The following is a 71,900-nucleotide window of genomic DNA, read 5'->3' on the forward strand; positions in this document are numbered from 1 at the left end:
TCAGCCTTCATCACCCATGCAGGGATGTATGAATTTAATGTGCTCCCTTTTGGGCTGCGAAATGCACCCGCAACGTTCCAAAAACTTGTAGATGGCCTCCTAGTGGGATTGGGAGAATATGCAGTCACCTACCTTGACGATGTGGCCATTTTTTCTGAATCATGGGCAGAACACTTGGAGCATCTATAAAAAGTCTTCAAGCGCATAAGGGAGGGAGGACTAACTGTTAAGGCTAAGAAGTGTCAAATAGGCCTAAACAGAGTGAATTACCTTGGACACCAGGTGGGTCAAGGAACTATCAACCCCCAAAAGTAGCCTGTCCCAAAGTCAAAGAAACAGGTCCAATCCTTCTTAGGCTTGGCTGGATATTACAAGCAATTTGTACCGCACTACAGCCAAATCGCTGCCCCACTGACAGACCTAACCAAAAAGAAACAGCCAAATGCAGTTCAGTGGACTGAAGAGTGTCAGAAGGCTTTTAACCAGCTTAAAGCGACACTCATGTCTGACCCTGTGCTAAGGGCCCCAGACTTTGACAAACCGTTCCTAGTAACCACAGATGCATCCAAGCGTGGTGTGGGAGCAGTTCTAATGCAGGAAAGACCAGATCAAGAATTCCATCCTGTCGTGTTTCTCAGCAAGAAACTGTCTGAGAGGGAAAGCCACTGGTCAATCAGTGAAAAGGAATGCTACGCCATTGTGTACATGCTGGAAAAACTACACCCATATGTTTGGGGACGGCGTTTCCAACTACAAACTGATCATGCTGCGCTGAAGTGGCTTCACACTGTCAAGGACAATAGCAAAAAACTTCTTCGGTGGAGTTTAGCTCTCCAAGATTTTGATTTTGAAATACAACACATTTCGGGGGCTTCTAACAAAATGGCTGATGCACTCTCCCGTGAAAGTTTCCCAGAATCAACTGGTTAAAATCATCCTTGAAATGTGGAAAATATTATTCATTTTTACATAATCAGGAGTATATCTAAAGGTGCATGTGTCTTATTAATTATGTTTTCTCCTAGAGTTCCAGGAAGAAATCACAGCCAGTGTGGAGCAGGCTGTCCAGCACTGTCTATGATTTGGGGGGCGTCATAACCTAGCTGACATCTGACCAAAAGGACCAATAAAGGGACAAGATACTTTCAAATCGGGGGGGGGGCGGGGGAAGGCTTTGTCTGTCTGTCTCCGGCAAAAGCCACACAGAACAGACGGACAAAGCCTTCCCCCCCCCCCAGATTTGAAAGTATCTTGTCCCCTTATTGGTCCTTTTGGTCAGGTTTCAGCTAGGTTACCTGAGCTTCTTAACCCTTTACAGGTAAAGAGGGATTTTATGCTACCCTTAGCAGTATGTTTCATGCAGGTCCCCACATCTGTACCCTAAAGTTCAGAGTGGGGAGGGAACTTTGACAACCTCAATGGAATTCTGGTACCTAACCTGCTCCAAGGGTTTTGAAAATCCCACTAAGCACCTACCTGCCTCTTTAGTGCCTACATGCCTTTGAACATCTGGCCCTCTGCGTAAAACAGGCATAATGGCATTTTCCTACTTCCCAGGAGGTGATGTGAGGGTAAGTATATTATAGAACATGAGGTGCTCAGATACTCTGGTTTTGGGGGCCACACAAGGACCTGAGAATGAATGTATATGTGTAGTTGCACTAGCTCGGTTAAAAATGTACAAGAGATACAAGCTTTCATACTACCTGACACAGGCCAACAATTAATTGCCTGACCAAACAATTCCCCATGGAGATGCTGTCGCATCAATATCCATAATGAGAGCATATGGCTCCTCTGCAGCATCTGGTACTGCCCACTAATAAAGACCCCAAATTAGCTGGATTGCTCTTGTGTGACAATACCTGAGTTCCTTACTGAGGCTAGGTCTACACTACGGGGGGGGGGGGGGGGGTCGACCTAAGATTCGCAACTTCAGCTACATGAATAGCGTAGCTGAAGTTTCGTATTTTAGGTCGACTTACCTGGCTGTGAGGACGGCGGCGAGTCGACCGCTGCCGCGCTGCCGTCGACTCTGCTTCCGCTTCTTGCCGCGGTGGATTTCCGGAGTCGACGGCAGAGCCATCGGGGATCGATTTTATCGCGTCTTCACTAGATGCGATAAGTCGATCCCCAATAGATCGATTGCTACCCGCCGATCCGGCGGGTAGTGAAGATGTGCCCTTAGTCTCAAAGTTTCAGCCTTATAAGACAAAAAATGCCCCTCACAGAGTCCCATTGGCATCTTTCTGTAATCAGATGGGTGCTGCTTTATCTAGTTTAACAGGAGAGGAAAAAAATCCACCATTTCTTGTTCCCTTCCTCCTAATAGATACGTCTGATGGGGAAAGGAGAAGGCGAAAATCAAACATCCGTCACCAAGTTCATCCTCCTAGGATTTGGAAATGTCCCAGAACTGCAGGTTCTTCTCTTCCTGGTGTTTCTCGTGATCTATGTGGTGACCATGGCCAAGAACATCCTCATCGTTGTGCTAGTTGTGGCTGATCAGTGCCTATACACCCCTATGTACTTCTTCCTGGGGAACTTGTCCTGCTTGGAGAACGGCTACACCTCCACCCTCCTGCCCAGGATGCTGGCCAGTCTCCTTACTGGGGATAGAACCATTTCTGTTGGTGGCTGTATTATGCAATTATATTTATTTGGTTCTTTAGTAGGTGCAGAATGTTGTCTCCTAGCAGTGATGTCTTATGACCGGTATTTAGCCATATGTAAATCTCTGCATTATTCAACCATTATGAAAGGCAGCTTCTGTCTCCATCTAGTAGTTGGGTCATGGCTATTTGCATTTGTGGCTAGTATTACCTTGCTTGTATGTTTGATTTCACAATTAATATTCTGTGGCCCTAATGAAATTGACCATTTCTTTTGTGACTTTACCCCAATGATAAAGCTTTCTTGTAATGATACCAACCTGGTCATATTGGTGAGTTTCATACTCTGCTCCACAGATGAGCTTTCCCCATTTCTATTAACAGTAACATCCTATATTTCAATCATCACCACAATCCTGAGAATCCCTTCCACCACCGGGAGGAAAACAGTATTTTCTATCTGCTCGTCTCACCTCATGGTGGTGACAATTTTCTATAGGACCCTGATCATTGTCTATATGCTCCCAGATGTTGCTGCACTGAAAGACCTGAACAAAGTGTTCTCTGTCTTCTACACTGTCCTGAATCCCATGGTCACCCCCCTCATCTACAGCCTGAGAAACAGAGAGGTCAAGGAAGCCATGAGGAAAGTCATCCAAACTATGCCGCACTCACAAAAATTTGGATGGATTGACTGTTAGAGGAGTCAACCTGTGTGGTTTAGCCAGCAAGCGAGGTAGCATTGAGGTTGCCCATAGATCATGTTAATCGCATGATCCGTGAGTAATGTGGGGATAATACTAACAGCTACATGTTTCCTCTGCTTCTGTGTTCTGACTCTCCACATTTTACAAGGCACTTTTCTTGGTGTTCTGGATTGCTAGATTTAATTTAATTAATGGAGATATCCCATCTCCTAGAACTGGAAGGGACCTTGAAAGGTCATCGAGTCCAGCCCCCTGCCTTCACTAGCAGGACCAAGTACTGATTTTGCCCCAGATCCCCAAGTGGCCCCCTCAAGGATTGAACTCACAACCCTGGGTTTAGCAGGCCAATGCTCAAACCACTGAGCTATCCCTCCCCCCGATCCTACATATCTTTATATATGGGAAGTTCAAGATAGTCTTCATGTATATATATATATATATGGGGGGGTGAGTGAGTGTTATCTTGTAAAAACTACAAGAAGTCTAGAATTCATGGCTACAGCTGTCTGATTTCTTTTCAACAAATAGAACATTTTTCAAAAATGCATTTTTCAGAGCACAGAAAGTATTCATGAAATCAGATCCAATTCAGTTAATAGTTTTGTCTGAAAAAATGGCATTTTCTTCACACACAAAAATTAAAACCATTTCTTTCCACCATTTCAGAAAGAAACATTTCAACTATTTGTTTGGAATGTTTCCTTTGGAAATTTAGCTATTTTTTAAAAAGGGGACACCAGTGGGCACTGAGACCAAGGTGTATGTAGGTTGCTTGAGCTCTGAAGTGGTCCCTGGGGAATCCCCAAACATTGTTCCCTAAAACCCACCATCCAACCCCAAGAAATATTGTTCCCATCTACTGAAACCCCCAAGATGCCCTCTAGCACTGCACTTTCCTCTTTGAATCTGAAAGCACTGAAAAAACAGAGGAGATCTGCCTACCCCACATCTACAATCAAAATGGCACCTGAGCCGGATGGAATGTAGCTGATGGCTGTACTGCAACTGGTGGCTGTAGATTCTGTTGAAATTAAATCTACAGACCATACAGACCACCATGAGTGAGATTCTGAGTGTGCTACAAGCTCTATCCAGACAGATGAGTGAAGCAGAACCCAGAATTTCTGAAGTGGAAGAGGGTTTCAAAGAAAACACATTACATGTTATGAAGAACCTTAATGATAGCAAGACTATTAAGACCAAGCAAATTGATCTAGAAAGCCTCTTGCAATGATGTACAATCAGGACTGTGGGTGTACCTGAGGAAACAGAGAAAGGTAAACATTCTGAATTTGTCCCTAATCTTCTAACTAAGTTGTTGGATCTGCCGGTAGAGTTTGCTTTGATATGGAATGGGCACACTGGGCCCTTGCCCCCAAGCCAGATGCAAGATGCGGTCTAGAGCACTGACTGTGAAGTTCCTGAAGTGTATCACTCAGGAGCTAATACTGGAGAAATCTGAGGTGGTGGTAGTAGCAGGGGAGGAAGAAGCTGTTATGGGGAGAACCAGCAATTAAAATACAGCTCTTTCCAGATTATTCCTGTGATGTGGTTGCCATGAACAGGTAACCAAGCAAAACAATTGGCCAGGAAGGGGTCGGTCCTGGGGCCGGTTTTGTTTAACATCTTTATTAATGTTCTGGATGATGGGATGGATTGCATCCTCAGCAAGTTTGCAGATGACACTAAACTGGGGGGAGAGGTAGATACTCTGGAGGTAAGGGTAGGGTTCAGAGTGACCTAGACAAATTAGAGGATTGGGCCAAAAGAAATCTGATGAGGTTCAACAAGGACAAGTGCAGAGTCCTGCACTTAGGATGGAAGAATCCCATGCACCACTACAGGCTGGGGACCAACTGGCTAAGCAGCAGTTCTGCAGAAAAGGACCTGGGGATTACAGTGGATGAGAAGCTGGATATGAGTCATCAGTGTGCCCTCTTTGCCAAGAAGGCTAACGGCATATTGGGCTGCATTAGTAGGAGCATTGCCAGCAGATCGAGGGAAGTGATTGTTCCCCACTATTCGGCACTGGTGAGGCCACATCTGGAGTATTGCATCCAGTTTTGGGCCCCCCACTACATAATGGCTGTGGAAAAATTGGAGATAGTCCACCAGAGGGCAACAAAAATGATTAGGGGGCTGGGGCACATGACTTACGAGGAGAGGCTGAGGGAACTGGGCTTGTTTAGTCTGCAGAAGAGAAGAGTGAGGGGGGATTTGATAGCAGCCTGCAACTCCCTGAAGGGGGTTCCAAAGAGGATGGATCTAGACTGTCCTCAGTGGTGGCAGATGACAGAACAAGGAGCAATGGTCTCAAGTTGCAGTGAGGGAGGTCTAGATTGGAAATTAGGAAGCACTATTTCACTAGGAGGGTGGTGAAGCACTGGAATGGGTTACGTTGGGAGGTGGTGGAATCTCCATCCTTAGAGGTTTTTAAGGCCTGGCTTGACAACACCCTGGCTGGGATGATTTAGTTGGTGTTGGTCCTGCTTTGAGCACGGGGTTGGATTAGATGACCTCCTGAGGTCTCTTCCAACCCTAATCTTCTATGATTCTATGAAGCATTTTATTAAATCCCAGCAACGCTCCATATTAAGAATGGCAAGAAGACAGTATCATTCAGTTCCCTTCAGGAGGCAGAAAAATACTTCACAAATCTGCAAACTCCTCCCTGCAAGAGAGAATGAGCCAACTATATGAAATTTATGTAGTTCTCACTGAGAACTCTGTAAAGCTCTCACCCAAAGGTTCAGCCATTACCTGGAAATCCAGAAGATACCATCCAGTTGGAAAGAGTCCAATACCATCTTGCTGCATAATAAAGGCGATCGAGAAAATCTAAAGAACTATCGCCTGATCTGCCTGCTTTTGCATGTCTATAAGTTGTTCACCAAAATAATAACAAATCGACTGTCACGAAACCTGGATGAACAGGAACCTAGAGAGCAGGCCGATTTTCGAAGAAATTACAGCACGATAGACCACATCTTCACTCTAAACCAACTACTAGAGCGTTGAAGGGAATACAAATTCCCTTTGTGCATTGCCTTCGTGGACTACGAGTAGGCGTTTGATAGCATGGAGACTAACGCTGTTCTTGAAGCTCTTTCAGAACAGGGCATCAGCGCAAAATATATCACATTATTAAAGGAAGCAAACTCTTGCTGCAGCACGGATATATCACTGTTTGATACTCCCCTCCGAATCCCCATCGAGAAAGGTGTGAAACAAGGAGATAGAGTTTCACCAAAATTATTCACAGCCTGTCTTGAATTGGTCTTTCGATGAGGAGACCTGAAAGGCGGGATTAATATCAACAGCGAGTGGCTAAACCATCTCAAGTTTGCAGATGATATAGTGCTGATAGCTGAAATACAGTCCAGCTTGAGAGAATACTTAAAGAACTGAACGCGAAAAGTAGTCAAGTCGGATTAAAAATGAACCAGTCGAAAACAAAATATATGAGAACGGATATTCTGCCAAGAACCCAAATAACTCTTGAAGGAGAGCAGATCCAAGAGGCCGACAAATACGTTTATTTGGGCCAGGAAGTCAACATGTGACACGATCAGAAAGGCGAACTGTCGTGCAGAAAAAAAGCTGGATGGTGCACATTCAACGACATCAGGGACATCCTCCAAGAAAAGATCAGCAAAACAACTCATGCGAATCTTTTTAACTCGACCGTGCTTCCAGCGATGCTATATGGCAGCGAAACATGGTCGCTGACAAAGACAGAAGAACATCAACTGTCTGTCACACAGAGGGCAATGGAACGAACATTTTGGGGCATTTCGTTCCACGATCGCATCCCCAATGAAATAATTAGGCAGCAGTCTGGAGTCTGAGATGATGTTGTCGAAAGCAGGCTCAGCAAAATGCGGTGGGCGGGACATGTGGCCCGACTCAGTGATAACTGATGGACTGCAGCTATATCTGAGTGGTATCCGTGAGAACTGAAACAGCCACGTGGTTGGCCTCCAAAGAGGTGGGATGATTTATTAACAAGGAGATATGGACAAGCATGGCGAAGGATGGCCAGAGCGAGAGAAGATTGGAAGACGTGTTGTGATCGACTCACTCTTAACTGATGAAGGACCGACAGTCTACACAGTCTACGCTCACTGAGATCCGATACTGGTGCTCTAAACAAGTTGATGGGTGCTAGTTGATATTGATGTTAGTTTCTTTTCTTTTTTCTCTCTCTCATTGGGGTGGGAGGGTTAAAGGGTTATTATCACATTACTTCTCATTGCCTTAACTCATGGGATAAGCACATCAATGTAAAATCTGTCATTTGATTAATAATTACACATATATTTTATCTTTGCTTTGTTAGATGGTGTTTCTTTATGAACTAATGTATGAAGTTACCATTGGTAATAGGTAATCATTATAGTTGTAATGTTTGGGGGCCAGTGGGCTGTGAGATTCACCAAGTTTCACCAGATCTGGCTGCCCCCTCTGGGTGTCAAGTGTGTATTTTTGTACAGTTTAAACAGATTCTCCTTTTAGATTGTATGGTACTAATATGCATTTCTCACTCCACTATCTTTTCTGTTTTGTTTTTCTCACTTATTTAATTCCTTTTTCTGTGCCTCTCCTTCCCACTCTTGTAGAATATAACCCACCCCTGGATTATATAACTTTTCCTGCTTAGGTATGTAAGAACTGTATGCTGCCCAGGAAAAATATGAAATTTCTCATTTATTCACCAAGCAACTTTATATTTTGTCTGGTACATTTTAACAATGATGGCTCCGATATTTAAATGTGTCTCCTGGAATATAAAGAGTTTCAGTAACCTTATACATATACTCAGTGCTTAAAGAAGAGAATGTTGACTTTCCCATGGTCCATGAGGGACATCTCACAGAACTTGAAGCTTGTAAACTGAACAGAGATTGGGAAGGCCTCTCCATTTTTAGCTGTTTTAATTCTAAAGCGAGAGGCGTTGCTATACTAATGGATTTTAAAAAAATTGAATGTTAATATTCCGAGCACGGTGTCTGACAGTAAGGGCAGATTGACTATTCTCAAGTCTGAAATTGACAATTCTATAGTCATCTTTGCCAACCTCTATTTGCCAAACCAGAATGATCCCAATTTTTTCATAATTGTTTTATGAGTATAAATGACCATGGGACACCATCTGAATATTATAGTGGGAGACTTTAACAAAACTGTTGACCCAGTCCTTGATAAATCTTCTCCATCTCCTGTGACAAAGTTCCCCCTCTATCTTGGTGGGTCCTGCGCTTATTGGCGGATTTTCTTGCCTCAGAGATTCACCATGTGGGTTGGGGAACAGCCCAGAGACCTTCCCCTCTGGAAGAACCCACAGTCCAAGTCAATTGCGAGGTTTGGGGGGAACCCGGGCCCGCCCTCTACTCCGGGTTCCAGCCCAGGGCCCTGTGGACTGCAGCTGTCTATAGTGCCTCCTGTAACAGCTGCATGACAGCTACAACTCCCTGGGCTACTTCCCCATGGCCTCCTCCAAACACCTTCCTTATTCTCACCACAGGACCTTCCTCCTGGTGTCTGATAATGCTTGTGCTCCTCAGTCCTCCAGCAGCACACCCTCTCACTCTCAGCTCCTTGCGCCTCTTGCTCCCAGCTCCTCACACTCACACCACAAACTGAAGTGAGCTCCTTTTAAAACCCAGGTGCCCTGATTAGCCTGCCTTAATTGATTCTAGCAGCTTCTTCTTAATTGGCTCCAGGTGTCCTAATTAGCCTGCCTGCCTTAACTGGTTCTAGAAGGTTCCTGATTACTCTAGTGCAGCCCCTTCTCTGGTCACTCAGGGAACAGAAAACTACTCATCCAGTGACCAGTATATTTGCCCTCTACCAGACTCCTGTACCCCACTGGTCTGGGTCTCTCACACTCCATATAAAAATGTGAATGCTCGCCAGGCACTTCTTACATACCTTTCTGATTTAGGTAATCCAACAGCCAGATACTATAGGGTTATTTCTGCAGATCATTCAACATAGTCAAGATTTGACTATTTCTTAGTGTCACAAGACTTGATCAGTTCTGTCACCGATAGTGGCATTATTATCTAACCATGCTTATATGCATATGTCTTGTATGTACCTGCAAGTAAAATGTGGAACTTAAATACCTCTCTGCTGTTTGACACATCATTTGTTAACTCTATCCAGCAGGAGTTAGAACTTTTTAAAAAAACAAATGCCCCCTCCCCAGAGTTCATCAGTGTCCCACTTTGAGGAGTCATTAAAGCCTTCATCAGAGGCCTCATAAATGCTGACCGCTGTTGGAAATGTAAACGTGCTTGGTGTTTCATGAGCTCATATACTTTAAGAATTTCTTGTCTGAGGTGGGTGAAAGGGCCAATTTTATACCGGATGCAAAACTGAAGCCCTCCCCCCAAAATTCCATGTTTGGACATATTCCCGATACATGGAGATTACCTAGTAACAATGCAGCATGGTTCCAATGGGCAGCTTTGGTAGCTAAAAATTAATCCAGCAAAAATGAAAAATATTCTCCCCACCAAGTACTGATGCCTGGCTCAGTGAGATGGCTGCCCTCACAGCTGGCAAATGAGTGGTATTCCGCACTAGGGAATGGCCGGAAAAATCAAAGCAATTTGCACTGACTTCTTAAAGGTCTATGATTAAAGTAGACCCTCAAGATAGATACGTTGCTTCCCCTCCCTTTATCCTAACCCTCTTCATTTACATTATGTGTTATGAGAAATCTGAGATATTGGAATATTTCTTATATTGGGAAAAAATAATAACAATTATAAATAAAAAAAGGAAATTTTTAAATGAACAACTGATATTTGTGTGACGGGTTGGATCACAGAAACCACCTTGGGGCTGCCAACTGATGTGGCAAGACTACTTCTGCCCCTGCTTTCTTGTCCTTGCAGCTTGGGACTTCAGTGCCCTGCCTGGTTTGAGCCAGACCTGCTAGCCTGCTGCAAACCCAGACCCAGGTCTGAACCATGTCCCCTAACAGCTGTAGACTTATCTGAAAGCAGCGTAAGAAGTGTTCCTGTCTCCAACACTCAGATGCCCAACTCCCAATGGGGTCCAAACCCCAAATAAATCCATTTTACCCTGTATAAAGCTTATGCAGGGTAAACTCATAAATTGTTCACCCTCCATAACACTGATAGAGGGATATGCACAGCTGTCCCCCCCCCACCCTCCGGTATTAATACATACTCTGGGTTAAATAATAAGTCAAAAGTGATTTTATTAAATACAGAAAGTAGGATTTAAGTGGTTCCAAGTAGTAACAGACAGAAAAAGTGAATTACCAAGTAAAATAAAATAAAACTGGCAAGTCTATGCCTAATACAGTGAGAAAGCTGAATACAGATAAAACCTCACCCTCAGAGGAGTTCCAGTAAGCTTCCTTTTACAGACTAGTCTCCTTCTAGTCTAGGTCCAGCAATCACTCACCCCCCCTGTAGTTACTGTCCTTTGTTCCAGTTTCTTTCAGGTATCCTTGGGGGTGGAGAAGCTATCTCTTGAGCCAGCTGAAGACAAAATGGAGGGGTCTCCCAAGGGTTTAAATAGACTTTCTGTTGTGGGTGGATGCCTCTCCCTCCCCCTGTGTAGAATTCCAGCTATAAGATGGAGTTTTGGAGTCACATAGAATGGGCAAGTCACATGTCCATGCATGACTCAGAATTTACAGGTAGCAGCCATGGTTCACATGCTACCTTGAACGTCCTCATGTAGACTTCTTATGTGGATTGGAGCCTTCCAAGATCCATTGTCCATTAAGTGCTTCTTGATTGGGAACTTAACTTGCAAATTATGCAGTCAATATTCATAACTTCGAATACAACAATGACACATGCATACAAATAGGATGAATATATTCAGTAGATCATAACCTTTACATAGATATGTTACATGGCATATGTAGCATAAGCCATATTCCAGTTATGTCATATGTACATTCACAAGCATTATGGGATGCAATGTCACAACTTGTTGTTATGAAAATGTCAAACAGCCCAGTTCTGACATTCTCAAACTTTTTTTTTCCAGCATGAAATTGATCTGACTTTTTAAAAACTGGTTTAATCAAAGGGGCATTTTCAGATGGACAACTGTTTCAACAAAATTTTCCCACCCATCTCCACTGCTGGGCCACGTTGACAAGTCAGTCCCTGACTGTACTGACAGTCTAAGACAAGAGACAACAGTTGGCTACAACAGACAAACAGACAGAGGAAGGACAAGGTAAAATGAGATAGGACTGGCCAGCATGAAAAGCAGTGACCACAGCCCATCATCTGCCTAATTAGTGATCTCAGGGTCTGATTCTGCCAAGTGCTGAGTAGTGATAACCCTGAGGACATCAACACTTTACCACATAAGACGTTTAGAAGGCCCTCCTGAAGTCCTTACTTAGAGTCCCAGGTCTGCAAACCTTTCCTTGGCTCCTAAATCCCTTAGGCTCCTTTGAATATTTCGGATGCAGCCCTTAGTTGTCCCATTGAAGTCAATGAGGTCTAGTATTAGCTCATTAAACACTGATGTGATGTTGAAGGATTGGCCTTTTTGGAGCCTACAACATGCCAGCACATCTGATAACATCACATAAACATGCACTGAACTAATAAGTGAATGGAAAAAAAAGCTTGTTTGCACATCAAAACCCATTGTAGAGGGGCCTGTCTCCACAGCCATCTATCAGCTAATATATTTTGAAGGCACCAATCAACAGAACACCAAAATGTCACCAAGATACTACACCTCCATATATGCAACTAGTGGTCAAACATGTCATTCTGATTTATACTGAGGTCACTTTAAATGACTCAGGGAGTGTCAAGGGATACTAAAGTGGGAGCAAATCCTATTTATGGCATAAAAGAGGCCTTTGTGTAAATGAGAATCAGGCCCCTTATGCATTGACTTCACTTCTCATCTTGATGTTTAGTGTATTTCATATCTGAAATGCCTATCCGTTTGTCTCTTGTTTCACCTAACAAGAAAAGTTAACTTGCTGCATTGACCAGTGGATCTGCCACATGTCTTGATACAAGGAGACATGGCTTCTCTGCCACTGATCTGATGGCTGATCTTGGGCAATTCACCTCCCCTTCCCAGGCCTCAGTTTCCCCATCTGTGAATTTGCATTCATGGACATATAATGAGTACTTTGAAAATGTATGGAATAAAATGATTGTACACTGTGTAAGTACAAGTAGTAAGGTGATGGATGTGTATTTTTCAGTCACCCGGGCTCCTGACACACACAGGGCATGACAAAGAGGGAGGTTTCCCATGGGGATTGCCCTCCGCATTCACACTGTTTTAGCAAGCAACGTGGGGTTAATTCCCCCAGGAGGTCAATTAAAAAGTGATCACAATCAGCAGTCTAGAAGGAGACCCGTCTAGCAGCAGGAGACCGTGTGAGGCTGCATTCCCCTATAAACCTGTAAGAATCCACCCCAGGAAGCGCTGAGGTTCTGTGTAATCTGCACAGGAGCCTGCATCAAGCAAGAGCAGCCCAGGCCAGCAGCAAAAATGAGGTGTCTTTGCTGGGCAAAGGAGAGTGCGTGAGACAGTGAGGATAGCGAGTGCCCTTGAGGGAGAGGTTGCCACTGGATGCTGAGGATTAAAGGTAAATCGGATCATTCCAATTGACTTCCTGAGGTCTCCTCCAACCCTAATCTTCTATGATTCTATGATTCCTGGGACACGTGCTAGGGGGTTCAGTTAGGAAGGAAAAGTTGGCATGTTGGGAAGCAGAGCAGCCGGAGAGGTCTCTCAGGCCTGCCCTGTAATCGTGCACTTACTGCTCTGTGGCACTGCCTGTTCCCTCCTTGACATGTCTCATCACAGCTCCTAATGCCACTGAGCTGAGATGCCGCAGAGCGTGGCTGGGGGATTGGCATCGCGGCTGCTGTACTACAGCAGAGATACAGCACCGACGTCCCTTTCAGTCCCTGACAGACACAGACACATCAGCTGGGCTGCTGGGTGGAGCTGGGGGCAGAATTGTCCTGATTTTTCGGTTTCCCTTCCCCTCCCCTCAGAAAGGCCCAGTCTCCCCCTCTGACATCTCCTCTGCCTTCATCCCTCCTGGCCCAGCCCTTTCACACACGCCTCCCCAGATGTTTTCAAATGGAGGAGTGGAGATTTTCCATCCTCTCCTGGGCCCAGTCCTTAAGGTCTAGGTGGCCTCCTATGACAAGTCCTGGGAGAGCTCCGGGCTCTTCCCACCCTACACAGGAGTGGAGCACTGGGGTGATGATAAGTGGAAAGCTTTTCAGATCAGAATACAAGGCAGGCCCCCCATATGCCTGACACTCACTGTGGGTATTCCCTGCCCTGTACCATTTCTCATTCTCCCCCTGATACGTCTCCTCATGGCTCCTAACATGGCTGAGGTGAGACAGTGGCTGGGAGGACCGAGTTACATCTGCTCTATTGCTGGCCAGAATTCGCCTGAAATTCTACGCCAACAGGTGCGCTCACGTTAGCTGGGCTGCAGGGTGCAGCTGGGGACAGAATGTGTGTGAGGGTTTCTAGCTGACTCGTGGGGTTCATAAGATTGTGAGGGATCTGTGTGCGTGTCTTTTTGTGGTGTCCCTTGTGCATGAGGCACAGTGTGTAGGGGATAGATAGATAGATAGATAGATAGATAGATAGATAGATAGATAGATAGATAGATAGATAGATTTACCTGGGGCACTAACTTAGAACTTCATCAATTCATAGATGTCAAGGCCAGAAGGGACCATTGTGATCAGTTACTCTGAACATCTAGGCCGGTGGTTTTCAATCTGCGGTTCATGGACCCCAGGGGGTCAGCAGACTATGTCTAAGGGGTCTGTGAAAGGTTGTTGTTACCACAGAAAGTGGTTTTTAAACTATGTTCTGCAGATCCCTGGGGGATCCACAGATTATGGGTATGTCTACACTACAAAATTAGGTCGATTTTATAGAAGTCAATTTTTTAGAATTCGATTTTATACAGTCTATTGTGTATGTCCACACTAAGCGCATTAAGTCGGCGGAGCGCGTCCTCACTACCGTGGCTAGCATTGACTTACAGAGCGGTGCACTGTGGGTAGCTATCCCACAGTTCCCGCAGTCTCTGCTGCCCATTCAAATGCTGGGTTAAGCTCCCAATGCCTGATGGGGCAAAAACTTTGTCGCAGGTGGTTTTGGGTACATGTCGTCAGGCCCCCCTCCCTCCTTCCTTCCATGAAAGCAACGGCAGACAATCGTTTTGTGCCTTTTTTCCAGGGTCCCGACCGCCGGACCCACTCAGCCCGCTGCCGGCCTGGATGATTGGAACCCCAGGCAGGCAGTGGGCTGAGTGGGGCCGGCTCAGCCCACTGTCAGTCTGGGGCTCCGTCCGCCAGCTCCTGCCAGCCGGGTTCCCGCTCAGCCCCGCTCAGCTGGCAGACCTCAGTGAGGTCGATCAGGGGTGCCTGGACATACATGGCTATCCTCCTCTTAGAGCACTGAATGGGAGTGACTCCAGGTCATTCTCTTCTTTAAGTTTCATCTCATGGAGATTCAGTCCTGCCTGGAATATCATGCGAGCTGGAGGCTTCTGCCTTAGGCTGCTCTCCCAGCTGGCAGCACCGTGTGGTCGCACCTATCTCAGCCTACCGCTTGCTCCCATGGCTCATGAAGCCTGGACAGTAGTAAGGAGCAGTTCAACTTGTGGAATGACAAACCCAGAATGAAGGATTGCGCTCTGTGGGCCACATTAAGATTATTTCAGAGTCCTAGATAGCATTTAATCCCTATAAAAGGCTTCATGAAAATTTCCCCTGCCCCTAACAAAAATGTTAATTTATCAGAGCAGCTGAAAGGGTAAGGAACCCGGGACTACAACTTAGAGAGAGCTTCCATATTATTTAACTCATAATTGATATAATTCAAAGTACAAATTCACAGTGCAGTCTGTTCTAAGACTAAAAATGCAGGAAGGAGTCAGAAAAAGGAACAGTGACCTGTTTCCACCTGGTTTTGAACTGGGGACATTTTGCATGTTATACAAACATGATAATCACTACACTACAGGGCTTCTCTTTTCATGTCACAGACTTTGCTGAATGCAGAGGAATGTTTTCTCTAGCTACAGAAACTACCTAATGCAATGTCTATACCTATGGCCTTCCTGCTCACAAAGTGCTCATGCCCCCGCCCAAGGCTGACACAGCACGGAGTGCATGTGACACAGCAACCTGTCTTGGGCAGGATCGCTAGCGAAGCATGAAACTTTTGCCGTTAAGCAAACACAGCAATGCTTTCCTGGCCTCTGTCACTGAATCAGGGCCGGCTCCCGCATTTCTGCCGCCCCAAGCAAAAAAAAAAAAAAAAAGCCACGATCGCAATCGGGACCGGCGGCGGCAATTGGGGGGGGGAAAAAAAGCCGCAATCGGCGGCGGCAATTGGGAAAAAAAAAAAGCCGCGATCCGTGGCGGCAGGTCCTTCGCTCCTAGAGGGAGTGAGGGACCTGCCGCCCCCGAATTGCCGCAGGTGCCGCCCCTCTCCCTTGGCCGCCCCAAGCACCTGCTTGTTAAGCTGGTGCCTGGAGCCGGCCCTGCACTGAATGCCTCCATGCATTACGCTGTGCCCTATCAGAGCAGGAGGACTGCATGAGATCAGAAAACATGTCATCGCGAGTGTGGTTTTTTTGCCTTCTAATCTGTGATAACCTCAGGGACAGAGATGATAGGGGGAGCGTAGAAACATCCTGGGGGGAATGCATGGTCACCTGTGCTGCTGAGTGCTGCTGAGTTCACTACGCTGGCCAAACAGGAAATGAAATTCAAAAGTTCCCGGTGCTTTTCCTGTGTACCTGGCAAGTGCATCTGAGTTCAAAGTGCTATCCAGAGCAGTCACAATGGAGCACAATGGGATAGCTTCTGGAGGCCAATACTGTTGAATTGCATCCACACTACCCCAAATTCGACCCGGCGATGTCGATTTCAGCGCTAATCCCCTCATCGGGGAAGAGTACAGAAATCGATTTTAAGAGCCCTTTAAGTCGACAAAAATGGCTTTGTCATGTGGGCGGGTGCAGGGTTAAATCGATCTGACACTGCTAAATTCGACCTAAACTTGTAGTGTAGACCAGGGCTTAGTCTAACATTTCCAAAGGGGTCTGTGTGATGGTACCTCCCATAAGGCTTTATGGAAATGTGCTTATGAATGTATATATAACATAACTAGAATGTGTTTTATGCTACATATGCCATGTAGCATATCTCTGTAAAGGTTATGATCTACTGAATCTATTAATCCTATTTGTATGCATGTATCATTTTTGTATTCGAAGTTATGAATATTGGCTGCATGCTTGTTTGATTCTAAGTAGGCTGTAGTGAAGCAGTTGGTCAGCTTCTTGAGAAAAGACTATTCTCAGTAAGTGCCCAATCAAGAAACACTTAAGCCAACAATGAACTTGGAGACACCAATCCACATCTGGACTTTCTCAGGAATGTGGCTTGGCTGATAAGGAACTCAGACATGCATAGACATGTGACTTGCCCAGGTGACTCCAGAACTCCATCTTGGAGCTGGACTTTGCATAGGAGAGAGGAGGGGGTCTTCACCCACAAGAGAAAGTCTATTAAAGCCCGTGGGACACCCCTCCATTTTGTCTTCAGCTGGCTAAAGAGAGAGCCTCTCCATCCCCAAGGATACCTGAAAGAAACTGGAACAAAGGACAATAACTACAGGGGGTGTGAGTGATTGCTGGACCCAGACTAGAAGGAAAGTAGTCTGTAAAAGGAAACTTACTGGGTGAGGATTATATCTGTATTCAGTTTTTATTACTATACTAGACTTAGACTTGCATGTTTTATTTTATTTTGCTTGGTAATTCACTTTGTTCTGTCTGTTATTACTTGGCGCCACTTGGGAGGGATAGCTCAGTGGTTTGAGCATTGGCCTGTTAAAACCTGGGTTGTGAGTTTAATCCTTGAGGGGGGTCCATTTAGGGATCCGGGGCAACAAAAAAATAGTTGGGGAGGGATCCTGCTTTAAGTGGGGGGTTAGGCTAGATGACCTCCTGAGGTCCCTTCCAACCCTGATATTCTCTGAAGTCCTACTTTCTGTATTTAATACAATCACTTTTTACTTATTAATTAACCCAGAGTATGTATTAACACTTGGGGGGCAAACAGCGGTGCATATCTCTCTATCAGTGTTATAGGGGGCAAACAATTTATGAGTTTACCCTGTATAAGCTTTATACAGGGTCAAATGGATTTATTTAGTGTTTGGACCCCATTGGGAGTTGGGCTTCTGAGTGCTAAAGATAGGAACACTTCTGTAAGTTGCTTTTAGTTAAGCCTGCAGCTTTTGGTCACTTGGTTCAGACCCTGGGTCTGTGTTGGAGCAGACGGGCATGTCTGGCTCAGCAAGACAGGGTGCTGGATTCCCAGGCTGGCAGAGGGAAAGCAGGGGCAGAAGTAGTCTTGGCACATCAGTTGGCAGTTCCCAAGGGGGGTTCTGTGATCCAACCTATGACAGTCTGCACCTCCATTCAAAATGTTTAGGGCTTCACAAATGAAAACCCCTGCTCTAGGTCATAGAACTCTCCCAAATTCCTGTGTGACTTTGGGGGACCGGGGATCATTTCCCTGCTCCATTACAAACGTCTGAGTGATCATAGCAACCCACTTATGGCCACAGTTTCAAAGGTGTTTAGCCACCTAAAGCAGCAGATATGCAGCTAATGGGATTTTCAAAATAATCTAAGCTGTTTAGGCACCTAAATCCCATTGACTTCAATGCAACACTGGTACCTAACATGCTCAGAGGCTTTTGAAAATCCAGTAAGCAACTACCTACATCTTTAGTGCCTACATGCCTTTGAACGTTTGGCCCTCTGCGTTAAACAGGCATAATGGCATTTTCCTACTTCCCAGGAGGTGCTGTGAGGGTAAGTATGTTATAGAACATGAGGTGGTCAGATACTTTAATTATGGGGGCCATATGAGGACCTAAGAATAAATGCATACACATAGTTGCACTAGCTCAATTAAAAATGTACAATGCAAGCTTTCACAGTACTGGACAGGAGGCCAACAATTAATTGCCTGGCCAAACAATTCCCCGTGTAGATGCCGTTGCATCAGTATCCATTATGGGAGCTTATAGCTCCTCTGTAGAATCCGAGACTGCCCACTAATAAAGGCACACTATGAAAGAAACCCGATTAAATGGATTGTTCTGGTGTGGTAATGCCCATGTTCCTTACCAAGTCTCAAAGGTTTCAGCCTTAGAGGACAGTAAATGATCTTCTCGGAGTCTCGTTGGATGCTGCTTTATCGAGTTTAACAGGCGGGAGAGAAAAAAACTCTACTGTTTCTTGTTTCGTTCTTCCTACTAGATACGTCCCATGGGGAAAGGAGAAGGGGAAAATCAAACATCCATCACCAAGTTCATCCTCCTAGGATTTGGGAATGTCCCAGAACTGCAGGTTCTTCTCTTCCTGGTGTTTCTAGTGATCTATGTGGTGACCATGGCTGGAAACATCCTCATCGTTGTGCTAGTTGTGGCTGATCAGCGCCTACACACCCCTATGTACTTCTTCCTCGGGAACTTGTCCTGCTTAGAGATCTGCTACACCTCCGCCATCCTGCCTAGGATGCTGGCCAGTTTCCTGACTGGGGACAGAGCCATCTCAGTTAATGGCTGCTTCATACAATTAAATTTTTTTGGTTTTCTAGTAGGTGCAGAATGTTACCTCCTAGCTGCTATGTCTTATGATCGGTATTTAGCGATATGCAAACCTCTGCATTATGCAGCCTGTATGAAAGGCAAGTTCTGCCTCCAGCTAGCAGCTGGGTCATGGCTATGGCCATTTGTGGCTAGTACCCTACTTGTATGTTTGGTTTCGCAATTAATATTCTGTGGACCCAATGAAATTGACCATTTCTTTTGTGACTTCACCCCAATGACTAAGCTTTCTTGTAATGATACCAACCTGGTCATACTGGTGAGTTTCATACTCTGCTCCACAGAGGTGCTTTCCACATTTATATTAACAGTAACATCCTATATTTCAATCATCACCACCATCCTGAGAATCCCTTCCACCACCGGGAGGAAAAAAGCATTTTCTATCTGCTCGTCTCACCTCATTGTGGTGATAATTTTCTATGGGACCCTGATTATTGTCTATATGCTCCCAGACATTGCTGCACTGAGAGACTTGAACAAAGTGCTCTCTGTCTTCTACACCGTCCTGACTCCCCTGGCCAACCCCCTCATCTACAGCCTGAGAAACAGAGAGGTCAAGGAAGCCATGAGGAAAGTCATCCAAACTATGCCGCACTCACAAAAATTCGGATGGACTGACTGATAGAGGAGTCAATCTGTGTGGTTTAGCCAGCAAGTGAGGTAGCATCGAGGTTTCCCCTAGATCATATTAATCTCATGATCCGTGAGTCATGTGGGGATAACAGCTACATGTTTCCTCTGCTTCTGTGGTCTGACTCTCCACATTTTACAAGGAACTGACCTGGAATTCCTGTGGATGGGTTCAGCTCCTTAATATACTTTGGCTTTTCTTGACGTTCTGGATTGCTAGATCTGGGAACGTATCTGGGAAGATAATGATGGTCTTCATGTATATATACGTGTGTGTGTGTGTGTGTGTGTGTGTGTGTGTGTGTGTGTGTGTGTGTGTGTGTGTGTGTGTGTGTGTGTGTGTGTGTGTGAGAGAGAGAGAGAGAGAGAGATCTTGCAAAGATCCGAAGGAGTCTAGAATTCATGGCTAGAGTGGGGTGATTTCATTTCAACACAGAAATTTTTTCAAAAATACATTTTTCAGAGCACAGAAGGTATTCATGAATTCAGACTGAATTCATTTAATAGTTTTCTCTCAAAAAATGGCATTTTCTTTAAAAAAATAAAACCATTTCTTTCTACCATTTCAGACAGAAACATTTCAACTATTCGTTTGGAATGTTTCCTTTGGAAATCTATCTTAGTTTTAAAAAAGGTTGAAAAGGAGACACCAGTGGGCATTGAGACCGAGGTGGATGTAGGTTGCTTGAGCCCTGACGTGGCCTTGGGGAATCCCAAAACTTTGTCCCCTAAAACCCACCATCCAATCCCAAGAAATATTGTTCCTGTCTACTGAAACCCCCATGATGCTCTGCACCTTCCTCTCCAAATCCAAAAGCAATGAAAAAACAGAGGAGATCTGCCTACCTCACTTCTACAAACAAAATGGCAGCTGAGCCTGATGGAATGTAGCTGATGGCTGTTCTGCAACTGGTGGCCCCAGATTCTGTTGAAATTAAATCTACAGACCCTACAGACCACCATGACTGAGATTCAGAGTGTGCTACAAGCTCTAGCCAGATGGATGGGTGAAGCAGAACCCAGAATTTCTGAAGTGGAAGAGGATTTCAAAGAGCTGTAATATAACATTTAGGGGCCCAGGTGCAGTGAGGATCGTAAAGTTTCACCTGATCTGGCTGCCCCGTCTGGGTGTCAAGTGTGTATTTTTGGACTGTTTCAACAGAGTCTCCTTTTTGACTGTATGGTACTGATGTGTATTTCTCGCTCCACTATCTTTTCTGATTTTTTTATAACCATATGAAAAGAAAAAATACATACTCGATGCTTACAAGAGAATGTTGGCATTGCCTTGCTCCAGGACAGACATCTGACAGTACTTGAAGCTTGTAAATTGAACAGAGATTGGGAAGGCCTCTCCATTTTTAGCTCTTTTAATTCTAAAGCAAGGGGAGTTACTATATTAATGGATTAAAAAATAGAATGTTAATATTCTGAGCATAGTGTCCTCAAGGCTGAAATTGGCAATTCTATATCACCTTTGCCAACCTCTGTGTGCCAAACCAGGATGATCCCAATTTTTTTCATAATTGTTTTATGAGTATAAATGACCATGGGCCACCATCCAAATATTCTAGCTGGAGAATTTAATGAAACTCTTGACCCAGGCCTTGAGAAATCTTCTCCATCTCTATATAAAAACGCGAATGCTCGCCAGGCACTTCATACATACCTGGCTGATTTGGGTTTACAGATGTTTGGAGACTGGGAAATCCAACATAGTAATCCACTAGGGATTTTTTTCCCCTGCAGCTCATTCAATTCAGTCAAGATTGGACTATTTCTTATAATCTCAAGACTTGATCAATTCTGGCACTGATTGTATCATTATAATTTAAGTATTAATTATTATTAATAATTATTATTCTATCTGACCATTCTTCTATATGTATGTCTTGTACATGCCCCCAACTAAAATGTGGAGGTTAAATACCTCTCTGCTGTTTGACACATCATTTGTTAACTCTCTCCAGCAGGAGTTAGAACTTTAAAAATAAACAAATGTCTCCCCACCTCAACTTCATCAGCCGCCCCACTTCGGGGAATCTTTCAAACCTTCATTAGAGGCCTCATAACTGTTGACCACTGTTGGAAATGTAAGTCCTTTGGTGCTACATTAGCTCATATGGTTTGAAAATGCCGCTACTTCAAGAATTCCTGGTCGGAGGTGCGTCAAGGGACCAATTTGATATTGGATGCTAAGCCTTCCCCCTTAAGTTTCATTTTTGGACATGTTCCCGACACATGGAGATTACCTGGCAACAAGGCAGTGTGGTTCCACAGTGAAGCTTTGGTCACTCAATAATTAATCCTGCAAAACTGGAAAAGTTTCTCCCCACCAAGTACCGTTGCCTGGCTCAGTGAGTTGGCTGCCCTTGCAGCTAGCGAATGAGTGGTGTTCTGCAGAAAGGGAATGGCCGGAAAATTCAAAGCAGTTTGGGCTGACTTTTTAAAGGTCTGTGATTAACATACACCCTGAAGATAAATATGTTCCTTCCCCTCCTTTTATCCTGACCCTCTTGATTTACATTATGTGTTATGATGAATCTGGTATTTTGGAATAATTCTTATATTGGGAAAAGTTAGTAAAAATGATAAATAAAAAGGAGGAAATTTTGAAATGAACAATTGATAGTTTTTGTTCTGAACATGTCAGACTATCCCATTCTGACATTCTTGAAATGTTTTTCTAGTTTTCTTAAATAAAATGGATATGATGTTTTAAAAACGGTTTAATCAAAATGGCATTTTCTGATGGAAAGCATTAGTTTTCCACCCAGCTGTAGTGTTAGGCCATGTAGAGACAAATGATGAAAAGACAGTCTGTGCCGTGAAATGCTCACTAAGTAAGACAAGAGAACAGGTGGATACAACAGACAGACAGAGGGAGGACAAGGTAAAATGAGACAGGACTGTTCAGCATGAAAAGAAGTGACCATAGCACATCATCCGCCTCATTAGTGACCTCAGGGCGGGATCCTGCCATGGGCTGAGCAGTGATAACCCTGAGGACATCAGCACTGTGCCAGATGAGACATTTAGAAAGCCCTCCTAAAGTCCTTTCTTACATCCTGCAAACACCTCCTTGTGCAGGTAGCCTGGGATTGCCAAAAAAAAAGCTTAAAGGAGTTAGGCACCCATCTTCTTCTGAAAGTCAATGGTAATTGGCATCTAAATCCCTTAGGCTCTTTTGAATATCTTAGATGCAGCTGTTAGTTGTCCCACTGAAGCCAGTGAGCATGCTCACATGAATCAAGGATAGTAGGACTCGAAGATTCATAGATTTCAAGGCCAGGAGGGACCGTCAGACCATTTAGGGCTAGTCTACACTTACCGGGTAGTTCGACGGCTGCGGATCGAAGTTCCGAGTTCGATTTATCGCGTCTGGTGTGGACGCGATAAATCGAACCAGGAAGTGATCCCCGTCGACTGCGGTACTCCAGCTAGACGAGAGGAGTACCACGAAGTCGACGGGGGAGCCTGCCTGCCGCGTGTGGACCGCGTAAGTTCGAAGTAAGGTATGTCGAATTCAGCTACGTTATTCACGTAGCTGAATTTGCGTACCTTACTTCGACTTGGGGGGTAAGTGTAGACCAAGCCTTAGTCTGATCTGCAGAACACTATCCAGAGAGCTCCACCCACTGTCTTCTGCAGTCAGTCCTATCATTTGGGTTTCACCTATAGCGTATCATTTAGCAAGTCACTCTACATGACGTCAAGGAATGGAGAATCTACCACATTGCTTGGGGATCTGTGGGTGAGGCCCTTAGTCCTTTAAAAGCCCACGGAGGTTGTGGTGTACATTGCTGTGTAACCAAAGTTGGGTTAACAGAAGCTCCATGGATGTGGGGCCTGGGTTCAGAGGGGTTTCATTGACCCAGCTATCTGGGATCCAATGATCTATGGAGGGTGCCTACGGGGTCTGCTAAGGGGTTTGGGGGGAACCACACACAGGGAATGGAAGCAGAAGTGGTGTGAAGAATGGGATTTAGTTTGAATTAGCCCATATCTGTCTTTCTCCACCAGCATCACCATTATTCTTTTTTTCTCTGTGTGCTGCAGCTTTATGTTTCAAGGAATCCGTCATTCTGTGAGTGGAAGCTGCGATTTTCTCTCCGGTTCTGAGACATACACCCTGTGCTCTCCTCTCCTAGACATTCTAGGTGGCACTTTCCAAACCTGGTAAAGGATTTTGGCACCGTCTCCTAGGCAGCATTAACATTTCTTCCCAAGAGCACATCAGAGACTGGGATTTTCAAAAGGTGCAAGGGATTTAGGTGCCCAACTCCCATAGAAATTCAATTAACCCTCCTTAGTGGTTGGGGCACTAGCCTAGGGGAAAGCTAGGTTCAAGTCCCTGCTCCACCACAGACTTCCTATGTATTGGGCAAGTCACTTAGACCCGGACCCACAAAAGGATTTAGACACCTACTTGCCATGTCAGGCCCCTAAGCCTGACCTTTAGAAGCCACTGAGATCCTCAGAACCCCTGATCAGCTGCCAACTAACTCTGGAGGCACTTAAAAGCCCCTAGACACCTAAATTTTCCCCACTAATGTCCCCAAGGTGCCTAAGTTTCTGCCACGGGGCTTGTGCCTTGTTACCTGAGTCCCAGTGACTGGCGCCCATCTCACAGCAAAGCCATAGCAGGATACCCCAGCTCGGCATTGTCCTGTCTTCCTTGCCTGGGTGGCATAATCAGAGCATGCCCAAGGCCACACAAAACAGCTGGGGAGGGAAAGGGAATTGAACTGGGGTCTCCCATGTCACATGTCACAGGGAAGCACCCTAGCCATTGGGATAAGGGTGCGCTTCCCTCTTCATTCTGCCCCACCTCCCAGAATTCCTTGCAAAATGGCTTTGGTGCCTAACTCCAGGAGAGGGGTCACAGCTGAGAACAACAAGCAGAGGGAGGTGCCTCCCTCTGGCCCAGCCCCTGAGAGGGGAGGGACTTAGGCCCCACCCTCCTCCTCAGCATCTCCCACTGGCTCACTTAGGTGGCTCCCTGCTTAGTGTGCTTCCTTTGTGGATCCCATTCTTAGGTGTCCAAACTCTCACTATACTCTCACTGGGGCTGCAGATGCCAGTGGGTGGTTAGGTATCTAAAACACTTGCCATTGCCCAAGTCCCTTGGTGGATCTGTGCCCGAGTCTCTCTGTGCCTCAGTTTCCCATCGGTGCAATGGGAATAATACCTCTCTGTGGCATTATGAGCATAAACACTGCAGACTGGGAGACGTTCTGATGCTACAGTAATGTGGCCCATAAAAGTACTTTAGAGTGCTAGATTAGTAAAATTGAAAATTTTATCCTTAATGTACGGTTTTGAATGGCATTTCCTACGGATTTCTAAAAAGAATATACATATATCAATTGTTACATGTAACAGAAAGAATTCTCCACATCTAACACCAGCAGGTTTTGAACCCAGGACTGCCTAATCCACTTCAGAGCCCTCTACCACTTGAACTAGTAGAGGAAGTTAGCACTTTACTGGTAGCTGTTAAACTCTAGTACTTCACTTGCTACCTATAGTAGTAGCTTATTATACCCATTGGCCCAGCGCCTAGAGAGAAATGGGTTTGATATGCAGGAATTGCCTAATTTTACAGACAGCATATGCACGCACATAGATTTGGCAGGTTCCATCTGAGAGGCAGGACTGCTGAACCAAGCCTGGAGGCTCCCTTACTAAAGATCTGTTTTCTTTCCCAGCTCTGTCCAACGTGACTTTGTGAAACCTCTCAGCTGTGCAAGGTCTGTAAAAGGGCTAACTATTGACAGAAGTCAGCAGAGAGCTGGCTGCATGTGGAGTGCAACTGGGAATGTTGAGTGACAAGTTTTGGACATGTTCTTCTGGTGTGCAAATGGTGATGCTCTGTGGCTGATAACTCACCCAAACCTGGATGGATTTTGACTGGGACCATGGGCGGTGGGTATAAGAGGCCAGGGGAGGCTAAGCCTCCCCAAACAGCTGGCCCACCACCTTTGAATTGTCCCACTGCTGAAAGGGTGCCCTGGCTGTGGCCCCACCCACGCTCCGCCCCAAGGCCCTGCTCCTGTTCATTCTCCTCCCCCATGAGGTACCACCCTCCCTCTGCCTCTTCCCATCCCCGCTCCACCCACAGGGAGCCTCGGGGTGGGGGAGAAGAGGCACGCAGGAGCAGTGAGCAGCTGGCAGGTGGGCGGGCGGGTGTTGCCGGGGAGGGAGCAAAGAGGTGTGCATGCGGTAGGTGGGGGGGGGGCTTTGGGGGAATAGGTGGGTGGGGGACTGAGCGGGGCCGGGGGTGGAGCATGGGCGGGGCTTCAGGGGGAGGAGGCCGAGCAGAGTTGGGCATCAGGGTGGGCCACGTACCGTGTGTGCCCAGCCTCCCAAAATGGAGGAGTCATGCGCTGCCTATGACTGGGACCATTACAGACCTCACGCTGACCCCAAGACTGCCCATCTGCCAAGCTTCAACTTCCCAGATGTAAGCGGGGGAATGGTCCCGCTATTGTGGGGAACTTTAATGGCTTCTGCACTACCCTGGTGAAATGGGCTAGCGGAAGGATCTGAGTCCTCGCTCCCACTTCCTTTACCCAGAGGCCTCCTTGCCCTTGAGGACTCCCCTTCCACTCTCCTGTCTGGCAGAGTCCTCGTAACCCCGACAAGGCTGGGCCCAGGATTCCTGGGGGGCTCGACCCCCAATCCTGCTGTGGTCACCTAGGACAGGGGCTATGGTGTCCCCACTCCGGGGTACTCTCTCTGCACTGGACACTTCCCTGACCCACTGATCATTTCATACAATTTAAAGCAAATACAAGTTATTTAATCAACAATTAATTTAAAAAAGAATAAGGAAAAATGGGAAAGGTTAAAGGAAAACACATCACCCGCTCTGTGGCAGGGAACATTACAAATAGTGTCTCTGGAATGTCAGGGCAGTTCACAGTCTGTTTCTTGTAGGTCCCAGGCCTTCTTCTCAGGCCCTGGCTGTGCTGCAGGGATGCTGAAGGTTGGACACTTGCTCTGGTGGGGCCACACACCTCCAGACTTTGGGTGGTAGGACCCTTCTTCCCAGCATCAGCCCCCCATCGGGTTTAGATGCCCCTCCCAGTCTAGCCTGCAAGGACCCTTGGCTGGGGGTATCTTTCTGCGCTGGACCCTTTGCCCAGGGTCCCCCCTTGGCTGGCCCCAGTTGCTCACCGCACCCAGCTCCAGACTGCTCCAGCTCCAGCCCCAGCTCCACTGTTCTAGCTCCGGCTCCACTCTACCTCTGCACTGATGTTGCTGCTCTGCCTCCAGCCCCCTGGGCTGCTTCTGTGGCCCCTCTGGCTCTGTGGCTGCAGCCCTGCTCTCAGCACAGGACCTGCTCTCCCTGGGCTGTGTCTCTGGCTCTGTGGCTGCAGCCCTCCCCCCAGGACAGGTCTGCTCTTTGGGCTGCTTCTGTGACTCTGCTCCCAGCTCTGACCTGCTTCCTGGGCTGCTTTTCTGGCCCCTCTGGCTGGCACATCTCTGTTCCCCAGCTCAGCTTGGTCCCCTGCTCTCTCCTTAGCTCTGCCCCACTCTGTCTGACCCAGGCAATTCCAGCTCACACGGAGGATGGGACCCACCCTGGCCTCCTGACTCCCTGATTAGCCTGCCCGCCCTGTCAATCAGGCTCAGAGGCTGAGGCTGACCTGGAGCATTGGCCTCTCCCCATTCTTTGAGTGCTGGGAGCTAGCCAACCAAAAGACCTCCACTGAATGTTAGTAAGGGGACAATAGTCCCCTTACACAGAGCCAGAGCTGTTCAGAAAAGGGCTGAGGAAAGTGGCCCCATGCCCTGTTCTTGGGAAGGGCGGAATTGGTTTTGCTCAAACTTGGAAAAAACAAATTGAACTTGAGGCAGAGGGTGAACAGGGACAATTCCAACCCCAGCAGTTAACATTATACCACTACGACAATTGTAACGACAGGCATTGCTGTACTCCACGCATATGGCCTAGCTCTTCTCTGTGCGCACGCGAGCTACGCTCCCTGTGCCCCAACTTCACATAACTGCGGGAGAATCAGGGGTAGGAGGGCCTCTCTCCACCACACTCACTGCCATCCCTTTCCTGCCCTGATTCACCCGCTCCATGCCAGCCCCTTCCTGGTGGGCAGCACAGCACTGTTAGAGGAGGAAGCAGCAGATGCGGCATATCCACCTCCTTACCCATGGCAGAGATTCCCCTGCTTCAGAGGCAGTTCTCCAGTCAGCTCACACTCGCTTTGCGCTGTGTGAACTTTGCATATGGGAGGATCAAGCCCCGCAAGCAGGGGCCCCACTGCACTAGGTGCTGTACAAACACAGATGGTCCCAGCCCCAGAGAGCTGGCAGTCTGCATAGCCCAGACAGATGCGGGGTGGGGGAAGGGGGAGAACACACCAGCAGCGAACCATGCCACAGCAGCAAGCAGCAGGTCAGAGATTTGATGTGTTTTTTAAAGATGGAGGCGATCAGGTAATTGGAAAGAAAAGTGAAGGCAGAGGGGACATTCCAGGAAGAGGGGGACCATATGAGGAGAGATTAATAAGATTGGGACTTTTCAGCTTGGAAAAGAGACAAGTAAGAGTGATATGATAGAGGTCTATAAAATCATGTGTGGTGTGGAGAAAGTAAATAAGGAAGTGTTATTTACTCCTTCTCATAACACAAGAACTAGGCATTACCCAATGAAATTAATAGGCAGCAGGTTTAAAACGAACACACAACAAACAGTCAACATGTGGAACTCTTTGACAGAGGACGTTGTGAAGGCCAAGACTATAACAGGGTTAAAAAAAGAACTAGATAAGTTCATGGCCATTCTTACGTTCTTATATTGGAGCCAACAGGCCATCAGCACGGAGCGGGGAAAGTCCATTCAAAATTGTGGAAAGTTCTCTAAATGCCCAGAGGTTTTGAGGGCTTTGAGAACCCCACCTACTTGTCCCTGAAGATGACTGAGATGCCCTCACAACCTAACCCCAATTGGTTACGAATACATAGGTTCAAAGTCTCACCGCACTATACACTAGCAGAGAACCTGAGCAGTCAGCTATCGACACTTCTCTGCTTCTTTATTACACGTACAACATCATGGTGTTTGGGTTACCTGGGAGCCAGGTGGTTCTTTCCCCTCAGTAGTCTCCTCAGAGCTGCCTTCACCTCCTTGTTTTTCAGGCTGTAGATGAGGGGGTATAACATGGGGGTTAAGATACTGTAGTGGATGGATACCAGGCCATCCAGCACAACCGAGGAGGCCGAATTGGGTCTGAAATACCGTAGCATAAACCCACCACAATGAGTTGGGAGCTGCAGATAAAGAAGGCTATACGCCTGCCCTCCGCAGAGCGTATCCTCAGGATGGTGGTGAGGATATGAATGTAGGAGCCCAGGGTAAGAAAGAACGAGACCAGACCTATCGTCAGAGCAGAGGGTCTTAGAGCAGGACAGGGCCACCAGGGAGGGGAGCTCACAACTGAAATGGTTGATTGCATTAGGCCCACAGAAATGTAAGGCCGACAGATGGAGCATGTTGATGAGGGCATACAAAGATCCAATCATGCACCGGCCACCAGCTGACTGCAGACGTGTTTGCTCATTGTCCTGATATAATGCAACAGGTCGCAGATGGCAGCGTATCGGTCGTAAGCCATCGCTGAGAGAAAGAAAACCTCACTACACCCTGACAGGAGGAGGAAGAACATCTGGGCAAAGCAGCAGCTGACAGAAATGGTTTTCCGCTCTGATAAGAGGGTCTCCAGCATCTTAGGCACCATTACTGAGGAGAAGCAGATATCTGAGAAGGATAAATGGGAAAGGAAGAAATACATGGGGGTATCCAGGTGGGGATCAGCCCTTCTCACCAACATGATGGCCACATTGCCCCCTAGGGTGGTCAGGTAAATAACTAGGAACACCAGGAAGAGGAAAGTCTGGAGCTGCGGGTCACTGAAAAGTCCCAGGAGAATAAACTCGGTCACCGTTGTCTGGTTTGCCATGGACATTTATTCAGCCAAAACTGTGACCTGTAAGAACAGAAAGAAATCATAGAATCATAGGACTGGAAGGGACCTCGAGAGGTCGTCTAGTCCATTCCCCTGCACTCATGACTGGACAAAGTATTGTCTAGACCAGTGTTTCCCAAACTTGGGACGCCGCTTGTTTAGGGAAAGCCCCTGGCGGGCCAGGCCGGTTTGTTTACCTGCTGCATCCACAGGTTCAGCCGAGCGCGGCTCCCACTGGCCGTGGTTCGCCGCTCCAAGCAGCCCCCATTCTAACTCTTTAGCTCTAGAAGCAGGTGTATGGGACATAGGCTATAGTGGACAACCTCTGTCTAGTCATAGAATCATAGAAGATTAGGGTTGGAAGAGACCTCAGGAAGTCATCTAGTCCAACCCCCTACTCAAAGCAGGACCAACACCAACTAAATCATCCCAGCCAGGGCTTTGGAAAGCCGAGCCTTAAAAACCTCTAAGGATGGAGATTCCACCACCTTCCTAGATTACCCATTCCAGTGCTTCACCACCCTCCTAGTGAAATAGTGTTTCCTAATATCCAATCTAGACCTCCCCCACTTCAACTTGAGACCATTGCTTCTTGTTGTGTCATTTTCCACTACTGAGAACAGTCGAGCTCCATCCTCTTTGGAACCCCCCTTCAGGTAGTTGCAGGCTGCTATCAAATCCTCCCCCTTCACTCTTCTCTTCTGCAGACTAAATAATCCCAGTTCCCTCAGCCTCTTCTCATCAGTCATGTGCCCCAGCCCCCTAATCATTTCCGTTGCCCTCCACTGGACTCTCTCCAATTTGTCCACATCCCTTCTGTAGCAGGGGGCCCAAAACTGGATGCAATACTCCAGATGTGGCCTCACCAATGCCAAATAGAGGGGAATAATCACTTCCCTCGATCTGCTGGCAATGCCCCTACTTATACAGCCCAAAATGCCGTTAGCCTTCTTGGCAACAAGGGCACACTGTTGACTCATATCCAGCTTCTCGCCCACTGTAATCCCCAGGTCCTTTTCTGCAGAACTGCTGCCTAGCCAGTCGGTCCCCAGTCTGTAGCAGTGCATGGGATTCTTCCATCCTAAGTGCAGGACTCTGCACTTGTCCTTGTTGAACCTCATCAGATTTCTTTTATCCCAATCCTCCAATTTGTCTAGGTCACTCTAGACCCTATCCCTATCCTCCAGTGTATCTACCTCTCCGCACAGCTTAGTGTCATCCGTGAACTTGCTAAGGATGCAATCCATCCCATCATCCAGATAATTAATGAAGATGTTGAACAAAACCGGCCACTAGAAAGTGACAGTCACCTTATCATACTGTGCCTTATGCCAAGACGGAGATATGCTATTATGAAAGAGTCAAGGCAACAAGAAGATACTGTCATGGGAAGGGTGTTTCAGCTCTGAGAAATGACTGAAAAATTCCATCATGGGCTATGAAAGCCAAGTTAGGTTCCTTCCGGCTCATACATCATCACCCGTGATACTATTTCTGTGTTTGGAAATTGCATAGCCACTCTGCTGCTGATGCGATCCCCCTCCAAGTCTGGCCTGCAAGGCTTCTCCGCTGGGGGTGTCTTTCTGTGCTGGGCCTGCTGCCCAGGGTCCCCCTCACTCTCCCCAGCTGCTCACTGCACCCGGCTCTGGACGGCTCCAGCCCCAGCCCCAGCCCCAGCCTCAGCCCCAGCTCCACTCTGTCTCAGCTCCAGCTCCACTCTGCCTCAGTATGGCTGCTGTTGCTGCTCTGCCTCCAGCTCCCTGGGCTCCTTCTCTGGCCCCTCTGGCTCTGGTTGCTACAGCTCTGCTCCCAGCACAGGGTCTGCTCTGTGGGCTCCTTCTGTAACTCTGCTCCCAGCTCTGACCTACTCCCTGGGCTGCTTTTCTGGCCCCTCTGGCTGGCACAGCTCTGCTCCCCAGCTCAGCTTTGGCCCCTGCTCTCTACTTAGCTTGACCCCACTCTGTCTGACCCAAGCAATTCCAGCTCACACAGAGGACAGGACCCCCTGGCCTCCTGACTCCCTGATTAGCCTGCCCACCCTGTCAATCAGGCTGACCTGGAGCTTTGGCCTCTCCCCATTGCCCCTGGGGACTGTCAGTCTCAGGGTCCTGATTTCTCATCGACCCTTCCCCTTTCCTTTAGTACTGGGAGCTTGCCAACCAAAACACCCCACTGAGTTTTAGTAAGGGGGCAACAGTCCTCTTACACATACACACCCATCTCTCTGTCTAACTAGCTATCCACAACACTGGTCCAGTGGTACTGGAACAGTTTTTGTACTGGGGGTGCTGAGCTGCACCCCTCTTACCCCGTCCATGCCCCTCACCGGCCCCTAGAGCTGGGGCCGGGAGCAGGGTAAGGCAGAGGAGGCTGGGGCCACAGCTAGGGGCGGGTGCGGAGCCCCAAGCATGGGGTTGGCAGCCAGGCGGGACCCCTGGGGCTGGTAGCGGATCCTCCAGGGCCCCAGCTGGGCGGGACCCCAAGCCAGGGGTGGCCAGGACCCCGCATGAGGGCCAGCAGCCTGGACCTTTGGGTCAGCTGCTGGGTGGGACCCTGCATGTGGGCCAGCGTCCAGGACCCTGGGGCCAGCAGTGGAGCCCCCAAGCGTGGGGCCAGTGGTTGGGACTCCACATGTGGGCCAGTGGCCAGGACCCTGGGGCCGGCAGCCGAGCCTCCGGGGCTGACAGTGGAGCCCCCGGGGCCGGCGGCTGAGCTGTATCACGGGCCGCAGCGGAGCCCCCGGGCAGCAGCGAGGCCGGTGGCTGGGATCCCGTGCAGCAGGGGCCAGTGGCCAGGACCCAGGGCACAGGGGCCGGGACGCCGGGCACAAAACCTGAGGGTGCTGTAGCACCCCCCGGACCCTTACTTCCCACACCTATGCACTGGTCTGCGGAATGGAAGCTCAAGGCATCCCAGTGTTAATTTGCCAAGTTGAACATTGTCCACTTAATCCCATTCTTTGTTTCTTGCCTCTTAAGGTACTTTTGATCCATGACAGAATTTTACCCTTCACACCATGATGACTTAGTCTCCTTCAAATTAAATATAATGTGCATTAGTCGCCATCTTCATAAAGAAAAAATCCACAAAACAAAATTAATATGTCCCCTAAAAGTGACATCAGTATATAATCCAAATTTTCTTTTTATTTCTTACTTTGTAAAGTACCAATATTCACATAATGTAGGATTCCCTCTCTACTTCTTCCCTTTTGTAAGATTGCAATTTATTTTAAATGTTACAACAATAGAAAGAACATAAGAATGGCCATACTGAGTCAGACCAAAGGTCCATCTAGGCCAATATCCTGTCTTATGTCAGTGGCCAATGCCAGGTGCCCCAGAGGGAATGAACAGAACAGGTAATCACCAAGTGATCCATTCCCTGTCACCCCTTCCCAGCTTCTGGCAAACAGAGGCTAGGGACACCATTTATAAGACATTTTCCGTGCTAATAAGATCTGCATACATATTACAGCGTGTGTGTGTATTGATCATCTAGTCCAACCCCCTACTCAGAGCAGGACCAACCCCAACTAAATCATACTAGCCAGGGCTTTGTCAAGCTGGGCCTTAAAAACCTCTATGGATAGAAATTCCACCACCTCCCTAGGTAACCCATTCCAGTGCTTCACCATCCTCCTACTGAAACAGTTTTTCCTAACATCCAACCTGGACCTCCAACCTGCTAGTCTGCTGGTTCAGAATGTAATGACCAATACTTATTTATTCATTTATAAATTAATTTAGTAGTAGTGGTCATAAATTTGAGTTTAACTTCATGTACCAAAAGATGGCTATCCAAAGTTTGTAAACCTTTGAAAAACCTTAAAACACACACAAAAAAATAATTCACATAAAAATGCCAATCCTCTACAGTTTGTTTTTAATACGTATTTTTCTGTATTTCGTAACAATTTGAAAAAATCATAAAACAGAGATTTTTATTTTAGTTTGGCATACTCCTGTTTTGAAATTCAGTGCTATGGATGGGGAATTGTGAGTCAGTTATCCTGCATTTTTTTAATTAATTATAATTTTTTAGGTGCACCCCTAAAAATCAACACTTCAAACTAAATCTAAAAATTTTTACACTCCACTAAATATGTAAGCTGTAAATTTCTGCAATAGTGATAGGGCCAGATTTTCAAAAATGCTCAGGGCCAGATTTTTAAAGGTATTTAGTCAGCTAAAGATGTAGATAAATGTCTAACTCCTATTGATTTCAATGGGTGTTAGGTGCTTTATTGCTCTTTGAAAATCCCTCTATGTGTCTAAATAACTTTTAAAGTATGGCCATTGGCCCTTAGCTCCCACTTAGGCATCGACACGAAGTGATCAAATTTTCAAAAGTGTTTAACCTCCAGCAGGTCCCCTCTCCTGCCCCTTCTTAGCAACAGGAGATGCTGGAATCTGTTTCTCGGCCTTGGAGAATCTAGACAAATCATTTAGATAGCTACATGGGATCTGGGCTCATTTGAGCACCTGACCAGCAGTGATCTTCAGATTGGAACCGGCCAGAAATGTTTTCATGAAAGATTTTTTCATTAGAAAATAGCAATGCATCAAAACCAGAATGTTTTGCTGGAAATAGTTGGTTTCAATGAATTGCCCAACTAAAATAATTCTGGAGGAAAATGAAAAACAAATAAAGATTTTTTTTGTTTAGAAATTTAAGCAAATTATACTAAAATATAAAATTAAAACAGTCAAAAACTGAAATGACACGTATTGAAATTATCGATGTAAAACAGGTGTAAAACAGAATGAAACTCATCTGCAATCCATGTGCCCATTGCGCATAAAGTGCAGCATATCCCTCCCTCGTGTGTGAGTCACAGATGCAAGAATATATATATGAAATCTTCCATCTCCTAATTAATCCACAAAAAAGGTAACTGGCAGAAGGCAGGACGAAGTGTGTCTCTGATTCCTTTGGGAGCCAATCCGTGATGTTACCCCAGCTTAACAACCCAATACTCATTATAAGTCAGAAATTTATTAACATTTTACTTTCCACACAGCTGACACATCTACATAAAGTTCAACGAGTCATCTGAGTTTACATGATTTTATTTATTGATGTATGTTTAAATGATGTGACTTTAGCTGCATTATAGGTCTGGCAATAGCAACACTGGTAGTAGGCTGTTTAACACTTCCCACTCCAACTCCCATTTGCAATTGCTTAGAAATGTGCCAAAATTCTCCTACTTGGCCTCTGCCTTGGCTCCATTTTTCAGCTGTTTCCAAGAAGCAGGGTGGTGACAAATGGGTGGAAATTTGCCGCCTTTGACAATGACCAGGGACCGACATTTGAACAGCTCTGATACTTCAAAGGATTCAAATAGGAAATTGAAATGTGAGGTGGTCTAGAACTCAGCGGTGGCCATAAAAGTGTGTCTTGATTTGGCTGAGTTCTAAGCAATGGAAAATCACCGTTTATACTAGCTCAACCGATTTCATTCAACATTTGTCACTTACTGTCCTTAACATTCCAGCTGGGGTTTGTCAGAGGAAGCTAGGAGAGTAAAATACGCTCGACCCTTTGAAAATATCAACTCCCAACCATGCTCCTAGGCCAGTGATACCCAAACTGTGGGGCATATGTGGAGGAATGTTTGGGGGTTGTGGTGGGGCCCAGGCCAGCCCCCATGGGGGGCGGGGAGGGAGCAGCCCCCAACTCTGCTCCGGCCCCACCTCCAGCCGTGGCCCTGGCTCCTGGCCCTGTGCCCGGCCCCATCCCCTACCTTGGACCCCAACCGCAGCCCCACCCCTGACCATGGCCCCAGTTGCCAGCCCTTACCACGACCCAGCCACGGCTCCACTTCCAGCCCCATCCAAATCCCCATCCCTGGCCCCAGACCTGCCCCCAGCTGCAGCCCCAGCCTCAGCCCTATCACCCCTATCCGCGCTCCACCCCCCCAGGAGTCACAGGCCTTGCTCCTGGGGGGGGGGGTTCTGGACAGGGGTCAGGGGAAAAGTCCCCTGAAAAGTTTGGGGACCACTGACCTTCCTGCATTGTTCTGAGGTAGACACATGGTAATCTGTTTTGTCTTCTGGGTACAGTTCTATCCTTTCCCTCACCAGATTACTCTCTGGCCCAGGGGAAGATGCACTGGATTGGGAGCCAGGAGACTATTCTCACTCCTCTGAATGACTACTATTAGGAAACCTGTGCACTCCAAACCCCTTATTAGTGAGCAAGACCTCAGACCTCTGTCCCAGAAGACCGACAAGTATCAGCCACTCCATTTCACAGGTGACATTTTATGGAAGTGAATGGAATCACACTGATTTACAGCATGTGGCGATCTGGTCCAGAGGACCCCAGAATGGACAATGATTGGAATGGAGATCTGTAGTGGATGGAGATGAGGAGACCTTGCTAGAGCTGGCTGAAAATTTCCCGACAGACCCGTGTTGCTCATTCAACAGATCTGACGTGCTCCCTGGGAACAGGTGAATTCTGTCACAGCTTTTGATGTAACCAGGCTGGGAAGCAGACCGGCTAACCTGCCCACCATTCAGCCAGCCTAGCAATTGGAAGGCCAGTTGCCAGGTGACCAGGACTGCACAGGTCCCAGGCAGCCTGCTGGTCGCTCAGCATTACTGGCTCTGCTGTAGCCCACTTGCTGGGCAGACATTCCCCAACTCCCTGGGCAGCCATCACCTCGACTCCTTGAACAACCAATGCCTCAGCAGCTAGCTCACTGGACAGGCAGCTTCCCATCTCCCTGGGCAGCCCAGAAAGTCAAGCGGCCCCATGAGCCTGTGAACAATTTTCAAGGTTTCACTTTTTGTCCCCGGGCTGTCGACTTGGTATGAAAATTTGTTCCAACACCCACAGGAAGGAAATTCTGTTTTCTAGGCAGCTCTACGCCCCGCCCTAGTTCAGAAGCTGGAAAGTGTGTAGCTAATGGTGCACAGGCCTAACGGAAGAGAAGGGATGATCTAGTGGCCTCAGGCCAAGAAAAATTGGCTTCTAGTCCTGGTTCTGCTACAGATTTCTGAAGCAATGTTTTGAGAGTCACTTCCGTCAGGAATTTTTGTGGTCAGCCACCAACTTGATAGGTCTGCAGCATGATTTTCAGAAGTGTTGAGTGCTCACAACAGCAGCAGAGGTCACTGGGAGATCCCAGTCCACCTCAGAAATCATGCCCAAGTAGTCTCAATTCAGCCACTAAGGCGACCAAAAACAATAAGCACTTCGGCCAATTGTGCCCCCAGCAGTGTGCTTATTAGACAAGTCACATTCTCTGAGGACTAGAGGTCACTGGGAATTTTTCAATTAAAGTTTTTTTTTTCCAGTGGAAAATTTCAATTTGTTGAAATGGAAATTCTGGAGGGAAAGTTTTGGTTTTGATGAATGTTTCATTGGTCTACAATGGGATCTGAACGAAAAAAGAGAGCCCACTCCAAGAGCAGACTGGGGATAGGACACTAACCTGGGGAGTATGGGGTCACTCTACCAATCATGCTGGTGGGAGTTGTTCCACTTTGTATAAATAATTCCATATTTAAAGCTCTACAGCTTGGTGCTTCAGGGGATGTGGGTGAGCTGAATTTGAATCCCTGCTCTCCCTGTTTTGAAGCAGGAAACCTAGAGCTGAGCCCCCGCTGGCTTTGGGGGAGAGGGCGGCCTTGGGGCAAAGCGTGCTTGGGGCCACAGCCTGGGTTAGGGGAGGATTAGCCTCCCCTGGCCTATTATACCCGCCGACTATGGCCCTAATGACCAGGCTATTCTGGGGTGGGTGGGTATTGCTCTTGTTCTTTGTGAAAAATTTTAGTAGACTTTAGATTCATCCTGAGGCAGAACAGGCTGGGAAATCTGTTTCCCACTCAGCGCTAGCAAGGAACAATTTTGTGCCACATATTTCTCTTCAGGGCGGTTTGGATATCCCTGTTCCTCAGGCTGTAGATAAAAGGGTTCAACATGGCAGGCAAGATAGTGTAAAACAGGGAGAGAAGTTTACCGCCATCTGGAAATCCACTGGACCTGGGTCGTAAATAAAGGAGGATGCCAGAACCATAGAATAAAGCCACAACAATGAGGTGGGAGGAGCAGGTGGAGAAGGTTTTCCTCTTGCCCTCAGCTGATGGCATCATAAGGATGGTGGCGATAATCCGGATATAGGACAACAGGATCAGGGCAAAAGGCACCATTCCAAAGAAAGTGACCATGATGTAAGTCAATGTTTCATTCATGGAGGTGTCAGCACAGGCCAGCAACAGCAGAGGGGCCGGGTCACAGAAGAAATGGTTGATCTCTTTGGAGCTACAGAAGGGTAAGGTGAACACCAAACCGGTCTGCACTACCTGGGCTGGGATGCCGATTGTCCAGGAAGTGGCTGCCAGCAGAACACACACCTTCTTGTTCATAATCATGGGATAACACAGGGGGTTGCATATTGCCACGTAGCGATCATACGCCATCGTGGCCAGAAAGGAAGACTCTGTGCTCCCAAAGCAAAGGAAGAAGCACATTTGCATGGCACAGCCAGCAAAGGAGATGCGTTTGTCCCCTGAGATGAGGCTCACCAGCATTTTGGGGACAGTGACCGAGGTGTAACCAACCTCTAAGGCAGACAAATTAGAGAGGAAAAAGTACATGGAGGTGTGAAGGGTGGGATCCACCAAAGTTACAAGGATAATGAGGAGGTTTCCCACCACAGTGACCAGATAAATGGCTAACAGTGCCACAAAGAGTAAAACCTGCCTCTCTGGAGAGGTAGAAAATCCCAGGAGAAGAAACTCAGTCACCACCGTTCGATTCAAGTTCATCATTACTTCATAAGTGTTCAACTGGAATACAAACAGAAACAGGTATTACATGGTGTATCCACCATCTCCAGGTCTTCTATCAACCAAGATTGGATGCCTTTCTTCAAAGGTCTGTGGCTCTAGGGAAGCCCAGCAGCCACACAGCCCTGAAAACGAGGTTCCATTCCCTTCTGCAGAAAATATCAAAAATGGTTTTAATTTGGAATGAAACCCAATTTCAAAATATTGAAATATTTCATGAAACAGAATCACTTTTCTCTCTCAACTCGACTCATAACTAGAGCTGGCCAAAGTATTTATTCTGAATTGCAGTCATTATGAGTGGGCTTGAATGAAGAGGAAATAAAGGACTATGCATCAGATTCTACCCCTCTGGTCAATAATACCTTAGTCACCAATGACTGCCACTGATTTCAAAAGAGAGATTCTGTTACCCTTTCTCTCAGGCTGGGATTTTCAAAGGAACCTAAGAGATTTATGCTTCTTAATTTCAATGAGATTTGGGCACCTCATTCCTTTATGCACTTGAAAATTCCAGACTCACTGCTGATTTCAATATGACCATTCAAGCAGTGAGGTACTAACTCAATATGTATAAGAATGTTGACCTGTGCGATCAAGATTACTTGAGACAAAAATCCAATCCACTTGGATCATGATTTTCTTGAGTCTAATGCTGGAATATCATAAATATTTCACACAGAATGTATTCACACTCCATTCCTCAGGCCCTGATTTTATAATCAGATTCATGTGAATTAACCTGTAGCCCATGTGTAGAGAACTGAAATCAGTGTTTTCTCCCTTTCCCCTATGTTTTAGCTGACTTCTCTATTTAGATTAAAAGTTCTTTGGAACAGAGACTTCCTTTTATTCTATGTTTATCCAGTACCTAGCCCTATAGGGCCCGTTCGTGGTTGGCCCCTAGGGAGTAGCATAATAAACATGGTAACTACTACTAACAAGAATGTTACTCTGCATGGGCATAAGGGAACATCTGCATGAATCTTGTTTCAGAAGCAGGATTATAGCTTCAGCTAGATGCTTTGATTGATGGAAATCATCATGAAACAAATGACCAGTTAATAATAATTGTCACAGTTCAGGGCTAGCAGCACCTCTGATCTTTTTCAGCGTCTCCCTGAGTGCACCCTGTTATAGGGTACATCTACACTACCCGCCAGATCGGCAGGTAGTGATCTATCTATCAGGGATCGATTTATCGCATGTAGTGTATATGCGATAAATGGATCCCCGATCGCTCTCCCGTCGACTGCTGAACTCCAGCTCGGCAAGAGGCAGAAGCAAAGTCGATGGGGGAGCGGCGGCCGTCGATCCCGCGCTGCAAGGACGCGAAGGAAGTGATTCTAAGTTGATCTAAGATATGTCGACTTCAGCTACACTATTCTCGTAGCTGAAGTTGCGTATCTTAGATCGATCCCCCTCCCCCCCCCCCAGTGTAGACCAGGCCCTAGTGACAGGCCTCTTGCCTTCACCTCTCTGGAGTGGAATCCTACAGTTCTCCCACTCTCAGACAAGGCTACAGCCCGTTGGGTACCAACTGTGTTTGCTCCACAGGCCCAGCCAGATTTGGCTGCCCTGCAAGGCTTCCCTTTGGGATCCGGGACTAGTGGTGTATCCAGTGACCACAAAACAGTCTTTTCAAAACAAAGTATTGTTTAATCTCAGCAGCAGGAATCAAAGCATAATGATTAAACAACAGAAGGTCTACATGCACCTGTCTCACTTAAAGCTTATCCAAATACCCATGCTTCTAGGACTGGGGTTCAGACTGCTTTCCCCTTCTCCCTGTGTCTGTCTCTGCCAAGCTCCGAGGCTCTGGTTTTCATCAACTGCAAAGTTGTTTGATTGAGTTTTCCACTTGAATCTGTCCCTCCACCCCCATATCAAGCTGGAGGTTCAGACTCAGTCACAGGTAAACGTCAAAGGAATTGACACCTAAATTGTCCTGATAAGTATTGGTGAATGGTGCAATCTGAAAATTATACTTTTCTTCCTGCCTACCTGCTGTCCACTTGTGTGAGAGTTAACCTCTTTGTAACAATATAACAACCAACACCAATACAAGCAAATAAATAGATGAACGAAGAATATTCATAAAATAATATAGACATCTTCCATGTCCCTCACAATGATAATAACTTTATTTACCACTAAAAACTTTGGCAAATATCAATAATGGAAAATCTTACCTTTATATATAAAAGAAATGAAAAAAAACACCAAGCTTTTATTGAATTGATAGCAATAGATTAACAATTACAGCAATCAAACACATAGAGTTTGCCCATTTGTTTAATTTAATGATTAACTAGACAGCTAGTCATTATGTCTTAGGGAATTTTCTTTTTCATGCTTTTTCGCCTCATTTTTTGTATTGATAATAAAAAATAAACAAATATTATAATTTTCATCCTTTTAAATAATTTTACAGTAATTATCCAAAACACGGCAGCTTATAATAGGGATTCATAGATTCTAGGACTGGAAGGGACCTCGAGAGGTCATCGAGTCCAGTCCCCTGCCCTCATGGTAGGACCAAATACTGTCTAGACCATCCCTGAAAGACATTTATCTAACCTACTCTTAAATATCTCCAGAGATGGAGATTCCACAACCTCCCTAGGCAATTTATTCCAGTGTTTAACCACCCTGACAGGAACTTTTTCCTAATGTCCAACCTAGACCTCCCTTGCTGCAGTTTAAGCCCATTGCTTCTTGTTCTATCCTTAGAGGCTAAGATGAACAAGTTTTCTCCCTCCTCCTTATGACACCCTTTTAGATACCTGAAAACTGCTATCATGTCCCCTCTCAGTCTTCTCTTTTCCAAACTAAACAAACCCAATTCTTTCAGCCTTCCTTCATAGGTCATGTTCTCTAGACCAGTGTTTCCCAAACTTGGGACGCCGCTTGTTCAGGGAAAGCCCCTGGCGGGCCGGGCTGGTTTGTTTACCTGCCGCATCTGCAGGTTCGGCCGATCACGGCTCCCACTGGCCGTGGTTTGCCGCTCCAGGCAGCCGTGAACCATGGCCAGTGGGAGCCACGATCAGCTGAACCTGCGGACGCGGTAAACAAAACGGCCCGGCCCGCCAGGGGATTTCCCTGAACAAGCGGTGTCCCAAGTTTGGGAAACACTGCTCTAGACCTTTAATCATTCTTGTTGCTCTTCTCTGGACCCTCTCCAATTTCTCCACATCTTTCTTGAAATGCGGTGCCCAGAACTGGACACAATACTCCAGTTGAGGCCTAACCAGCGCAGAGTAGAGCGGAAGAATGACTTCTCATGTCTTGCTCACAACACACCTGTTAATACATCCCAGAATCATGTTTGCTTTTTTTGCAACAGCATCACACTGTTGACTCATATTTAGCTTGTGGTCCACTATAACCCCTAGATCCCTTTCTGCCATACTCCTTCCTAGACAGTCTCTTCCCATTCCATATGTGTGGAACTGATTGTTCCTTCCTAAGTGGAGCACTTTGCATTTGTCTTTATTAAACTTCATCCTGTTTACCTCAGACCATTTCTCCAATTTGTCCAGATCATTTTGAATTATAACCCTTGTGTCGTTGCAGTCTATATGGTTTTATAAAAATACGCTAATGAGTGAATATAATGTAACTGGAATATGCTTCATGCAAAAGGTCTCTTGTAAGGTATCTTTACAAAGTTTATAATCTACTGAGTGTGATCATCCTATTTATATAAAGGTAACACTCTTGTATCTGAAACTAGAAATATAAAATATAAGTCTGAGGGCCTATTGTAATTATGCAAAGTGTGGGCCATTAATGGTGGTTTGGAATCTTGATGACTCCCATTAGCCAGGACAATTGACTGAATGGCTCTGTTTGCAGGCAGGCCCTCCTGTGAGTCAGACTGGGAGGAATGAAGGCTTGGGGTCTTACAGTGACATGTGATCATGTCACCTGAACTGGAATCCATCTTTAACCTGGTGCTTTTCCAGTAAGGAGGGGTAGGAACCCAAAAAAAACAAAAAATTCCCACCTTATGCAAAAAATATATAAGGGGTGAAACAAAAAAAATGGAAGGGAACCATCATGAAGAATCCCCTAGCTACCACCTGAGCTGGAACAAGAGCTGTACCAGAGGAAAGAATTGTGCCCAGGCCTGGAAGGTGTCCAGTCTGAGGAAAAAACTTACTAAATCATTTCTAAGGGTGAGATTATCTGTATTTAGTTTGATTAGACATAGATTTGCGCATTTTATTTTATTTTGCTTGGTAACTTACTTTGTTCTATCTGTTACTACTTGAAACCACTTAAATACTACTTTGTGTATTTAATAAAATCGCGTTTTACTTATTATTTAACCCAGAGTATGTATTAATACCTGGGGGAGCAAACAGCCATGCATATCTCTCTATCAGTGTTATAGAGGGCGAACAATTTATGAGTTTACCCTGCATAAGTTTTATACAGGGTAAAACAAATTTAGTTGGGTTTACACCCCATTGAAAGTTGGGCATCTATGATATAGAGACAAGCACACTTCTGTTAGCTGATTTCAGGTAAACCTGCAGCTTTGGGGCAAGTAAGTCAGACCCTGGGTCTTTGTTGGAGCAGACAAAAGTGTCTGGCTCAGCAAGACAGGGTGCTAAAGTCCTAAGCTGGCAGGAAAAGCAGGGGTAAAAGTAGTCTGGGCACATCAGGTGGCAGCTCCCAGGGGGTTTCTGTAATCTAACCCATCACAACCCTATCCTCCAAAGCAGTTGCAATCTCTCCCAGTTTGGTATCATCTGCAAACTTAATAAGCATACTTTCTATGCCAATATCTAAGTCGTTGATGAAGATATTGAACAGAGCCAGTCCCAAAACAGACCCCTGCAGAACCCCACTTGTTATACCTTTCCAGCAGGATTGGGAACCATTTATAACTACTCCCTGAGTATGGTTATCCAGCCAGTTATGCACCCATCTTATAGTAGCCCCATCTAAGGCCTGGTCTACACTACCCCCCCACTTCGGACTAAGGTACGCAAATTCAGCTACGTTAATAACGTAGCTGAATTCGAAGTACCTTAGTCCAAACTTACCGCGGGTCCAGACGCAGCAGGATGGCTCCCCCGTCGATGCCGCGTACTCCTCTCGCCGAGCTGGAGTACCGGCGTCGACGGCGAGCACTTCCGGGATCGATCCAGGATCGATTTATCGCGTCTAAACCAGACGCGATAAATCGATCCCAGAACATCGATTGCCTGCCGCCGGACCCTCCGGTAAGTGTAGACGTACCCTAAGTTATTTTTGCCTAGTTTATTGATAAGAAACCGTATCAAATGCCTTACTAAAGTCTAGGTATATCACATCCACCGCTTCTCCCTTAGCCACAAGACTCATTATCCTATCAAAGAAAGCTATTAGATTGGTCTGACATGATTTGTTCTTTACAAATCTATGCTGGCTATTCCCTATCACCTTACCACCTTCCAAGTGTTTGCAGATGATTTCCTTAATTACTTGCTCCATTATCTTCCCTGGCACAGAAGTTAAACTAACTGGTCTGTAGTTTCCTGGGTTGTTTTTATTTCCCTTTTTATAGATGGGCACTATATTTGCCCTTTTCCAGTCTTCTGGAATCTCTCCTGTCTCCAATGATTTTCCAAAGATAATAGCTAGAGGCTCAGATACCTCCTCTATTAGCTCCTTGAGTGTTCTAGGATGCATTTCATCAGGCCCTGGTGACTTGCAGGTATCTAACTTTTCTAAGTGATTTTTAACTTGTTCTTTTTTTATTTTATCTTCTAAACCTACCCCCTTCCCATTAGCATTCACTATGTTAGGCATTCTTTCAGACTTCTTGGTGAAGACCGAAACAAAGAAGTCATTAAGCATCGCTGCCATTTCCAAGTTTCCTATTACTGTTTCTCCCTCCTCACTGAGCAGTGGGCCTACCCTGTCCTTGGTCTTGCTCTTGCTTCTAATGTATTGATAAAAAGTCTTCATGTTTCCCTTTATTCCTGTAGCTAGTTTGAGCTCATTTGATGATACTGAAATACTTTTGGCTACTGCTATTAACAAAGTATTTAACCCTAATTCCTAATACTGTATCTTTAGCTTTCCATGCCTCCTTTTCACCTTTCCCATGTTATTGATGTTTATATATATATCATGACCACAACAGTCTCTGGAATCTCTGCTGGGGAGGAGACCTCTGTTGACTAGAGCTGGGGGAAGGTTTTCCATAAAAAAAGGATGATTCAATTAAATAAAAAAGAGACTGTACCAATGTTGTTGTATTTTGACTGAAAATTATCAAAATGTTTATTATAATATAATATAATATAATATAATATAATATAATATAATATAATATAATATAATATAATATAATATAATATAATATAATAATTGTTGAAATGATAAAGTCAGAATAAAGGGCTTCATACTTTAAAAAATGAAACATATTGACCTGATTGAAATAAAATGTTTTGGTAAGGTTGTTTCAATATTTCCAAACCAAGGGGATTTTTGGCATGTTAGTTTCATGGGAAATTTCAGAAATATGAGATTTTCTTCCAGATCTGGATGAATGAAAGTTTCAAAATGTAGAATTTCCTGTGGAATGGAAATTCCAAGATTTGACCTGCTCTGCTATCAATTTTATAACAGTCTGCACACACAGCCATCCTCCATTTCAAATTAAACAAGCCATGTCAACAATAGGTAGCATTTTCTGAAAGTTTATCTGGAGCCAGATCAAAAACATTCCCAAGGAAGAGTGGGTTACAATACATATGTTTACCCAAAGGTCCTGGTCCCCTTCTTGGTTATTCACAGCACAAGAAGTAATAGCACTAGCACTGTAGCATATAGACACCTCAATCACCAACCAGTTTCCTGTTGTGCTGGTTGTTTCACACACATGTAGTAAAGAGACAACACCTGCCCCAGAGAACTTACGAGCAGGATGCAACAGGTGGAAAAGAAAAGAAAAGAAAAGAAAAGTTCAGTATCAGTGGGTAAAGATAGGAAGAGGTCTGCATCTCCCTCACCCTTTTCCTTTGCAACCCCTCCCAGATACATCAGTCTTTCACCATCTAACACACACTAGTTTTATGGGGAACACATAAAATATTCCCAGCCTGTCAATCTCTCCTATTCCTTTCTTCCAACTCCTGGATGGACCCAGGTCTACATGGCCACACCACACACCCCTCGTCAGATCCCTCTCCATTAATTACACTTCTTTCCAGACCCCCTTTATTCCCTTCTCTCACTAGCACCTTTGCACCTTCTCCCAGGCTGCCAGGCTGAGATTTTCAAAGCTGCCTGACAGTTTGGGCACCCCATTCCCATTACACTTCACTGGAAATGGTACCCAAATCCATGAGCTGCTTTCCCTGAACCAGATCTGCAGTAACATCTCTCTCCTCCTTCATTTCAGTCTTCGGAACAACGCCTTATTCAAGAATCCCTCCAATAATACTTCCAGTCCCAAAGAAAGAAAGAAAGAAAGAAAGAAAGAAAGAAAGAAAGAAAGAAAGAAAGAAAGAAAGAAAGAAAGAAAGAAACTAGGATGCCTGTGCTACTATCCAAGCAACGCTCATTGCCCAGATGTGTGCGTTCTGTCACACTCCATCCATCCATTGCCTGTTGTTATCTGTCCTAGCATGTTCACTTGCCATAATCAGCTGAGTCAATGCTCTTAGGAGCAAAGACCATGTCTTTACTTCCATTGTAAATCACCATGAACCCCACCTAGCTCTCAATACATGGCTTAAAAAACAACGTGAGACAATATCATTATTAGTTCTCTAATAAAATCAAGAAAGTCTCTCACCTGCCTTGAGAACAAAGGGCCATTTCTTCAGTGGCTCATCAGGCAGCTATAAGTATGAGCCAAAGTACATGTCTAGGGATACGAGCCCCTGTGGGTGATCTCATTGATCTCCGCAAACAACTGCAGCCGCCCCAGGGCATTGTCCACCTTGAACACCAGTGTGAATAGTGAGGATTCATGAAGCTTAACATAACCAGCTAATATTTCAGCACTCAAGTGAGTAACTCTTCCTCTAGCAGTTAGTCCCAGAGTTCTCCTGCCCACTTCAGCATGGATCACACATTGCCCAAAAGAATAAGGGTTCCAGGATTGGGTCCTTAAGGGTGTGACAGGTTGGATCACAGAAACCCCCTTGGGGCTGCCACCTGATGTGCTGAGACTACCCATGAGCCTGTTTCCCCTGGCAGCTTAGGACTTCAGTGCCCTGCCTGGTTTGAGCCAGACACGCTTGTCTGCTGCAAACCCAGACCCAGGTCTGAACCACATCCCCCAACAGCTGCAGGCTTAACTGAAAACAGCTTAAGAAGTGTTCCTGTCTTTAACACTCAGATGCCCAGCACAAAGTGGGGTCCAAACCCCAAATAAATCAGTTTTACCCAAATAAATCTTATAGAGGGTAAACTCATAAATAGTTTGCCCTCTATAATACTGATAGAGAGATATGCACAGCTGTCTCCTCTCCCCCCCCCCCCCCCCGGAATTAATACATACTCTGTGTTAATTAATAAGTAAAAAGTGCTTTTATTAAATACAAAAAGTAGGATTTAAGTGGTTCCAAGTAATAACAAACAGAACAAAGTGAATTACCAAGCAAAATAAAATAAAACACACAAGTCTAAACCTAATACAGTAAGAAGCTGAATACAGATAAAATCTCACCCTCAGAGATGTTCCAATAAACCTCTTTTACAGATTAGCCTCCTTCTAGTCTGGGTCCAGCAATCACTCACACCCCCATGATTACTGTCCTTTGTTCCAGTTTTTTTCAGGTATCATTTGGGGGTGGAGAGGCTATCTCTTGAGCCAGCTGAAGCCAAAATTGAGGGGTCTCCCAGGGGTTTAAATAGCCTTTATCTTGTGGGTGGACACCCCTCCCTCCCCCTGTGTAGAATCCAGCTACAAAATGGAGTTTTGGAGTCACGGGGGCAAGTCACATGTCCATACGTGACTGAGTTCCTTACCAGCCAAACCACATTCCTGGGAAAGCTCAGATGTGGATTGGCGTCTCCAAGTTCATTGTTGGCTTAAGTGTTTCTTGACTGGGCACTTACTTTGTACATTCCTTTCTCAAGAAGCTGACCAAATGCTTTTCTAAGGCTACTTAAAATCAAGCAAGTACACAGCCAATATTCATAACTTTGAGTACAAAAATGACACATGCATACAAATAGGATGAATATATTCAGTAGATCATAACCTTTACAGAGATATGTTACATGGCATATGTAGCATAAAACATATTCCAGTCATGTCATATTTACATTCATAAGCATATTTCCATAAAGCATTATGGGGTGCAATGTCACAAAGGGAATGTCTATATCATAGATGGGAGCTAGCTTGGTTCCAGCTAGGGCACTAAAACTAGCAGTGTGGACATTGCAGAGACGCAGGGGGTTAGCTGTGTTTGAGAGCCAGATCTGCTGCCTGAGACACAATGTCTACATTGCTAGTTTTAGCTCACCTGTGGCTAGTGCAAGTCTGTCTGCTCAGGCTGGGAGGCTCACAGCCACCTGCAGTGTAAACCTAGCCCTAAGGGTCTTCTTCAATCCACCGGGTCGTCCATTGAGTTTTGCTTGCAAAAGTGGCATCCTCCTGAAGCCCTTACTCACACAGCTAGTAGTTACTCATGCAAGTGCTCATAGCAAAGCCAGCATGGTCACTAGAGTGAGTCATGGTTACTTATGTAAGGGTGGCAGGATCAGGCCCACAGAGTGCAGAATTGGGCCCAGGTCAATTACACAGAATGAATTTGGAGCCGAACCCTGGTTACGAAGCCAGCAGGAGCTGTGTGTGCTCAGCACCTCTCAGGAATGCGCAAACAATGCATGTGTTGAGTCTATGCATAAACTACCCCCTGGATTAATGTAATCTGGAGCTCTGCACTGGGCCAATTTGTCACCCACAAAGGGCCACATTAAATAGTTTGAAAACTGTGTGATTCATGCAAGACTTTTCTATCCAAGTGGTCAAGTTCCCATGGGCTGTGAGTGCCAGCACTTAGGAAACAGTGCGTTCTCAGACTGGCTGCCTTTCTGGAAGATGCTTTAGTCAAATGCAAGTTATTGGGATCAGTACAGGGGTAACCGGGTGAAAATATCCATCCTTTGCTATTCAAGAGGTCAGGCTAACTGATCTAATGGGTCTTTCCGACCATCAAATCTATTAATCTATGAAAAAGCAGGAACAACTAAAATCTTAGGCGATTATTTCCAAAAGTGGTTTTCGGCTTTGGGCCTAAATTCCAGCATGGCTGAGCATTCCCAGATCATACTAAAGCCAATGGGTAGCTGCAGGTTCTCAGAAGTTCCAAAAATAATTCAAGCCTGATGGCCAAAACTGTGCAGCCTGTTCACTAATTTGGGGTGCCTCCATTTTTTGGTGCCCAATTTGTGAGAACGGAGGCCATGGGCGGTGGGTATAATAGGCATGGGGAGGTTCTGCCACCCCCGGCGCTGCTGCAGCCACGTCCGCCGGACCCCAGTTCCTGGGTTTGGTGGTAAAGCTTTTGTTTTATTATGCCCCATGCAGGTTCCGGAGTGGTTGAGGAGGCACATACCACCTCCTCAGCCGCCCCGGAACCTGCATGGGGCATATCAAAAGCATCTTCTAACAGACGCTTTGGCTTTTCCCCTGGGAGGGTTGGGTCCCGGGAGGGAAGGCACGGCACGGCTTCCACCAGCCTGGGGCTCCTGGTGGGAGGGGGGTGCTCAGGGCTTTGGCCAGCCCAGGGCTCCTCCAGAATACGGACCCTGGACTTCAGAAAAGCAGACTTTGACTCCCTTAGGGAACTGATGGGCAGGATCCCCTGGGAGAATAACATGAGGGGGAAAGGAGTCCAGGAGAGCTGGCTGTATTTTAAAGAATCCTTATTGAGGTTGCAGGAACTAACCATCCCGATGTGTAGAAAGAATAGTAAATATGGCAGGCGACCAGCTTGGCTTAGCAGTGAAATCCTTGCTGATCTTAAACACAAAAAAGAAGCTTACAAGAAGTGGAAGCTTGGACAAATGACCAGAGAGAAGTATAAAAATATTGCTCAGGCATGCAGGAGTGAAATCAGGAAGGCCAAATCACACTTGGAGTTGCAGCTAGCAAGGGATGTTAAGAGTAACAAGTAGGGTTTCTACAGGTATGTTAGCAACAAGAAGGTCAGGGAAAGTGTAGGCCCCTTACTGAATAGGGGAGGCAACCTAGTGACAGAGGATGTGGAAAAAGCTAATGTACTCAATGCTTTTTTTGCCTCTGTCTTCACAAACAAGGTCAGTTCCCAGACTGCTGCACTGGGCAGCACAGCATGGGGAGGAGGTGACCAGCCCTCTGTGGAGAAAGAAGTGGTTCGGGACTATTTAGAAAAGCTGGATGAGCACAAGTGCATGGGGCCAGATGTGCTGCATCCGAGGGTGCTAAAAGAGTTGGTGGATGTGACTGCAGAGCCATTGGCCATTATCTTTGAAAACTCATGGAAATCGGGGGAGGTCCCAGATGACTGGAAAAAGGCTAATGTAGTGCCCATCTTTAAAAAAGAGAAGAAGGAGGATCCGGAGAACTACAGGCCAATCAGCCTCACCTCAGTCCCTGGAAAAATCATGAAGCAGGTCCTCAAGGAATCAATTCTGAAGCACTTAGAGGAGAGGAAAGTGATCAGGAACAGTCAGCATGGATTCACCAAGGGCAAGTCATGCCTGGCTCACCTAATTTCCTTCTATGACGAGATAACTGGTTCTGTGGATGAGGGGTAAGCAGTGGACTTTAGCAAATCTGTTGATACGGTGTCCCACAGTATTCTTTCCAGCAAGCTAAAGAAGTATGGGCTGGATGAATGGACTATAAGGTGGATAGAAATCTGGCTAGATCATTAGGCTTAACGGGTAGTGATCAATGGCTCCATGTCTAGTTGGCAGCCGGTATCAAGCGGAGTGCCCCAAGGGTCGGTCCTGGGGCCGGTTTTGTTCAATATCTTCATTAATGATCTGGAGGATGGCATGGACTGCACTCTCAGCAAGTTTGCAGATGACACTAAACTGGGAGGAGTGGTAGATACGCTGGAGGGTAGGGATAGGATACAGAGGGACCTAGACAAATTAGAGGATTGGGCCAAAAGAAATCTGATGAGGTTCAATAAGGACAAGTGCAGAGTCCTGCACTTAGGACGGAAGAATCCCATGCACTGCTACAGACTAGGGACCGACTGGCTAGGCAGCAGTTCTGCAGAAAAGGACCTAGGGGTTACAGTGGACAAGAAGCTGGATATGAGTCGACAGTGTGCCCTTGTTGCCAAGAAAGCTATTGGCATTTGGGGCTGTATAAGTAGGGGCATTGCCAGCAGATCGAGGGATGTGATCATTCCCCTCTATTCGACATTGGTGAGGCCTCATCTGGAGTACTGTGTCTAGTTTTGGGCCCCACACTACAAGAAGGATGTGGAAAAATTGGAAAGAGTCCAGCGGAGGGAACAAAAATGATTAGGAGGCTGGAGCACATGAATTATGAGGAGAGGCTGAGGGAACTGGGGTTGTTTAGTCTGTGGAAGAGAAGAATGAGGGGGGATCTGATAGAAGCTTTCAACTAGGAGGGTGGTGAAGCACTGGAATAGGTTACCTAGGGAGGTGGTGGAATCTCCTTCCTTAGAGGTTTTTAAGGTCAGGCTTGACAAAGCCCTGGCTGGGATGATTTAGTTGGGGATTGGTCCTGCTTTGAGCAGGGGGTTGGACTAGATGACCACCTGAGGTCCCTTCCAACCCTGATATTCTATGATTTTATGATTCTATGAGGCTGGGAGCGCTCAGGACTTCGGCCAGCACGGGGATCCTCAGCCGAGGCCGGGAGCGCTCAGGAATTCAGCCAGCTCGGGGCTCCTCCAGCCAAGGCGGGGGGTACTCAGGGCTTCGGCCAGCCTGGGGGCCATGCGGCTGGGGAAGGGGAGGTGCTTGGGGCTCCGGCCGTGGGGGGGCAGGTGGTTTCGGTGCTCTGGCCATGGGCAAAAGGGGAGGAGTTGGGGTCTAGCATCCCCAAAGGGGGGCTCCACCCGCTGCCCATGTTGTCAGAATTTGGTGCGTGACTCTCCTTTTGTTCTGCCTTTTGCAGTGCCCTGGTCCATGACAGGGCATCTGTGCACTATGGCAACAATACTGACCCAAGCAGCTAGTCATAGTTTGGGACCCTGGAGAAGTTCCCAGCTGGAAGCAGAAGCCAATGGAGGATGGTGTTCGCTCAGATGCAGTCTTGTTTATTTACAAGGGATGTACCAAGTCCTCCTTCTCCAAACAGTGGAGGAGCTAGGAACAAAAGGAGCAGTTCCTCAGCTCATGGCCCCAAGCCTCTCTATCCAACGGATCCACAAGCTCTCTTCAGATTTTGCTGAGGTTCTTGTCTGGTCTCATTTTTTGTGTGTTCTCTCACAGACCCGGTCACAATACCCAGTAGAATCCTGAATGTCCACATGGTGCTACTTTCTGGGCACAGCTTGTTGGCCTCTTGTCTCTTACAACTATCTTAAACGAAGGGCCCATTGACACATCAGTTTGAATGAGGTTTCACTCAACCTGTAACAAGTTTTCACCCAGCTCATAGCAATATAGTAAGAGTAACTGTACTTAGCAGGGGTGCTGTACTGCTGGATGTATCTTTTTGATGGATGTAAAATGAAGTCCTGGCCACTTGCTCTCATTAATAAGCTCAGTAATGGACTAAATACAAGCATATAAAGGATTATTTTTTAATGCTGTTCCCCCAAGGCATGTACTTAAGTTAAGAAAAATGATTATAATGAACAACATTGTAATGATTCCCCTTGGAAGAGATTTTCACAAGATCACTCAGGGGAGGTTCCTGTCTCCTATAAAAAGAATAGGAAAAGGGTAACATCATTTCTGGTGCTGCTTTTCCAGAATGACACAGGTTCTGGCCAGTGGCTGGTCTCCTTCCAACCAAACTCTGGACCAGTTGAAAAAAGACTTGATGAACTAAAGACAGAGATGAATTGACACAATACCATCGGCTGCTATCTGCTTCATGACCCAAACAAGGGTGATGATCCTACATTCCTGGTGCAGGAGAAAGGTAACATTTATTGTATATGAAACTACAATAATTTCCTTCGCCCTTCAGGCTTCCATGGTGCACTGCAAACACATAGTGAGACAGAGGGTAAAATATTCAAAAGTACCTAAGTCCCTTCATCAGGGGGTTCCTAAGTGAATAAGGTGTTTTTGAAAATGGGACTTAGGAGCTTTAAAACATTTTAACCAGTACCCCTTACCACTCTATAGGTGATGGGATGGATCACTTGATGATTGTCTTTCTGTTCATTCCCTCTGAAGCACCTGGCATTGACCAGTGTCAGAAGACAGGATACTGGGCTAGATGGACCTTTGGTCTGACCCAGTATGGCCTTTCTTATGTTCTTATGTTCTTATCTGTAAATGCAAAAAAAAAAATAATTGGATAAGGCCAAGATTTTCAGACTTGACTCATGATTTTGTAAGCCTCCTTTTTTCAGTGCCCAACAGGAGACATTTTAAAAGGGTTTGATTTTCAGAAAGGGCTGAGCGCCCACCCTCTGAAAATCACTAGTCACTTGTTACTTGGCGTAAATTATTCAGTGAAGAACAGCAACATTTGCTGACAGGTTTCAGAGTGGTAGCCATGTTAGTCTGTATTATCAAAAACAAAACCAACATCGTTTTTGTTTTAACATTTGCTGAAGAATTTTTGTGACCAAAGAGCGTCCAACCAGCTCTGTTTGTAACTGTGGTTGTTGCATTTGCTGTATATCGTTGAGAGGTCTTTTTCCAGTTTTCTGCTCTGTGTGGCTCTTTCAGGGAGCAGTGTGGCTAGGGATTGTAGTGTGGCCATGTGGATAGTCTTTAAAGAAGCATGGATGCCAGTGATAGGAAAAAAACCTACTGGGCTATTATTTGTCAAATAAATATTTGCCAGGATTTTAGGGGGCCCAATTTGAGACACTTTAAAAGGGCCTGATTTCCAGAAAGAGCTGAGAACTTATTTTACATCTAAACAGAGAGGCCTGGTTGATTGTAGCTTTATATCTATATCTTTCTGCTTCTTTCTGTGAGAGGCAGAAAGAAGCAGAACGCAAGAGAGGCAGGGGTTAACATAGCCTTGGGGTAAAACCAAGAGACAGAGCTACTTTTGAGCACAGGACCCAGTGGAAAGGCAGACTTGGATTGCTGAATGAGGAAAGTGCCCTCTGCATATTCTTTGTAAATAAACAGGATTCCCTACAAATATCTCTGACTTTTATCATTGATCTCTGCTACCTGTGCCGGCCAAGAGACAATGGTGTTTAAATTTATTTCCCCATGTTGACTGCTGAAGCCGCCCTGCCCCACTCGTGCTAAAGATTTCCCCCTGGCCCAGTGAAGACCCTTCACATTGTAAACTGTCCAGGGAAAGGACTTGGTTCATCGCTGTGTATTGTACTTAATAAATAACAAAAGTGAGGCACAGAGAGGTTAAGGGACATACTCAAGGTCACCTGCAAGTCAGAGGCAAAGGCCAAAATCGAGCCTTTTGATAGGAGAGGCCTATCCTGGCACACAGTCCCATGCTTTTACCTTGACATAGTGTTACCAGTTATTATCCACGGTGTCCTGAATCCTCAGGGTTCACAGCAAAGGTTGGGCCTGGAGTTGGACCACAATTTGCTGAATGACCAGTTTTCCTCTCAGTTTGCTGATTAAACAAAATGCAAATGTTTCATGGGAACATACCGATTTTGGCACATTTTTATGACAAATGAGTGCGGTATTTTATTTCTGTAACTTCAAAGCATGTCAATTCGACTGTCATCTCAAGTTTAATAGACTAGAATTGAACCAAGTAGAAATGATAAAGTTAAAAAGGAAGTGCTTTATCGTTATCCCAACAAAGCACCTCAACATTTTGATAAGGTTCTTTAGCTGTCTCCAAAATGAAATTTGTCAGAATTTTGCTGGCAATGTTGCTGTTTCATTATGATCTGGGATGAAAGGCAATTTCAGAATGTCAGGATTGCCCATGGAATGGAAATTCTGAGTTTTGACCAGGTCACATTGTTGAAAGAAGACAAATAAATGAAGCACAGCTTCAAGATACTTCTTCTTATTCACAATGGGGGTGGAGGGCCAGTACTTTTGCTCTATCTTGCTAAACCCCATTGCCCTTCCAGCCATAGGATAGAACCCAGGAGTCCTGATGCTAAAACCCCCTTCTCTAATCCACTAGACCACAGGCCTTTCTCAGAGCTAAGATACAACCCAGGAGTCCTGGCCTCCATTGCTCTAACCACTGGCCCCCACTCCTCTCCTTCACTGCTGTAATCACCAGACAGCACTATTTCCCACGAGGACATATAGCTGCAGGCTTTATGAATAGTTTTTTCATTGTCTCATAATTATCTGCTGACTCTCTTTCCCCCAGACTCTCCCTATGAAAGAGACAGGCAGTGGAAACCTCACCACCATCTCCCACATCCTCCTCCTGAGATTTGGGAACCTCAAGGAACTGTGGCTCCCGCTCTTTACTGGCTTCCTAGCTGTCTATATCATATCCATGGCCACCAACCTCCTCCTGGTGGTGCTGGTGGTGCTGGACCCCCATCTCCAGACCCCTATGTATTTCTTCCTCTCCAGCCTCTCCTGCCTGGAGATTCTCTCCACCTCCAACGTCTCCCCTGTGATGCTCACTGGTCTCCAGACAGGCAATGTCATGATATCTCTTGGCGGCTGCCTTGCGCAGCTCTATCGCTTCAGCGCCCTGGCCACCATAGAGTACTTCCTGCTGGCAGCCATGTCTTATGACCGGTATTTGGCCGTGTGCCGCCCACTCCACTACCCTTCCCTCATGGACGGCAGGGTCTGCGGGCAGCTGGTGGTTGGGTCCTGGGTGGGCGGGTTCCTGTTCATGGGGATTGTGTCACTGTCGCTTATACCCTTGACCTTCTGCGGGCCCCGCGAGATAGACCACTACTTCTGTGATTTCCAGCCCCTCCTGGAGCTCTCCTGCACCAACACCTCCATGGTCCAGATGGTCACATTCTTCCTGTCCTTCATCCCAGCCTCCCCATTCCTCCTGACAGTCACTTCTTACGTTTGCATCACCTGGGCTGTGCTGAGGGTCCCCTCTGCCTCGGGAAGACACAAAGCCTTCTCCACCTGCTCCTCCCACCTCACCGTGGTGACACTGTTCTACGGAACGCTGGTGGCCATGTACATGTCCCCCAGGGACGGCACGGGGCTGAACCCCAGCAAGGCACTCTCCCTGCTCTACACAGTGCTCACCCCACTCCTCAATCCCCTTGTCTACAGCCTGAGGAACCAGGAGGTGAGCAAGGCCTGCGGGAGAGTTGCCAGGATGGTCTCATTGGGGGGGTTATGCCACCGGACGGTCTCCATCTCATGGCCCACCCAATAGCTGCTACTGCATGAGAGAGGCTTGGGGACACCACTACTGGGAATTCTAACAGGCTTCATTATCCTCATTCTACTGCTCCCTGATCATCATCCTCTGGGCCCTACTGACCCTGTAGGACTGCAATAGTCATTGCTGGTCTGTGCTAGCTCCTGCTTCTCTCCATTGTCCACAGCTGTGATCAGAGCTGTTGGGCTCTGATTGCTTCTACCAGCCTTTGTTTGTAGCACCGGAGCCACCAAGTTCACTAGATCCATTGCTCCCTTCCAAAATCTGGATGCCAGCTGGAAGCAGTTGAATTTCTTCCATTCAGATAGGGAGAGGGTGAACAGAGCAGCATTCCCATTCATAGTGCATCCAAGCGGGAACCTACTGTAATCCACTGCTCATGCATCCATTATGAGGTGCTTCATACCCCAAAAGGGGCATGTTTAGGTGTGCAGGAGGTATAGCTAGGACTTCCCCAGTCCTGCATATTCACAAGCAGTGGTAGGAAAGGCCCGTACAGGGTACGCTGATCTTCCGCTGTAGATGTAGAAATTGCTGCTGCGCCTGATTATTTCCCCAATGGCCTTAGAAAGATATGTCCTTCACAAGCACATGTCAAAATTCGAGCTGGTTGAAACATTTCTGATGGGCTATTTCACTGAAATCTGCAGGAGTGTCAATTCTGATAAACATTTATTTAAAAAAAAAAAGTTTTGCAATTTGTTTTATTTTATATTCTACTCTAAATTCGACTCTGTGTTCCATTGACCTGAAACAAAGTTATTTCAAAAATTTCATTTGGCAGGAAACATCAAATTTCGATGGTTTGTTCCAATGCAAAACAAAAGCAGATTTCAAAATCACAGGACTTCACGCAAAATGAAAATGCCAGGCATAGGCGCTGACTTTTATTTTTCTCTGTGGGTGCTCCACCCCCACTCCACCCTGAGGCCCCGCCCCCACTCCACCCCACCCCACCCCACCCCACCCCACTCCACTCCACTCCACTCCACTCCACTCCACTCCATCGGTGGCACTGATCAGCTGTTTGGTGGCACCACCGATTAGCTGTGATTTTTCTTCCATTGGTGCTCCAGCCCCGGAGTACCCATGGAGTCGGCGCCTATGATTCCAGGTCTTGCACAGACTAGTCAGAATGCTTTAAATTGTCATCTGATTTTGGTTATCTTCTTTTTTTGAGTGCTGAAACTTGCACTGAAACTGTACACGTTCACCATCTTTCAAAACCAGGCCTGACATTTTCCAGTTAGGGGACTAAATTTAAATCCCTAAATATGGGGCCTGATTTTCAGAGGGGCACTTCATTCAATGGGAGCGGTGGGTGCTCAGCACTTCTGAAAATCAGTATATACCTGGCCAATCAGCATTTAGTGCTAGACACTCAAGTTAAATACTTCCTCACCAGGAGCCAAAATGTAGCCCTACGTGAAGCCCCACAATGTGAACATAGGATCAGGTTTGGGGCCTCCAGAGTTGAAGGTTCAAGCCCCAAATATATGAACTCAGGTGTTGATGTAATAAGTTCTTCAGCAGACTCCCAGGAAGCTGCTACTTTGAAGAATGATCAGCCAGTGGCAGAGAGACTAAACAGGCATGTTAGCGTTCTGAGTCATAGATACAGTGCTAGGGCAAGCTACTTGTCTTCACTTTCATGGTCTAGCCCTGCCCAACCTGTTATCTTTAATTTGCTGTTGAGATGTTGACTCCCACCTCCGACTGGCCCAGGATGTCCGCCTCCATCGCCTGCTCGTTACATCTTCAAACGAGACCCTTTGTGCTGTCTCTCGTGTTGCCACTCATGCTTGGGAGAAGCTCCTGGTAAACAGCCAGAAACTACCTCATTATCATCTTTCAAATCCCTCCTTTCCCGTGATGTCTATAAAAAACCTGACAACAGTTAGGCCACTGGTTTGCCGAGACTACTGCCTGTCATGCTGACCAATACTGTCTCATAGTTGCCTTGCAGTCTCCCATCTGTCTGTATCCATCTGTTCTCTCTTGTCTTATATTTAGATTGTAAGTTCTCTGGGACAGAGATAATTCTTTTGTTTTGTGTTTGTACAGTGCCTAACACCAGGGAGTCCTGGTCCATGAATGGGGCTCCTACTTGCTACTGTAATACAAATAAATAATAATAATACTTGATCAGGATTGTGTGACACAAAGAAAGAAGGACCTCTTTGTCAAGGGGGAATTCACACTTGGCGTGGTCAGATGGAATAGAGTGTAAGGCCAACCTGAGGGGATCATTTATGGTGGACTGGTGACATTATGGAAACTGATGTGAAAACAAGAGCGAGACCGGCCTTTGGGAAACAGATGTGTTGGCGTAATAGTTGTGATTTAGTGTCCAGGAACCTCCAAAGCCTGGGAGATCCTGAAAGAGACTTAGGCACCTAACTCCCATTGGTACTTTTGGCACCAGTGGTGTCTACATTTCTGGGGGCCCAAATTGAGATGACTTAGAGGCCAGATTTTCAGAGGTGTTGAGTGCCCGCAACTCCAGTTCAAGCCAATGGGAACTGCAGGTGCTCATCACCTATCAAAATCAGGCCCATGGTGTATCAAGTTGGGCATGCAGCACACCTTCCTATCTATGGTCATATAAGGCCCCCTATTGCTATAGGATTGGAGCACCTCCCAATCTCTAATGTATTTATCCTCACCATGCCCCTGTGAGATAGGGAAGTGCTGTGTACAGATGGGCAACTGAGACATGCGGAAACAAATGGCTAAATTTTCAAAGGTGATTTAGGTGCCTAAACATGCAGATAGATGCCCAGAGGGATTTCCAAAAGTGCTCTGGGCCCAGATTCTCAAAGGGATTTAAGTGCCTAAATTAATGTCAATAGGAGTTAAGTGGCTGGGAGCTTTAGAAACCCACTAGGCATCGATATGCATCTTTAGGCACCCAAATACCTTTATTAATCTGGTTTGAAGTGACTTGCCCAAGGTCCCACTGCTGCCAGTGAATGGCTCCATGCTGAGCTCTGTATCCATACACCCTCCGAATTTGGCAGGTTCAAGATCCTAACCCAGCTCTGAATGTTACAATGGATAACAAAGTTGTGTGCTGCCCTGGAAAAGGAAAGCTGCTCTGTTAGCTCCAGGCACATGCTGGGGGAGCCAGGATTAGAACCCTGGTCTTTCATCTCCAAAACACAGCAGGAGCCTCCCACCTGCATTAAAAGACACTGCTAGGAACGGCCACTGCTAGCAAGCCCTTTGGCCCATCTGCACATTCACCACTAGGTGGCAGTACCTTCTCTTACAACAGGGGTCGGCAACGTTTGGCACGCGGCTCGCCAGGGTAAGCACCCTAGCGGGCCGGGCCAGTTTATTTACCTGCTGACGTGGCAGATTCAGCCGATCGTGGCCTCCACTGGCCGCGGTTCGCCGTCCAGGGCCAATGGGGGCAGTGGGAAGCCGTGGCCAGCACATCCCTCGCCCATGCCGCTTCCCGCCGCCCCCATTGGCCCGGGACGGCGAACCGTGGCCAGTGGGGGCCGCGATCGGCCAAACCTGCCATGTCAGAAGGTAAATAAACTGGCCCGGCCCGCTAGGGTGCTTACCCTGGTGAGCTGCGTGCCAAACGTTGCCGACCCCTGTCTTACAACATGCACACTGCCAGTGCACCAGAAACTGCTTCCTAGAATCCACACTGGGCTGACTCAAAATCTCACATCTAAACGCCCTGGGATTGTAGGCTGTTTGAAATGTGGGACCAAATTATGCAGTTGGAACCATTTGCCATTTTTCTAACAGTAGTGACAAGTAACACCCACTGGGAGGGAGTGGAGGCCTGGTCCTGAGATTCAATTCAATTCCCTGTGTGGAACATCATAGGGGTAAAAAGGGGACATTTAATGTTGATTTTCAGTAAGTTTTGGAACGCCGAGGAAGTTCCAGAAGATTGGAAGAAAGCAAATGTTGCATCAATGTTTAAAAAGAGCAAACAGGATGACGCGGTAATTACAAGTCTATCAGTCTGACATTGATCCTGGGCAAGATAATACAGTTGCTGATCCAGGACTCAGTTAACAAAGAATTAAAGGAGGGTAACATATCTAATGCCAATCAACACAGGTTTATGGAGGACCGATCCTCTCAAACTAACTTGATATCTTTTTATGATGAGATGACAAGTCTGATTGATAAAGGATGGACAGCGATGGTGGCCCTAGCCTCTGTTTGCTAGAAGCTGGGAATGAGCAACAGGGGATGGATCACTTGATGATTACCTATTCTGTTCATTCCCTCTGAGGCACTTGGTATTGGCCACTGCCAGAAGACAGGATATTGGGCTAGATGGACCTTTGGTCTGACCCAATATGGCCGTTTTTATGTTCTTATGTCTCAAAATGTAACTGTAAATGTGGAATCATCATCAAACAGGTGGCTTTCTGGGGGGTCCCACAAGAATCCGTTCTTGGCCCTGCTCTAGTTAACATTTTTATCAATGACCTGGAAAAAAGCATGAAATCATCACTGATGAAATTTGCAGATGACAGAAAAAGTGGGGGAGTGGTAAATAATGAAGAGGATACACTGATACAGAGCTATTTGGATCACTTGGCAAACTTGGCATGCATAAACAATATGCATTTTAATATGGCTAAATGGAAATGTGTACATCTAGGAACAATGAATGCAGGCCACACTTACAGGATGGGGGACTCTATCCTGGGAAGCAGGGACTGAAAGATATTTGGGGGCATCATGGGGCGGGACTCACCCCTGCGGCACCTCCTGTCGGTCATCCGGGGAATTAGCTCTTCGACCCAGGAGCGCCCTCTGCAGGTCGGTGTCCCGCTTGCCGCTGGACCCGAGTCCCTCCTGGATCCCGGTGCCCCTTTCAGGCTAGGGTGCTGCTCCCTGGCAGTACTCTCACAGATCTGGGTCTCCCCTCCCCGGGGAACCCCCACCCTCTACCCCCACCTCGCCTCAGTCTATGGCCACTGCCAGTTATCACCTAGCCCCCGTTCCCTGGGGCAGACTGCAGCGTAAGTGCCACTCATCACCGGCAAGGGGGGTTTTGGACCTGCTGCCTCTGCCTGCCCTTGGGCTGCCGTCTGCAACCCCAGTAACTTCTTTGGGCCTTTAACAAGGTCTGCAGCCTGGGGGCGTTTCTAGGCCGGAGCTCCCCAGCTCCTCTGGCCTTCCCCCGGCCCTGCTCCAGTCTTGGTACCCTCTCAGCTTCCAGGCAGCCAGGCCCTTCTCTCTCTACCGCTAGAGAGAGAGACTCTCTGTCTGGCTTCTGGTCCCAGCCCTCTTATAAGGGCCAGCTGGGCCCTCATTAAGCCAGCCTCGGCCTGATTGGGGCGTGGCCCCCAGCTGAGGCTGCTTTCCCTAATCCGCTCCGCTTTTCCTTCCCTGCCACAGCCCTCTCCCTGGGCTGTTTTAAGCCTTTTAAGGCAGGAGTGGGTGACCACCCCGCTACGGAGGTCATGGTGAACACAAGCTCTCCATTTGATGCTGGGGCCAAAGGGGTTAATGCGATCCTGGGATGCATAAACAGGGGAATCTTGAGCAGGGGCAGAGCGGAGAGGTGATTTTACCTCTGTATCAGGCAATGGGGTTATCACTGCTGGAATCCTGCTGTCCAGTTGTGGTGCCCGCAATTCAAGAAGAATGTTGATAATCGGAGAGAGGCTTGAGATTGATTGAATGTTTAGAAAACACGCCTTACAGTGTGTCATAAATATAAAGGGAATGGTAACAACCTTTATATATGCAGTAACATAAAATCCCTCCTGGCCAGAGGTACAGAATCACTTTACCTATAAGAGGTTAAGAAGCTCAAATAACCTGGTTGGCACCTGACCAAAAGGACCAATAAGGAAAGAAGATACTTTCAAATCAGGGGTGGGGGTGGGGGAAGAGGTTTTGTTTGTGCTCTCTTTGTTGGTTCCCTCTCTGGACGGAGAGAGAGACCAAGCAGGTAAACCATTTCTTGAAAACATACCTGAAATGATATATCTAAGATTAAAAAAATTGTAAGTAAGAGCAAGGAAATGCATTAGATTATCTTTTGTTTTATCTTGTGAATTTTCCTGATGCTAAGAGGTAATTTCATTCCTGTTTTGTAACTGGAAAGCAGAGTCAGAGGGGAATCTTTTTAAATCTTTTTATTTACCCTGTAAAGTTACCTTCCATCCTGATTTGACAGGTGTGATTCTTTTACTTTTTTTTTTAATAAAATTCTTTTTTTAAGAACGTGATTGATTTTCAGTGTCCTACAAACCAAGGGCTTTGATCTGTGCTCACATTGTAACCAATTGGTCAGTATATTATTCTCAAGCCTCCCCAGGAAAGGGGGAGAAGGGGCTTGGGGGAATATTTTGGGGAAACAGGGACTCCAAGTGGCCCTTTTCCTGAATTTTCGTCCAAATCACTTGGTGGTGGCAGCAATACCGTCCAAGGACAAGGAAAGGATTTGTGCCTTGGGGAAGTTTTAACCTAAGCTGGTAGAAATAAGTTTAGGGGGTCTTTCATGTGGGTCCCCACATCTGTACCCCAGAGTTCAGAGTGGGGAGGGAACCCTGGCATAGAGCGACTCAAAGAGTGCGATCTACTTTGCTTAACAAAGAGAAGGTTAAGGGGTGACTTGATCACAGTCAGTAAGGTCATGGGGAACAAATAGTTAATAATGGGCTTTTCAGTCCAGCAGAGAAAGGTCTCACATGATCCAAGGGCTGAATGTTGAAGCTTGACAAATGCTGACTGGAAAGAAGACGTCAATTTTAACAGTGAGGGTAATTAACCATTGGGACAATTTACCAAGGGCTGGGGTGGATTCTCCATCATGGACAATTTTTAAATCCAGATGGGATGTTTTGGTAAAAGTGCTGCTCTAGGGATTATATGGGAGCAGTTCTCTGGCCTGGATGATCATAGTGGTCCCTTCCACCCTTGAAGTCTATGAATCTATGAATCACCAGCCCTGTGGTAGGTACAGCTGCCGGCTAGAATACCAAGGAAACATTGCTAGGGACCGAAGGGCATAAGCAGAGGTGGGGAGCAGGGGGGAGCCGGGGCTGGGACAGCAGCGAGCTGCAGGTCAGAATTGAGGGGCACTGGGAGAGGTGAACGGCACTGGCTAGTCTAACTTTAGCAGCAGGTGTAGCTGCTGTTCCTAGTACGAGCACTGACGACCACATGAGGATGATATTTCTGGCCATTTTTTTCACTGCTGCTGCTCACTTCCTGTAACTTCAAAGCAGGAACCAAGGGACATAGATGGAGCTGTGTGTAATTGTGACCCCCCCACACACACACACACACACCTGGGGACCACAGAGCCAGTTCTGCCCAGTCTAACAAGGGTAGCCAGTCTGTAATTAGCCCAGCACCTCATTGGCAACAGCAAGCTCGGGATGCAGTGGCAGAAGGAAATGCCAGTCAGCTGGGCCCACGCACGGACAATCGACAACTCAGTGTGGATGGCGCGGGATTTCATTCAGATCATGAGCCTGGTTCATAGGCCACCGCTCCCTGCCACCACACTACAGACACGTCCTCCCCGGTGGCCAGGGCCGTCCTTAGGATTTATGGGGCCCTAAGCAGTATTATTAAACTGGTGCCCCTATCTCTGACGGCAGCTCGGGCAGGGAGGGACGAGGCAGCAAAGAATACCGAGCCGCCCGGCCCGCCTCTTGGTGGCAGAGAGTCACAGTTCCCCGCAGAGACCCCCATACCCTCTCCCTCACGCAGAATGTACGACGCCGGTGCATTCGGCTCTGTGAATACAGCCCCTACCTAAGGAGACTGCAGCGCATGCTGGGTGTGCAGGAGCTGACCCCCTCTTACCTGCTGTCATGGGCAGTGGGTGAAGCTGCCGCTAGCTCCCCAGCCCACCTCTTCTGCCAGTGGCCCCACCCATACTCCACTCCCACTCTGCCCAGGCCCCGCCCTCTCCCCACTGTCTCCCTCCTCGCTTCCCTTCCCTCCCTGCTCACTCCCTTCCAGCCAAATCCCTGAACCCAGATGAAGCAAATGACATTTGAAAAAACTACTCTTCTGCAATTTCTTTCTAAAGAAAATGGAGCATGTTTTCCACTGAATGTCAGATGGTGAAGACTGGACATGCAGAAGGTACCTAATTAAAAGCACTAAACTTGGGAATAAAAAAATATCAGTCACAGGTTTTTTGATATGCCCTGAAGTTTGTCAGAGATTTATTTGCAAAACTTTGTAGTAAGGGCAAGTCAGCTGTCTTGCTGAATACAACATTAAATATTATGGAATACATGATGCAGCTCTTCTCTGTTTTACATTTTCTTAATCAGTATTTTTAAGCTGATTTTATATTTTAAATGTACTCTTAAGCCTTCATAAAGTAATCATTCCAGATTACTACATATTTAACTCACTGAAACAAAGACATTATTTTAAATTAATCAGTCACAGATGTTTAGTGTGTTCATAACAATGTTCACTGCTTTTAGAAAAAGGGAACACTAATTTACTTTGTGTGATCTCCATAACAATAGACATGTTTATAAAATTTCACCAACTTTAAAAAATATGTTTCCAAAGATTTTAGGCATAACAAATGATTTTATATCTTACTAAGATACTGATTTTGCTGGAGGGTTCTTTTAAAACTAGTTCATCAAATAGTCAGAAGTAAGGAAGGGGAAACTTGTTTGTCCAGCTATCTGGAAGGAAAAGGGTGTTGTCTCTTTAAGGGCTCTCTTCAACAGGGGGGTGAAGGGAGAAAGGGATGGACAGAAAGGACAGGAAGACAAGTACTCCTCGTTCTTTTAAAAATTAAAATGTGCATTTTAGATAAGGATGGTCTTTTAAAGGATTTATTTAAAAAACTATATGTCTGAAGATCCAAGCATTTAAGGCTAACAATGAATACTCAAAAAAGCAACAGAGGGTCCTGTGGCACCTTTAAGACTAACAGAAGTATTGGAGCATAAGCTTTCGTGGGTGAATGCCCACTTCATCAGACGCAAGTCACTTATGCTCCAATACTTCTGTTAGGCTTTGTCTTCACTACCCGCCGATCCGGCGGGTAGCAATCGGTTTATCGGGGATCGGCTTACCGCGTCTAGTGAAGACGCGGTAAAATCGATCCCTGATCGCTCTGCCGTCGACTCCGGAAATCCACCTCGGCAGGAGGCGGCAGCGGAGTCGGCGGCAGCGCGGCAGCGGTCGACTTTCCCGCGTCCTCACCGCTAGGTAAGCCGACCTAAAATACGCAACTTCAGCTACGGTATTCACGTAGCTGAAGTTGCGTATCTTAGGTCGGACCCCCGCTGTAGTGTAGACCTAGCCTAAGTCTTAAAGGTGCCACAGGACCCTCTGTTGCTTTTTACAGATTCAGACTAACACGGCTACCCCTCTGATACTTAATGAATACTCAGATTGTGCATCTAAAAATCTATGCAAGGATTTTTTAGAGATGTGATTTTATAATCTTCACCAACACACTAATGAAATATTTTTAAAGTAAATTTTAAACTAAGGTCCTGTAGACTAACATGTTCTGAGTAAATGCACAACTGTTTTTGTCAGTAAATTCAGAAACTGACTGTATATACCTGGGGATTGAAAAATGACTGTTAAATGGCTTCATTACCACTTGAATGGCTCTTTAACAGTTTCAGTGTTGTGCTAATAGGTCTGGCAGGCTGGAAGGCTTTTTCACTTTTAAGGGCTTGTCTACACTGGCACTTTACAGCGCTGCAACTTTCTCGCTCAGGGGTGTGAAAAAACACACGCCTGAGCGCAGCAAGTTTCAGCGCTGTAAAGTGCCAATGTAGATAGGGTGACCAGACGTCCCGATTTTATTGGGACTGTCCCGATATTTCCTTGTTTGTCCCTCGATGTGCGGTCAGGACACTGGACAAACAAGGAAAGGCTCCGGAGCCCGGAAGTGCTCGCGCCCCCCCCCCGCCCCGACTCCGCCCCCTCTTCCCCCCATTGGCTCCCTCCCCGAATCCCCGCCTCTTCCCCAGGCTCACCATTCCTCCTCCCTCCACAAGTGCTGGAGGGAGGCCCGGGAGACGCAGGGGAAGCGCAGGGCCAGGGTGAGTGAGAGTCCGGCCTGGCCCCGAGCAGGCAGGACTCAGTCTGGCAGTAGGGAGAGTAGGGGGGCGGCCTGCGGGGCCAGGCGGCGGCTGTTGTCCCCCCCCCCAGGGCAGCGGGACTCGGGAGCAGCCGCTGCTGCAGCTCCCACTGCCGCGGGGGGAGGAAGTGGCCGATGGCCAAGCTCGGCGGCTGCGGCTCTGGCGCCCGGGCCCAATCCCCCCGGGCTCGGGCCTGTTGCGGGGACCCAGCAGCGCGCACGCTGCGCCCAGCCCCTGGCCAGTTGCGTCTGGGCTGCTGCCCAGCTGGTGCTATCCTGCGGCGGCCCCGAGGCGGAGGCATCGGCAGCCCAGGCCCGTTCGTTCCCCTGCGGGACCCGAGCGGGATGGGGGGGCTGAGGCCTGCTGCCCCCACTCCGGGGCTGCCGTGGGATAGCACCAGCTGAGCAGCCAGCCCAGACGCGACTAGCCAGGGGCTGGACGCAGCGTGCGCGCTGCTGGGTCCCCGCAACAGGCCAAGGCTCGGGGGGTTCGGGCCCTGGCGCCAGAGCCGCAGCCGCCGAGCGCCATGGCTGCTTCCTCTCCCCGCGGCAGTGGGAGCTGCAGCAGCGGCTGCTCCCGAGTCCCACTGTCCAGGGGGGGAAAACAGCCGCCGCCTGGCCCCGTGGGCCGCCCCCCTACTCTCCCTACCGCCCGACTGAGTCCTGCCTGCTCGGGGCCAGGCCGGACTCTCACTCACCCTGGCCCCGCGCTTCCCCTGCGTCTCCCGGGCCTCCCTCCAGCGCTTGTGGAGGAAGGGTGGGGGGGGTTGCTCCGCCCCCGCCACGCCCCCTCCTGCGTCACGCATCGTCGTCCCCCCCCGGCGTCCCGATATTTGACTTGGGTGATCTGGTCACCCTAAGTGTAGACAGTGCACCAGTGCTGGGAGCTATGCCCCTCGCGGTGGGTTTTTTTTAGAGTGCTGGGAGAGCTCTCTTCCAGAGTTGGTACCATGATTACAAGGCACCTTTAATGAAGACGTGCCCTAAGTTACTAGATCCCCTCCGGAGGAAGACTCACCAGGCTGCAGCAGCCAGCTGTGGTGATAGCCTGCAGGAAGGGTCAGAACAGCGATAGGAAAAACGGAAGGGTGGACACTAAAACCCAGGGGTGCCCCAAATTTTCGGGTGCCCTACACAGCTGTGTATGCCTAAGGACAGCCCTGCTGGTGGCCACACTCCCCAGCCACCTCTACCTAACCCAGTGCTACGGCCTCCTCCGCCCGTGCTAACCCACCTCCCTGACCTGCTCATCACAGCCCCAGGCCTTGCTAGTCCACCATCTCGTCCTGCTCCACCCTCATTACACACCACCTTCACCTTCTTCATTCTGGCTTCCTCACAGCCCCATCCTGCTCCACCAGTGTTAATCCATCTTTCCATCCAGCTGCTCCCCCTGCCCTAACCCACTGCCCCCATCTGCTCCATCCATGCTAACTCACTGCCTGGCTGATAGCAGGGGGTGATTTGTCAGGATTGAAGGCCATTGGCAGAGATACAGAGGGATGGGTGGGGAGAAATAGGCCATAAAATATTGCCCGTAGTGAGTACAATGTGATTTGACAATACGTACTTTGTGAAATAATCTGCATTTTTCTATGTGTACAGGAAGGCAATGGAGCTAGAGTCGAGGTTCCTATGTTTGTTTGTTTCTTTCTTAATTACTTGCTAGATTATTTATTGAAATAATGCCTCAGGGAGAAAAAGAGTTTGTTCCATTTGAAGAAATAACCCCATCCCAACAATTCTTTTTAATATTTTTGGGTTCCATGAAGAGACTTAATCAAACGTAACTCCATGTTAATGCATTGTGTGTGCTCTGGGGCCTATAGTGCTAACAGATCATGAAGATTCTCCCTTAGCTCTAGGGAAATGGTCTGTGGAGGGAACTGAGGCTAGATTGGGACATCTAGAGTGTAGGACTTGAAACAATGTTGGGGGTATGAAAAACTAGCCACAGAGAAACAAACAGTCTTTTTGGGTGTTCTCCAGAATCTCAGATTTCATTTGGGGACGGGGGCGGGGTTGCTGTTATGGTAGAGAAGAAAACCTTCAAAATGTGATCTGAGAGTGACTGATGCAGGGAACATTGAATCTATTTCCCCATGTTAAGTATCCTCACACCTTCTTGTCAAACTGTCTCAAATGGGCTATCTCGATTATCACTACAAAAGTGTTTTTTTTCTCCTGCTGATAATAGCTCATCTTAATTAATTAACCTCTTAGAGTGGGTAGGGCAACTCCCACCTTTTCATGTTCTCTGTATGTATATATATCTCCTCACTATATGTTCCATTCTATGCATCCGATGAAATGGGTTTTAGCCCATGAAAGCTTATGCTCAAATAAATTTGTTAGTCTGTAAGGTGCCACAAGTACTCCTGTTCTTGATGCAGGGAAGTCTGCTTGAATTTGCAGAGAGCCTGAAGCAATAGCTTTAGGTGTGAACTGTCCCATTCATTTCCATGTGTCAGATGCCATATTTGCAATACTGGCTAACTGCTCAGAGCAAATGCAGCAACAGCTCTATGTGCCATTCCTCAGTCCCCTCTGAGCTAGCCATACCATAGGGATGGATTGCAACTGGTGCCTTAAAGGGAGAAGGTCTATATCCCATTCCTTGACACATGCACACCCCTGAGCCAGCCAGTGCTCAGCTGGGGCTGAATTTCACTTGGTATCCTAGAGGCAAAAGGCTCCGTAGTCTGTTGCCCAACCTCTCTGGAGGAGCCATTCATGCTGATCTGGAACTAGATTGGGGACCGAGAGGTGAAGGCTCCATATTCCATTCCCCAGATGCTCTGAGTACTAAAGCTAACTGGGGGGGGGGAAATTGTCTATCATACTGGCCTCATTTCTACATGACTAGAAGACAGATTTGCCACATGTGCTATGAACATTGTCAAGTTTTTAGGAATGGAATTTTTGCAGCCAGCCAGTCAATCTGAGGAACTCTTTGCCAGAGGATGTTGTGAAGGCCAAGACTAATACAGGGTTCAAAAAAGAACTAAATAAGTTCATGGAGGATAGGTCCATCAACGGCGGCTATTAGCCAGGGATGGTATCCCTAGCCTCTGTTTGCCAGGAATGGAAGACAGGGGATGGATCACTTGATGATTACCTGTTCTGTTTTATTCCCTCTGAAGCACATGGCATTGGTCACTGTCAAAAGACAGGATACTGGGCTAGATGGACCTTTGGTGTGACCCGGTATGGCTGTTATTATGTTCTTAAATGTTCTAGTACCACCTCCCTCCCCATACACACATATAGCCATTAATTAATGTTCATATAAACAAGAGCATCAGTAACTTTATTTAAAGCCTCCAGTAATTTCATTTATTATAGCTGGATTATGCGGCATGGGGCTACTAATAAGAATCATCTCATAAAAACTGACTGAGCTACTTCATAGTTAATATGGACAAACTAAAACTACACACAAAGTAAAACTACACACAATCCTACATGACTGATAAAATATTCCAAGGCCATTGTCCAAAATAAGGGTTTTAAACCATTTCAAATACCACTAGGGAAGTTGGCTTGTATTTGAAAGTGAGAAAAACCCAACACTGTTATTATTTCCTTTGGGTCACAGCCCTTTTCCTTTTTCACTCAGTGAAACTGGAGAGTTAAAAATGTGGGTCCTTCCATCCTACAAGGTCCACTCTCAATCTCAGAGCTATATATTTACGATTGGAAGGTTTAGATTTTTATCCGTAAATGTCAATTTCACTGCATACACACACTGATGAAAAAATATTTCCAGCAATAAAAATAGAAATTCACAGCTCGCCAAAGAAAACTGCTGCATGAAAACTTATTTGAGTGTGATTTAGGGATATTCACTTTGTATATTTTGACATATGATGTTGACTGTTTGTGTTTTAACGGTTATAGAGCTTTACCTTTCTGAATCTCATCTGTAGTCATTAAATAATTGTCTGTCCTATTACACAATGATGAAAATTTAAATTGATAATCTGATTTATCCATCAAAATTATAAAACAATAAAAACTGAGTTCTGACAAGCCTAATATATTATGTCTTGGATTTTCAAAGGTGCCTAAGGGAATTAGGCACCCAGATCCCCTCTAAAATCTCAGCCTGCATAGATGTAATTGAAGCCCTCTGAACTCATTGAGAAAACCTCTTATTCCCATGTGACAGGAGAGTGTAATAAGGACTGATCAAACACTGTTACAACCAATCCTTGCTGGGATACAGTTGGCACCCAAACACACCGCACAGTTATCAACTGTGCTACAGTTATGGATCGGCTGGGTGGGGACTGTGCAGCATTAAGTCTGCCATATTGGACCGGGAAATGATTATCCAGACATGTTAGCGACAAACCTGTTGGCAACGGGTTGTCTGGAAGGCCACGTTGTGATCATTATGGTAGATCACAGAGTTGTGTCTCTGTACCTGATAATTAGGGCCCTACCAAATTCATGGCTATGAAAAAGAAGTCACAGACCGTGAAATCTGCTCTCCCCTATGAAATCTGATCTTGTGTGTGTTTTACCCTATACTATACAGATTACACGGGGGAGACCAGCATTTCTCAAACTGGGGGTCCCTATCCAAAAGGGTGTCAGAAGGTTATGGGGGGGTCACGGTATTCCCACCCTTACTTCTGCACTGTCTTCAGAGGTGAACGGCTGGAGAACGGCGGCTGCTGGCAGAGGGCCCAGCTCTGAAGGCAGCAGCACGGAAGTAAGGGTGGCAATACCATACCATGCCATTCTTACTTTGGCGCTGCTGACGGCAGCGCTGCCTTCAAAGCTGGACACCCAGCCAGTAGCTGCCGCTCTCTAGCCACCCAGCTGAAGGCAGCCCCATTGCCAGCAGCAGCGCAGAAGTGAGGGTGGCAATACTGCAACCGCCCTACAATAATTTTGTGATCCCCTCACAACCGCCTTTTGGGTCAGGACCCCCACAGTTACAACATCATGACATTTCAGATTTAAATATCTGAAATAATGAAATTTACGATTTTTAAAATCCTATGACCGTGAAATTGACTGTGAATTTGGTAGCCCTACTTATAATCCTAGCTACTGTCCCTGAGGGCAAACTGGGCCTCACTAAACACACTGCACCGCAAACCTTGTAGAACTACTATAAGGTACTAACCCTAAATACACTCCGGTGTTCAGTCCTGACTGCCCCAATTCTTAGCAATACCACAAAGCAGCGAGCAGGCCCTTAGGTATTTCTGGTGGCTCCCCATTTCAGATCACTTGTTAGAAGGCAGCAGGGGGACCTCGGTAGGCGGTTGGGGTTGGGGTTGTCACTGAATTTCATGTTGCGGTGGAACAAGATGATTTACTTGCCCAGGTCCAGCTGGTACTGCCATATGTAGATTTTCTCATTGGGCTGCAGGGTCAGGCTGACAGACTCTTCCACCTCGGTGGCCTTGCTCTAGTCCTCCTGCTCCGTGTTGACGCTTTTCCCGCCATATTGAGCGGTGATGGAGAACTGGTACTTGGCAATGGCTTCGGTGAGGGCTCCTGACTGGTATGATGCCGAGATACTCATGCTCCAGTTGTGCTCCACACTGCTCATCTTCTGCTTGGTGTAGCCCACCTTCCAGGTGATCTTCTTGTTCCAGGTGATGGGCATGTTGGAATCATTGGTGATGGTCTTTATGGCCTCCCAGGTGCCGAAAGCTGAACCCTGGGTGATAGCCAACCCACCAGGTAGGAAGTTGGTCACATCAGGGTGGAAGGAATAGGTTATGGCAACCAGGTTTTTGTTGAAATTGATAGTTCAGTAGTACTGGATCCCCCATTCATCATGGGGCTTCACAAAGTAAGAATAGTCCTTGATACCCCAGTGCTAGAGGCCATCTCTGCAGGATGGGTGGAGGCTGCATTCAACAGCATCAGAATCAGTGTTCATGTTGGT

The 71,900-nt window shown here is 46.7% G+C and overlaps 3 protein-coding genes across 3 annotated transcripts; 2 read left to right on the forward strand and 1 right to left on the reverse strand.

Annotated features, from left to right (window-relative positions):
• The first annotated feature begins 18,695 nt into the window (after positions 1-18,695).
• LOC135886230 (olfactory receptor 6N1-like) lies at positions 18,696-19,661 on the forward strand. Its single transcript, XM_065414065.1, has one exon. The coding sequence runs from the start codon at positions 18,696-18,698 to the stop codon at positions 19,659-19,661; it is 966 nt and encodes a 321-aa protein (XP_065270137.1).
• A 9,550-nt stretch (positions 19,662-29,211) lies between these two features.
• LOC135886231 (olfactory receptor 10A2-like) lies at positions 29,212-38,444 on the reverse strand. Its single transcript, XM_065414066.1, has 2 exons — positions 37,855-38,444; positions 29,212-29,659 (listed from the first exon to the last, which is right to left on the reverse strand). Exons 1-2 carry the CDS (start codon positions 38,442-38,444, stop codon positions 29,212-29,214), a joined length of 1,038 nt encoding a protein of 345 aa, XP_065270138.1.
• A 16,471-nt stretch (positions 38,445-54,915) lies between these two features.
• LOC135886232 (olfactory receptor 6N1-like) lies at positions 54,916-55,899 on the forward strand. The gene has a single exon (XM_065414067.1). The coding sequence runs from the start codon at positions 54,916-54,918 to the stop codon at positions 55,897-55,899; it is 984 nt and encodes a 327-aa protein (XP_065270139.1).
• The last annotated feature ends 16,001 nt before the right edge of the window (positions 55,900-71,900 follow it).

The sequence above is a fragment of the Emys orbicularis genome, chromosome 12 (genome assembly GCF_028017835.1).
Source record: "Emys orbicularis isolate rEmyOrb1 chromosome 12, rEmyOrb1.hap1, whole genome shotgun sequence".
In the NCBI taxonomy this organism is placed as follows: Eukaryota; Metazoa; Chordata; order Testudines; family Emydidae; genus Emys; species Emys orbicularis.

Excerpts from the sequence above, each read along its gene's own strand:
- LOC135886230 (XM_065414065.1), top strand. The coding sequence starts at position 18,696 with ATGGGGAAAGGAGAAGGGGAAAATCAAACATCCATCACCAAGTTCATC.
- LOC135886232 (XM_065414067.1), top strand. The coding sequence starts at position 54,916 with ATGAAAGAGACAGGCAGTGGAAACCTCACCACCATCTCCCACATCCTC.
- LOC135886231 (XM_065414066.1), bottom strand. The coding sequence starts at position 38,444 with ATGATGAACTTGAATCGAACGGTGGTGACTGAGTTTCTTCTCCTGGGA. Across the intron at positions 29,660-37,854 it reads GACACCTCCATGAATGAAAC|AATGTCCATGGCAAACCAGA; the intron begins ATTGACTTACAT and ends TTTGGCTGAATA.